The 62,205-nt window shown below is 39.4% G+C and overlaps 1 protein-coding gene, 4 long non-coding RNA genes and 1 pseudogene across 6 annotated transcripts; 2 read left to right on the plus strand and 4 right to left on the minus strand.

The window, feature by feature from the left end:
* Positions 1-18,816: 18,816 nt before the first annotated feature.
* Positions 18,817-27,954, minus strand: LOC131241525 (uncharacterized). The gene is made up of 2 exons (XR_009169093.1): positions 27,571-27,954; positions 18,817-19,443 (listed from the first exon to the last, which is right to left on the minus strand). It is a non-coding gene; the product is annotated as an uncharacterized LOC131241525 (long non-coding RNA).
* A 5,508-nt stretch (positions 27,955-33,462) lies between these two features.
* On the plus strand, positions 33,463-33,608 carry LOC131241913 (small nucleolar RNA U3; annotated as a pseudogene).
* Positions 33,609-38,729: 5,121 nt separating this feature from the next.
* Positions 38,730-41,658, minus strand: LOC131239832 (uncharacterized). 2 transcript variants are annotated; one of them, XR_009168422.1, is made up of 6 exons: positions 41,092-41,658; positions 40,354-40,810; positions 39,987-40,060; positions 39,396-39,910; positions 38,975-39,044; positions 38,730-38,886 (listed from the first exon to the last, which is right to left on the minus strand). It is a non-coding gene; the product is annotated as an uncharacterized LOC131239832 (long non-coding RNA). The 2 variants fall into 2 exon arrangements; XR_009168423.1 differs by lacking the exons at positions 38,975-39,044; positions 39,396-39,910 and having other exon boundaries at positions 41,092-41,651.
* A 3,023-nt stretch (positions 41,659-44,681) lies between these two features.
* LOC131238864 (disease resistance protein At4g27190-like) lies at positions 44,682-51,242 on the plus strand. Its single transcript, XM_058236456.1, has 2 exons — positions 44,682-45,830; positions 51,177-51,242. Exons 1-2 carry the CDS (start codon positions 44,682-44,684, stop codon positions 51,240-51,242), a joined length of 1,215 nt encoding a protein of 404 aa, XP_058092439.1.
* Positions 51,243-52,240: 998 nt separating this feature from the next.
* LOC131241526 (uncharacterized) lies at positions 52,241-53,834 on the minus strand. Its single transcript, XR_009169094.1, has 2 exons — positions 53,587-53,834; positions 52,241-52,494 (listed from the first exon to the last, which is right to left on the minus strand). It is a non-coding gene; the product is annotated as an uncharacterized LOC131241526 (long non-coding RNA).
* A 2,446-nt stretch (positions 53,835-56,280) lies between these two features.
* On the minus strand, positions 56,281-57,912 carry LOC131241527 (uncharacterized). Its single transcript, XR_009169095.1, has 3 exons — positions 57,096-57,912; positions 56,812-56,877; positions 56,281-56,727 (listed from the first exon to the last, which is right to left on the minus strand). It is a non-coding gene; the product is annotated as an uncharacterized LOC131241527 (long non-coding RNA).
* Between the last annotated feature and the right edge of the window lie 4,293 nt (positions 57,913-62,205).

Raw genomic sequence — 62,205 nt, forward strand, 5'->3', positions numbered from 1 at the left:
TCACATTCATACAATTAGATGACTACGTATACTACATGTACTCCACCATTGCCTATGATTAGGTGGCTATACATACATTAAATACCTACGTGATCAATGGGCCAAACAGGTAATATCACACCCTCACACCACTAGAGTTTATATATTTGTTATAATTAAACATGTTTTTAAGAGTTTAAACACAAGTATCATGATCTTATTACTTGGGGCCGCACTCTAACCAAAGTGCCAAGTGATCAAGGGATGTCCACAATCAGCCCATTTAAAGGATTAATCATCATTACTTCAAAAATTACAATACCAGTTCATCATACATTCCACACATGGAAATTACAAACTCTTATCGAAAAGGCCCAATGGTTAGCCCGAACAAGGCTATCACTGATGGGTCCACATGGCGTTCACTCAAAATGGGCCTTAACATTCTTAGGCTCACATATCAATGGAATTCATAATGGGTCCTATGCAGTAGAGTCCATAGGGATTTCCCATGAGGTTGAGTTGTGTGTGACCCACCTACGACTTAGGTCTGCTTTGATTATTTTAGTCCAAGTCCTAAAATGATATGAGGAAGTGGATGGTCTGCATGGATTAAATAGATACACCATGGTGGCCTTAAGTTGAATTCAATAGTTAAGTACTTATCCTCACAGCCTTGTATTGTATGGTCCAATTCAGGTTGGATTGACTGTTCTGTGGGATAATGGCTTAAAGGAAACCCGGTATATGGGTCGATATCTAATACATCGTCAGGATGGCTCATAATGAATTTTCAATGATGAGAGTTTAATTTGCATTATTTCAGAACGTACGACTATCTAATCATTGGATGGGCCTAAGTCTTGGTAACATATCGTCAAAAAAGTTGATAAAATAGATAAACGATGAGGATCTTAAATATAAATCATGTCATAACCATGGTGGATTAAGTGGCATAACACCTACATCAAAGTGGGTCATACCACACACAAGTTGAGAGGGTTACCCTCCCTTAAATATTCATAATTATTTGTTGGGCCCACAGAGGTGTGGTTCATAAATCCAGCCCATCCATTATGTGTGTCCCACTTGGTTGAGGGGTCAGACCAAGTTTCAAATACATCCAAATTTCAGGTGGACCTAACAGGTGATTTACATACTCGAGCTTCGAGTTGTACAGACAGTTAAGGAGATCAAGGTTACATGGGTGCAAAGAGATGTATTTATTGCATATACACAATTCACCTATTTTTATTTATTATTATTATTATTATTTTTTTGAGATCATTTTATAGCATCATCCAAAAATGAATCATATCCGAAGATTATCTGGACCTCACCATAAACAGTAGTGGAGGTAATGATTTCACCACTAAACAATTTACAGGGCCCACCATACCGTTTATTTTCCATCCAATCTGTTCATAAGGTCACAAAGACCTGAATTAAGGGGAAAAACAAATTTCATACGGCTCCAAAATTTCTAACCCAAAAGGGTTCCAATGGTTTATGTTCAATCCCCGCCACTTTTGTAGTGTGGCCCACTTGATAGTTAAATCTATCTCTTTTTTTTTTCTTTTTTTTTTTTCCAGCCTTAAGACAAACTTGCCAAATGGATGGACGGTTTGGATATAACACATACCTCGGGATCAGATTGATCCAAATCTTTTTTTGTAATTATTATTTATTATTAATATTTATTTTTATGGTGTGGGCCGCCTGAGTTCTGTGTACGGCTGAAATTTGGGGGTGACCCATTTTTAAATGGGACCCATCAAATGCACAGTGCTGATGTTCGACATACATCAAGGTGGGGCCTGTGGTGAGGCCCACATCCTTCCAACGTCAGACGCTGGCAGCAACAGCGGCCGGGTTGTTGTTTTTTTTTTTTTTTTTTTTTTTTTTAAATTTTCATATATGGGGCCCACAAAAGGATGATCCAGTCCATCTATTGTGTGTGTCCCACTTGATGGAGGGGACGGTCCAAGTTTCAGATGCATCCAAATTTCAGATGGGGCCCAGCAAGTGCTTTTATATGTTTTAGCCATGTCTGCACATTATTTTAGATGGTGTGGGCCACCTAGGTTCTTTGTACGGTTAATTTTTGGCGTGACCCATTTTTAAGAGGGGACCCATCAAATGCACGGTACTGATGTTCAATATACATCAAGGTAGGGCCTGTGGTGGGGCCCATTTTCTTCCAGCGTAATAGAGACGTTGCAGCAGCAGCGTCAGAGTGTTTTTTTGTTTTTTTTTTTTGGTTTGTTTGTTTTTTTTTTGTTTCTCATATATGGGGCCCACAACAGGACGATCCAGTCCATATGTTGTGTGTGTCCCACGTGGTGGAGCGTTCAATCCAAGTTTCAGATGCATCCAAATTTCAGGTGGGGCCCAGCAAGTGCTTTTATATGCTTTAGCCATGTCTACACATTAGTTTAGATGGTGTGGGCCACCTAAGATTTGGATTGTCTTCATTTTTCAGCTCCATGGCTAAAATGAGCTGAGAAATTAAATGGACAACGTGGATTAAATACATACATCACGTGTGGGGCCCGTTGGGGACCCACAACCCCTGCCCCTTTAAATCAAATGGCTGGAAGTGTCTCTCTCTTCTTCTTTTTTTATACGTGTAAGTGTGTGTGAGTTTGGCCAGCCCAATGGGCCAATGGATGGGTGATTTGGATGCCATACAAACATTTTGGTGGGGCCCACTATCAATGGGTCCCACATGAACTCTATAATAAATTAATTTTATATATTTTCTCCTATGCATCCCCACCATTAATAGCATCATCATCATTATTGTAATTATCTTCACCATCAATCATACTATCTTCATCATCCACACCATTAATCACATCATCATTAACATCATCTCTACCATACATAAATACAACAAAATAAAATAAGAATGAGTAGGGTGGGTGTACTCACCTTGATGAATTAGATGGATGGTTGAGATGAAATTAATGGTTGAGATGGATGGAAGGGATGTGATTGATAGCCCACCAAGATCAATCCTCTCTCTCTCTCTCTCTCTCTCTCTCTCTAATTGTAGAAAAATGGTGAAAGGCTAAGGGGTGGAGGTGTATTTATAGAGAAATGGATAAACTTTTGGTTAAGTTAGGCTAATGTGATTAATATTAGCTTAGGCTATAATTTTGATAATTAACTCATGATTTGTAATTAATGGTGGATTAAAGAAGCATGGGATGGCATGGTTTGATGATTTCATACATGAGGTGTGGCATGGAGAGATGTTGACTTTGGGGAGCACATGAGAGATGGGAGGTATGGGTATGTGACATCACACACATGGGTAGAGATTCTCTCACCCATGTGTGGCATGTACATGTGTGCTTGACATGTGTTGTGCACATGTGTGGAATGAAATACATGGTGCCATGCGCACATGATACACTTATTATTCTTCACGGCGTATCTCACTAACGAAGTATCATACCGACGCACGGGTGGTACCTCCACGATCGCGGCGATGGGGCGGTCGATATGTGATAGGTTTCAAGGTCTTGGGTTCTGGTCAGTTGGGTGTGTATTATGAACGGTCAATCTATGTCTAGCTAAGGACATCAATCATCATGCACATATGCATGAAAAATAGTACCGAATGGACCAGGTGTTACACCTATAACCTAACCTAAACCTAAACATATAACCATAACCTAAACCTAAACCTATAACCTTAACCTTAACATATAACTTTAACCAAAACCAATAACCTAAACCTATTCTCAAATCCCGAACCCGATTTCCTAAACCTAAACCTTAACCTATTCTTAATTCGCTAAACCTATAGCTAACTTAAACCGAAACCTAAACCTATACCTTAACCTAAACCTATAACCTATAACCTAAACATAAACCTAAAACCTAAATGTATTCTCAAATCCCTAAACCTAAACCTACACCTAATCCTAATCTCAACTCCCTAACCTAAACCTAAACCTAAACTTGAAAACCCAAACCTAAACCTGATCCTGAACCCGAACCCGATTTCCTAAACCTAAACCTCAACCTATTCTCAATTCCCTAAACCTTAATCTATAACCTAACCTAAACCTAAATTTATAACCTAAACCCAAACCTATAACCTAAGTGTATTCTCAAATCCTTAAACCTAAACCTACACCTAATCCTAATCTCAACTCCTTAACCTAAACCTAACCTGATCTCAAACCCGATCCCGATTTCCTAAACCTAAACATTAACCTATTCTCAATTCCCTAAACCTATATCTTATAACCTAAACCTAAACCTAAACCATAACATAAACCTAAACCTAAACCTATAACCTATAACCTTAACCTAAACCTAAACTTAAACCTGTAACCTATAACCTAAACCTAAACCTAAAACCTAAATGTATTCTCAAATCCCTAAACCTAAACCTACACCTAATCCTAATCTCAACTCCTTAACCTAAACCTAAACCTAAACTAGAAAACCCAAACCTAAACCCGATCCTGAACCTGAACCCGATTTCCTAAACCTAAACCTTAACCTATTCTCAATTCCCTAAACCTATAGCTTATAACCTAAACCGAAACCTAAACCTATACCTAAACCTAAACCTATAACCTATAACCTAAACATAAACCTAAAACCTAAATGTATTCTCAAATCCCAAAACCTAAACCTACACCTAATCCTAATCTTAACTCCTTAACCTAAACCTAAACCTAAACTTGATAACCCAAACCTAAACCTGATCCTGAACCCGAACCCGATTTCCTAAACCTAAACCTTAACCTATTCTCAATTCCCTAAACCTTAACCTATAACCTAACCTAAATCTAAATCTATAACCTAAACCTAAACCTAACACTTAAGTGTATTCTCAAACCCTTAAACCTACACCTAATCCAAATCTCAACTCCTTAACCTAAACTTAAACCTAAATTTGAAAACCCAAACCTAAACTCGATCCCGAACCCGAACCCGATTTCCTAAACCTAAACATTAACCTATTCTCAATTCCCTAAACCTATAGCTTATAACCTAAACCGAAACCTAAACCTATACCTAAACCTAAACCTATAACCTATAACCTAAACATAAACCTAAAACCTAAATGTATTCTCAAATCCCAAAACCTAAACCTACACCTAATCCTAATCTTAACTCCTTAACCTAAACCTAAACCTAAACTTGATAACCCAAACCTAAACCTGATCCTGAACCCGAACCCGATTTCCTAAACCTAAACCTTAACCTATTCTCAATTCCCTAAACCTTAACCTATAACCTAACCTAAATCTAAATCTATAACCTAAACCTAAACCTAACACTTAAGTGTATTCTCAAACCCTTAAACCTACACCTAATCCAAATCTCAACTCCTTAACCTAAACTTAAACCTAAATTTGAAAACCCAAACCTAAACTCGATCCCGAACCCGAACCCGATTTCCTAAACCTAAACATTAACCTATTCTCAATTCCCTAAACCTATATCTTATAACCTAAACCTAAACCTAAACATATAACCTATAACCTTGACCTAAACCTAAACCTAAACCTAAACCTGTAACTTATAACCTAAACCTAAACCTAAAACCTAAATGTATTCTCAAATCCCTAAACCTAAACCTACACCTAATCCTAATCTAAACTCCCTAACCTAAACCAAAACCTAAATCTGATCCCGAACCCGAACCCGATTTCCTAAACCTAAACCTTAACTTGTTCTCAATTCCCTAAACCTAAATCTTATAACCTAAACGTAAACCTAAACCTATACCTAAACCTATACCTAAACCTAAGCCTATAACCTGTAACCTAAATATAAACCTAAAACCTAAATGTATTCTCAAATCCCTAAGCCTAAACCTACACCTAATCCTAATCTCAACTCCCTAACCTAAACCTAAACCTAAACTTGATAACCCAAACCTAAACCCAATCCTGAACCCAAACCCGATTTCCTCAACCTAAACCTTAACCTATTCTCAATTTCCTAAACCTTAACCTATAACCTAACCTAAACCTAAATCTATAACTTAAACCTAAACCTAAAACCTAAGGGTATTCTCAAATCCTTAAACCTAAACCTACACCTAATCCTAATCTCAACTCCCTAACCTAAACTTAAACCTAAATTTGAAAGCCCAAACCTAAACCCAATCCCGAACCCGAACCCGATTTCCTAAACCTAAACCTAAACCTTAACCTATTCCCAATTCCCTAAACCTATAGCTTATAACCTAAACCTAAACCTTAACCTAAACCTAAACCTAAACCTAAACCTGTAACCTAAACCTAAAACCTAAATGTATTCTCAAATCCCTAAACCTAAACCTACACCTAATCCTAATCTCAACTCCCTAACCTAAACCTAAACCCGATCCCGAACCCGAACCCGATTTCCTAAACATAAACCTTAACCTATTCTCAATTCCCTAAACCTATTGCTTATAACCTAAACCGAAACCTAAACCTATACCTTAACCTAAACCTAAACCTAAACCTATAACATATAACTTAAACATAAACCTAAAACTTAAATGTATTCTCAAATCCCTAAACCTAAACCTGCACATAATCCTAATCTCAACTCCATAACCTAAACCTAAACCTAAACTTGAAAACCCAAACCTAAACCCGATCCCGAACCCGAACCCGATTTCTTAAACCTAAACCTAAATGTATTCTCAAATCCCTAAACCTAAACCAACATGTAATCCTAATCTCAACTCCCTAACCTAAACCTAAACTTAAACTTGAAAACCCAAACCAAAACCCGACCCAACCCCGATTTCCTAATCCTAAACCTTAACCTATTCTCAATTCCCTAAACCTATAGCTTATAACCTAAACCTAAACCTAAACCTATAACCTATAACCTTAACCTAAACCTAAACCTAAACATGTAACCTATAACCTAAACTTAAACCTAAAACCTAAATGTATTCTCAAATCCCTAAACCTAAACCTACACCTAATCCTAATCTTAACTCCCTAACCTAAACCTAAACTTGAAAACCCAAACCTAAACCCGATCTCGAACCCGAACCCGATTTCCTAAACCTAAACCTTAACCTATTCTCAATTCCCTAAACCTATAGCTTATAACCTATACCTATACCTAAACCTAAACCTATAACATATAACCTAAAAATAAACCTAAAACCTCATATATTCTCAAATTCCTAAACCCAAACCTACACCTAATCCTAATCTCAACTCCCTAACCTAAACCTAAACCTAAACTTGAAAATTCAAACCTAAACCCAATCCTGAACCCGAACCCGATTTCCTAAACCTAAACCTTAACCTATTCTCAATTCCCTAATCCTATAGCTTATAACCTAAACCTAAACCTAAACCTAAACTTAAACTTTAACCTAAACCAATAACTTATAACCTAAACCTAAACCTAAACCTAAAACCTAAATGTATTCTCAAATCCCTAAACCTAAACCTACACCTAATCCTAATCTCAACTCCTTAACCTAAACCTAAACCTAAACTTGAAAACCCAAACCTAAACCCGATCCCGAACCCGTACCTAATTTCCTAAATCTAAACATTAACATATTCTCAATTCCCTAAACCTATAGCTTATGACCTAAACTTAAACCTAAACCTAAACCTATAACCAATAACATAAACCTAAACCTAAAACCTAAATGTATTCTCAAATCCATAAACCTAAACCTACACCTAAACCTAATCTCAACTCCCTAACCTAAACCTAAACCTAAACTTGAAAACCCAAACCTAAACCCGATCCTGAACCCAAACCCGATTTCCTAAACCTAAACCTTAACTATAACCTAACCTAAACCTAAACCTATAACCTAACCTAAACCTAAACCTATAACCTAAACATAAGCCTAAAACCTAAACCTAAACCTAAAATCGAAATGTATTCTCAAATCCCTAAACCTAAACCTACACCTAATCCTAATCTCAACTCCTTAACCTAAACCTAAACCTAAACTTGAAAACCCAAACCTAAACCCGATCCCGAACCCGAACCCGATTTCCTAAACCTAAACCTTAACCTATAACCTAACATAAACCTAAACCTATTACCTGCACTTATAACCTAAACCTATAAACTAAACATAAGCCTAAAACCAAAACCTAAACCTAAAATCGAAATATATTCTCAAATCCTTGAACCTAAACATACACCTAATCCTAATCTCAACTCCCTAACCTAAACCTAAACCTGATCCCGAACTCAGACCCGATTTCCTAAACCTAAACCTTAACGTTAACCTATTCTCAATTCCCTAAAGCTATAACCTATATACTATAACCTATAACTAAAACCTAAACCTTAACTTAAACCTATAACCTAAGCCTAAACCTAAACCAAAACCTATAACCTAAACCTTAACCTGTAACCTATAACCTAGAACCTAAAACCTAATCCTAAACCTAAACCTAAACCTAAAACCTAAACCTAAACGTATTTTAATGATCAGTTTTATTTTTAAAAAGTGCTCACTTTTTTGGAAGAAGTTTATGCAATTCTTCATGATTCTGAATTATAATATTTTGTTGATTTAATATTTTTTTTTCAGGTGAAAGACGCAAAAAGAAAATTGTTGTTGATTTTTTTTCTTTTTTTATTTATGATGTTAAACTTATATGTATTTATGTGTGGATGAATGTAATGTGGATAAGACTGCTTGTGTTTGGATGGATGTAGTTTATGTTTGGATGAATATAGTTTATGTTGGATTTACGTAGTCTAGGTTGTTTAGATGGATGTGAATGTGAATATGATGAAATATATTATATAACAGGTGTATATCAGGAAGAATACGATGAAATATATATTGTAACAAGTGTATATTGACCCTCTTATAAAGGACGGTCCATGATAGTCCTTTTTAAGGACGGTCCATGACCGTCCTTTTAAAGGACGGTCAATGGCCATCCTTTGAAGGCCCATAAGAGACGGTCCATGGCAGTTCTTTTTAAGGATGGTCCATGATCGTCCTTTTAAAGGACGGTCTATGGCCGTCCTTTGAAGGCTTATCAGAGACGGTCTACGACAGGCTTTTTTAAGGACGGTCGCTGGCCGTCCTTTTAAAGGACGGTCGATGGCCGTCCTTTAAAGGCTTATATGAGACGGTCCGAGACCGTCCTTTTTAAGGACTGTTCACGACCGTCCTTTTTTAGGACGATCCATGGTCGTCTTTTTTTTGTCAATAAAAATGACGGTTTTCGACCATCCTTTAAGTAATACGACAAGTTAGAATTTGACGGCCCTTGCGACGGTCCATGACCGTCCTTTTTTGTCATTTGAGACGGTTTTAGACCGTCTTTTTTTCACTGTTTTGGCATAGTGTGTGGACCCCACAGAGCCCCAGGAACAGAAATATCTCTTATGTCCGAGGTCACAATCATCCCTACTGTTAAAGGGTTTCTGGATTATTTAAGGATGGGCCTCACCGGCCCTGACCATTGGGCCCACTCTGATGTATGTCACAGTCATCCCTACCGTTAAAGGGTTTTCGGATTACATACGGATGGGCCTCACTGGCCCTGACCGTTGGGCCCAGCCTGATGTTGTATTGCATATCCATGTTGTCTATCCATTTTGCCAATTCCTTTCAAGGCAAAAATACCAGGTTGACCATACCATAGTTAACAGTGCTTATTGAACTCCTCCATTAAAAACCTCCTAGGGCATAGGGCATACTGTAATGTCCACAATGTTTATTTTCCATCCAACTGTTGATAAGGACACACAAACTTGGATGAAGAGAAAATCAAATATCAGCTTCATCCAAAATATTTGTAGCCCACAAGATTTTTTAATGGCCCACATTCAATCACCATTGTTTCCTACCCTGTGGTCCGCCTGAGACTTGGAATTGCCTCATTTTTAGGCTCATGCCCTAAAATGATCTCCAAAAATGGATGGATGGCGTGGATAAAACACATACATCATGGTGAGCCCACATATCACCTACCATTAACCACATCCCTATGCAACCTGCCTTCGGAACAAAAAAACTTTAGATATATTCTTTTCTCTTTTTAAGATTTTCTCCATAATTATACCTCATTAATGATAATTACATCTCACTTAAAGTGGACTTCCTCCTGCAGGACTCGGTGGGGCCATATTGACATATGAGTTTTTCATCCACGCCGTCCATCAATTTTGCCAGATCATTTTAGATACAGGCCAAAAAGAGAGTCAGTTAAAAGGCTCAAGTGGACGATACATTTGGGATTAAACATCTACTACTGAAAACTTTTAGGGGTCATAAAAGTTTTAGATCAAGCTGAAATGTGTTTTTTTTCCTTCATCTAGGAATATGTGACCTTACGAGTAGGGTGAATGGAAAATAAACAGCACGGAGGCCCCTTGGAAGGTTTCAAGAGTAGGTGTCATTATCACCATTGCTTCCTGTGGTGTGGTCCACTTAAGCCTTGGATCTACCTCATTTTGGAGCTCATGCCTAAAATGACCTGTAAAAATGGATGGACAGTGTGGATGAAACCCATATATCATGGCGGGCTCCACAGCCCCTGCCAGGACGGATTATCATGTAGGCGTGGTGGGACGCAATCCCCTTTCCATGTAACTATGTTTTTAATTTTCTTGTGCGAGTCTAATTAGTGGGCATTTTTGTTATTTTAAGAAAGATTACAATGGAAGTCAAGAAAAACTAACAAAAGCTACCTCTCTGGCAATAACTTGATTAATGAGGTATCTTAATGAAAACTGAATTTTAAAAGGCAACAGAATGTAAATATTGTATTAACAAAGTACTACTTTGTAAAAATCCTAAATAATACATTTTGTACCTTACTTGTAGTAGAAATATGATTGTTCACGTTTTGCCACTCCACGGTTATAAAATGCACAGAACAACCTTCGTATATCCTAGTTACATTCACTTCTCAATCTGTAGAGAGAGAGAGAGAGAGAGAGAGAGAGAGATTGCAAGATGGAGGTACGCTGAGCCTGTTCCTCTCTTCTTTTGTGTGATCATTTTATTTGAGTCTAAAGTCTAATTGGTTGCGTTACAGTCCACCTAGTGTACAACTTCTGACTTTTCAATCGTTCCATATCAACTCATCGACTGAACCATGGTATGGCCCACATAGTGAGTAAATAAGGCTAATTTCCTCATGGTGCGTCGACCTTTGTCCGTTGGGTGGACCTTACCTTGTGATGCAACCGGTTGGACTTGGACATCATTTTATTTAATTTCACTCTTTCTAACTAATTTAAGCATTTTCTCCGCGTTGGACATAAAACCGAGTCAAGCATTTTGATGATATTACTTTCTAACTTCATTACCGCAACATCATCAAAATCTGGTGCTTGCAACACGCCATTACGGAATGCAAAGGACACCAGATTCTTTGGATGTGAAACTGAATAATACTGTGAAAGCGAATGCTATTTGCAGCTGGACATCCCGCACCTGCCAAGGATGCTCCACACATGCCGACTTGCACCACTAAGTGAACTCATTGGGTGGATCTCACATGTTGAATGAATATGGATTGGTGGTTGTCCTTATCCTAGCCTTATTCACTTGTATCAGCGACCAATCACCAGATGGATGTATTGGATTTTTGGGATGTGGTTGCAAATAGCAATTCATTCCATGAATGTTTTTTTTTCCCTCCTGATGGAATTTCATTTTGGGTCGTCATCGTAGTTAGCAAAACTCTGTTTTAAACTGTCATGCACCAAACCCGGAAATCGGATTCACAGGAATCCTGATTGTCAAATCCAGTGCCGACAGCCTCCGTAGTACCCCATTCCCGGCTCTTAGCGTCCAGACGCCAGATTCCGATCCTGGAATCCTACAAGGAGGATTTTTATTTATTTTATTTTTTTTAAACGAACATTTAACTCGTAATAAGCATAACCACAAGATTACCCAATTCACAAAGGCAACATCATCATCACATATCCACAAATATAATCATTGAGTGCAGTGCTAAAAGGAAATACATAAATCAAAAATCAATCTCCAGAAGATCACTGCACGCTCCAAGCTCAACATTGCTGCAACCTAATATCACCTGCACGCATCTATCGTGCATAAGCTTATAGAAAGCTTAGAGGGTGGTGTAAGTGTGTGCACAAGGTAAGGGCCAAGTATGCAATACAATGCCATAAATCATACAATGGAATAAATGGAAATACTGACAAGATACAATATCAGAGTAAGCAGAATTATACCAGTAAGTCCGTAAGTTACATAATATTAGAGTAAGTGGAATACAGATCAGCTATACAAAGGAGGAGTCAAAGAGAGCCAAAAATCATATACTGAGGGCACAATGCAATATTTAAATCCTGCTAAGTCCGTCTAGGCCATATAAGTGCAGAAACATAGTAACCTAAAATGCTAGGTACTGTGGCTGCAATGTAATATGCAGTGCGAATGAAATGACCATGCTGGAGTGTGAAGTCGGGTTGATAGTACGTAGTATTGCAGACTACGGGGTCCACCACAAGGGACTTCTATCCAAACCAGTCCCATACCTAAATTTGGATAGTCAGACTCAAGTAGTAAACTCCTGATCTCAGGTTAGTCGTGCGCCCAACCGAAATCCTGGTTATGCGAAGGTACACGTAACAAATAGTTACGCACCACCAACCCGAGTGAATAATGAATGAATGAATATGCAATTCCTGCTCAATAAGTCCACATATCAGTACGGTTTCTCTGTGGAAAATCACCGGGGTCTATTACATTCTAAACCAGATTGCCGCCCCATCGCGCACAACAAGGTGAGTGGAAGAAACCTCACTATCCGCCTGCCAATATCGGGCCCAGCTCGTCGATAGCGAATCCATTCCTCGAGCTGGTCAGACTCAGCCTAACATTGCCCCCTCCTCTCGGGCAGGTAAGGCCGTACCCCCTTCCAACCGACTACGACACAGTGGGAGACGCAGCCTACGGTATACGGCCCTCATGCGCTCATGCATCCACTCGGTTTAGACATTGGAGCAACCTCTGGAACCAAGAGGGTTTAGGGACTTTCACCCAGGGATATCTATAGCACCCCATGTAGAACAGATTTTCGGTGTCCCATCTGGCCATCAACAAAATACCTGTGGAGGCTATGGCCCTGATGTCGCTAGGGCGTACGGTGGTCATGCCACACAAATGCGAGATGCATGAGTCACACAGTCCAATCATGCATCAATCCTGCACATGTCGTGCTCTCATGTGGGGCAACTCCGCCTATCAGGAAGCCCCATGAACAACCTACCCTATAGCATATGCAATGGTCAATCACATCTCATAACAAACATGCAGATGATGCGTATGGGCATGTATCATGATGCTTTGCTGTCATATACTCATAATCGGTATCAAGAACCGGCATCGACAATCGATCTCGATAATGTGGACATTTAACCAGCATTACCCTCAAGGAATGACCCACATAAAGCCTAATATATAGTAAACTCATGGCCTCACACAAGGACTTAATATATAACACCATGGGCCTTATTCAAGGGCCACATATACACAACAGGTGGGCCTTACTCATGGGCTTCAAATACATGAAATGTGAGCCCTACACATAGGTCATGAATACATCAAATGCGTCATACATCATGGGCCTAATACATATCACAATGGTCTTGCCCATAGGCCACGAATACACCACAATGGACCTTGCGCATGGGCCATGAATACATCACAGTAGGCCTCGACTACGGTTCGCATATACATCATATAGGTCTCGACAATCGGAATTGACACTCGGAATCGGCCTCAACAATCGGAGTCGGCCTATATAATCGACCTTGACAATCGAAATCGGCTTCAATACTCGGCCTCGACAATCGGGATCGATCAATAATCAGCCTCGATAAATCAGTCACGATAATCAGCCTCGATCGCTAATCAGAATCGGTAAATCGGTCATGACAATCGGATCGATTGATAATTAGAATCGGCAAATCGGTCACGACAATCGGGATCGATCGATAATAAAAATCGGCAAATCGGTCACAACAATCGGATCGATCAATAATCAGAATCGGCAAATCGGTCACGATAATCGGATCGATCGATAATCAGAATCAGCAAATCGGTCACGACAATCAGATCGATCGATAATCAAAATCGGTAAATCGATCATGATAATCAGCCTCGATCGCTAATCAAAATCGACAAATCGGTCACGACAATCGGGATCGATCGATAATCAGAGTCGGCAAATTAGTCACGACAATCGGATCGATCGATAATCAGAATCGGTCATGACAATCGGATCGATCGATAATTAGAATCGGTAAATCGGTCATGACAATCAGATCGATCGATAATCAAAATCAGTAAATCAGTCACGATAATCAGCCTCGATCGCTAATCAAAATCGCAAATCGGTCACGACAATCGAGATCGATCGATAATCAGAGTCGGCAAATCGGTCACGACAATCGGATCGATCGATAATCAGAATCGGCAAATCGGTCACGACAATCGGATCGATCGATAATCAGAATCGGCAAATCGGTCACGACAATCGGATCGATCGATAATCAAAATCGGTAAATCGGTCACGATAATCAGCCTCGATCGCTGATCAAAATCGGCAAATCGATCATGACAATCGGGATCGATCGATAATCAGAGTCGGCAAATCAGTCACGACAATCGGATCGATCGATAATCAGAATCGGCAAATCGGTCATAACAATTGAATCGATCGATAATCAAAATTGGTAAATCGGTCACGATAATCAGCCTCGATCACTAATCAAAATCGACAAATTGGTCACGACAATCGGGATCGATCGATAATTAGAGTCAGCAAATCAGTCACGACAATCAGATCAATCGATAATCAGAATCGGCAAATCGGTCACGACAATCGGATTGATCGATAATCAGAATCGGTAAATCGGTCACGATAATCAGCCTCGATCGCTAATCAAAATCGGCAAATCGGTCACGATAATTGGGATCGATCGATAATCAGAGTCGGCAAATCAGTCACGACAATCGGATCGATCGATAATCAGAATCACAAATCGGTCACGACAATCGAATCGATTGATAATTAGAATTGGTAAATCGGTCACGACAATCGGATCGATCGATAATCAAAATCGGTAAATCGGTCACGATAATCAGCCTCGATCGCTAATTAAAATCGGTAAATCGATCATGACAATCGAGATCGATCGATAATCAGAATCGGCAAATTGGTCATGAGAATTAGATCGATCGATAATTAGGGTCGGCAAATTGGTCACGTCAAACAGAATCGGCAATCGGCCACGACAATCGGGATCGATCGAAATTCAGAATCGGTAAATCTGCCACGTCAATCGGAATCGGTAATCGGCCACGACAATCAGGGTCGATCGATAATTAGAGTCGGCAAATCGGTCATGTCAAACAGAATCGGTAATCGGCCACGACAATCGGGATCGATCGAAATTCAGAATCGGTAAATCGGCCACGTCAATCGGAATCGACAATCGTCCACGACAATCAGGGTCGATCGATAATTTGAATCGGCAAATCGGTCACGAGAATCGGATCGATCGATAATTAGAGTCGGCAAATCGGTCACGTCAATCGAATCGATCGATAATCGGAATTGGCAAATCGGTCGCGTCAATCAGAATCGGCAAATCAGTAAGAATGGTCTTAACAAGGCCTAAGAAAAGGTCACAATGAGGACATCTAACCATCATTGCCCATCAATGTGGACATCTAACCAACATTGCTCTCAATGAGTGGCCCACATAAGGGATTCATACACAACCTAACGGCCACACATACATCACATCGGGCCTCGCCCATGGGCCTCAAATACATCATAATGGGCCACAACCGATGGGCCTAATACACGTCATAATGGGTCGCACAATAAGGGCCTAATACACATCATAATGGGCCTCGTGAACATTAAGTCGGGCCTCATCATATGGGCCTCATATACGCCATGTGGGCCGCATCAATGGGCCACACTAATGGGCCTCATACACATCAAGTGAGCTGCATTTATAGGCCGCACTAATATATCAAGGTGGCCTCAGGGATGGGCCACAAATATATGAAGGTGGGCCATAAAACATCATATTGGGCCTTGACAAGGCCACATATACATAACAGGTGGGCCCTGCTCATGGGCCCTTAAATACACTACATGGGCCATATAAGCATCAAGTGGACCGCATTACATGAGCCTCATATACCACACGTCGGGCCTCATGGACGGGCTACAAATTCATCGAGGTGGGCCTCATGGATGGGCCATAAATACATCAAGGCGGGCCTCATGGACAGCCACAAATATATCAAGGTGGGCCTCATCATATGAGCCGCACCAAGAATCATTTTAATAGTTATAGGTGTAACATTTGTATCACTGCACACATGGCCCACGTATGATGATTAGCACTGTCCAAACATTGTCCAGGTAAATCAGTACTGTCCAAACATTGTCTAAGTAAATCAACGCCATCCAAACATTGTCTATGTAAATCAGTGCCGCCCAAACATTGTCCAGCACCGTCCAACATATTCTGGACGGTGTGGATGAAATAAATACATCATGGGGTCCCATGCTGGTGAGACAGATGGACGGCTAAGAGAAGTGCATGCGTCATGGTGGACCCTCACAAATATTGACAGTCTGGATTTAAAAAAAAAATACCACATGATGGCCCGCAATACTTGCTGACGTGAATACAGGTAGGACTCACTGAACTCGCAGACGTCCTAATAGATGGACCGTCTGATAAAACCCATAGAGCTCCACCGTCCAGCAATCGACGGTGAGAATATAGAATGTATACATCAAGGTGGTCCCATCCCACACGTGCAGTATGTGTGGGTGGGCCCCACACGAGCTACCATTTGGATGGGCGGGGGTATGTGCAGAGCACATACATAGCAGTGTGTCCATCAGCACCGTCCATGGACGGACGATGTGAGTATGGAAAACATACATGAAGGTGAGTCCCACATGGGGCCCACACGTACAGCCATGAAGCTATATATGTCACATTACATTATTGTAATATAATTTTATATTATAATATATACATAACATATATATAAAATAATATTTATTAATTTTGAAATAGGTCCAGCGTCCAGGGTCTGGACGCTGGACGGTGTGTATAAAACATATACTTATGTGGGTCCACCGATCTGGACGGTGTACCCAGCAGGTGGGTGTCCACCGTCCAGACTACGGACGGTAAGGATACAACATATTCATCATGGGTGGGTCCACGTGGTGGCCCACCAAAGCTTTGGATCAACTTGATATTTGTATTTTCCCTCATCTAGGCCTGTCCAAATGGACGGGCAGCAATGGTGGGTCCCACAATCGGACGGTGTGGATCAAACTCAACATGGTGGGCCACACACACCTCATCAACATCATCACCATACAAAGAGGAAAAGAGAGAGGGAGAGAGAGAGGAAAACAGATGGTGGAGATGGGAGGGACCCCGCCACTATGGGCCCCTCTTTGATACAAGGCATACATCGAGATGAGTCCCACCACATGTGGGCCCTCAAATGATCAAATCCACACAACAAAACAAAGAAAAACACCTACCGTTTGCAAATCTTCTAGCCTCTTTGGTCTCCCCGAGCTCCAAGGGATGCGATTCAACGGTCGAGATTATCTTTAGAGGGTGAGGATGAGAGGTAAGAAGGTGGGCCACACAAGCATTTCCATGGAAGTCATGGACGTTGGGTGTTCTCATGGTGCTTGGGAGAAAAATGAGAGAGAGATGAGAGAGAGAAAGAGGTTGTAAGAGAGAGAGGGATGGGTGAGTGATGGGTGTACTTGAAAAGGGATGGGTGGAGAGAGGGAGAGTTGACTTTGGGTTGCTTTTTGGGTAATGTGACAAGTACTTGATTGATTTGACATATTGTTGAGATTCTCTCGATATTGCAACGCGCGGTGTTTTCCTCGAACTGAACGTGGGCCCATATCTCCTTGCCTGGGTATCGCCTCGGCGCGCGAGATGTAGCATCGGAACCGCGGCGACGGCGCAGTCGCACGGGTACAAGTCTCAGGTCAAGCCGACTCTAAATAACGGGACATGACTCAGGGTTGCGCGTAAACCTCGATAACAGAATGTGGATCGCCGAAATTCGACCGGAGGACCGTGGAAGCCTACAGAACGGTACGGGTTAGGATACGGGCCTTACATAAACTCTCCAACATAAACTAGTAGAGTTTATCAACGTTTATATCTCTTTATTTTGAAAGAGAGCTTCGCTATACCCACGTGCTTGTGCAATAAAGCCCACGTATGCACTACACATGCACCAGCATGGCATGATAGGTCTCAGGCCAAAGTCCACAAAACAAGTCAACGTCACTGAAAAACTTTGTTGAAGGTTTCTAACTCATTCCCCAGTTTCCAATATTGTGGCCCACATGCAGACTGGACCAGATTTTATTTTTGGGAAAACATGTAGAAGGTAGGACCATCTTTATGGATGGAGTAGAACTCTCACATATGTGCTAAGCTGGCACATGCGTGGCATGTACCCGAGCTTTATTGCAAAGGCATGTGTACCCAGCTAAGTTCTTCCAAAGATGGGAAAAAAAATCTGGACAAACTGCATTAAACATTTGTTTCTTCAAAAATAAAATAAAATAAAATAAAATAAATAAATTTAAAGATAATTTAACAAATAGAGATTATGGTCCACCTGTTCATACAATTGAGCAAAAAGTGAAGAATTTTATTAGTAGTGGGCACACACACACACAAACATATAACCCTTTTGTTTACTCCACTTTTTTAGTCTAAACCTATCAAACTTGAACTTTTACCTAATTCAGATCTTGTGTTGTATACCATGTTGCTAACTATGGATATTTTTCAGAACAAAAAAATAATAATAAATAAATAAATAAATAATTGTTACTAACATATCCGATGTATAGTTCAGACCTTACCTTCAAAATCCTGAAAACGGTTTAGAATTTACCCACAAAAAGCAACCTTAGACAATATTACCCTTGTAGTTAGTTTTGGTAGTAGGAACTACAGGGTATAGAAGGGATTTTTTCCCAAAAGAAATGCATTTTATAACTTAACAACTCATCATCTCGTACTTTTTAACCTTCAAAAAAAAAAAAAATCTCGTTTTCAAAAGCTTGACGAGTATCTCTTTCCTCAATAGGACTCTCCTTGCCCATCTCTCTTCCTTCTTCACTTCATGTATGTCACACATGCCATGCACATAATCTCAAGTTATTATGCATGTATATTGACGCCCTATCCAAGAATCAAGTTGATCCACTAGACCAGTGGGCCAAAGTATGCAAAACAAATCTACAGTGCTGAAAATCTTTGTTGAAATTTTCTAACCCATTCCCCTATTTACAATGTTGTGGCCCACATGGAGACTAGACCAGATCTTCTTTTTGGGAAAACATATTGAAGGTAGGACCAACCTAATGGATAGATTAGATATCGCACATATGTGCCAACCTGTGTAACGTCTCGAAAAAATCTGTACAAAGACCCGAGTACCACCTTAGGCAGAAATCGCCCAGGACCAAAACCTTTAGAAATTAGGTTAATGTTAGCAAGTGCTAAACTAGAGTGCTTATGAAATTAGCACTAATCACTTTAAATATGATCTACAAGACTTAAACCGTGCAGTATCATTGATGATACATTACCCTGAAATCTAAAATCCATCCTTAAACCCGGTTGCTCTCGGGAGCACACCGAAACTCCGTATCGGACCTGGACCGCAAGTCAAAAGTCCGATGACCCCAAAACTATACAATTATGATAGCATTACTGGACTTCACAACCCTTTCGAAAATCAAGTCTTAATTGTGTCTAGAAATGCACAACTTGAGCTTGTAGCAAAGTGTGTGAGAAATGTGAATGTCTTTAGAAATGAAATCCAAATTTAAGTAATCTGAGTCATGTCGCTTGCGGGCCAAATATAAGGATTCAGACCATCAGAATTCGATACAAATATACCCTTAGATCAGGAGAAATGTCCCCTACATGTCGATCTACTTGTGGCCCTGATCGAGTGACCGTGACCGTTGAACTGAAACTGGTCCGCCACGGCTGATCTATAAACCCGATCGGAATGAAAACTCAGCCTAACCTAGATCCATGGTCAGAGAGCTTAAGTCCGACCGCATGTGAAAAAGGGGCCACCAGAAGTGCTCCGTTGGGATGAAACAAACGCCCTTTGAATATAACCTAAGTATACCTTGGCCCTGGGGCCATTTCCATCAATCCTGGGTCTATATAAGGACCTTAAACCCTCTCTCTCTCACCTCATATGAATTTGAGAAACCTTAGGGGAGAGAGGAGAGAAAAGAGAAGGGAAAAGAGAGAAAGTGAGAGTGAGAGTTGAAGATTCTTCCTGGGATTCGATCCCGCTATTTCACGCACTCAACCACCATTCCTGTATCGTTATACAGGCGATTCCGATTCCGTTCTTAGGTAAGAAAACCTAACCCTAATCTATTTTAGGGTTTCAGATAGTGTAAGTTATGAAATAGCTAACCTAATTTATGCTATAGGTTGCCAATACGCCATTGACAAAGACTGAGTGTCTAAAACGAATCTGTTACGCGTTTACCGACGTAAGGTGCGGACTATAAACGTATAGGTTATGGTTTTCAAGACTTTTAATGTTGGTTAATGGTTTATTACTGATGTGGGTACTATTTCACATGTCAAATGCGATGTTTGTCTCGTGTTTCAGATATATATGAAATATATTGAGTTTAGTGTATTCCATGTATTGGTAAAAATGATCGTATATGTATGGAATTTGAAATTGTGTTTGCCATAATTAATTTCTGTATATATATGCAAGTTGTATGTGTAACAACTCCTTGATGAAAGGATTTGTCTAAATACATGTTATCCCAACATACGTCGCGTATGTTATAATGTGTAGCCTAGGTACTTGTGAAAATGTCTGAATGAGTGGAGGATTTGCATTTGTGCTCGCCATAACAAATTATTGTGGGTATATGATTATTGTGTAGGTGGCAACCCCTTGGTGAAAGGTTTTGCCCTAATACACATTATAATCAACATACGTTGTGTATGTTAAAAAGGTGTAGTTTAAGTGTTCGTGAAAATGTCTGAATGAGCAAGTACTTGGCATCAGGTACTTTATATGAGTGTTGAGATAAGATTCTTAACTACCTTGACTATGTGTATGATTTTCTTCATGCAACTTATATTATATTATCTGTTTTACTTATGAAATGCGCATGTGTGAATTCCTGTGTATGTTGTACTTCATAACACGCTCAAATGGTTGTAGGATTGGAATTATATGTTTATTACTGCTTTGACTATTTCATACGAATACTTGTTGGAATTAGATAAGTTTGGGACTGCGATATAGTCCAGGCAATCGGGAACAGGCCCTGATTTGGTGGCTGAGGTTGTTTTCGCCCCACAGGACGTGTTCGATGAGTCCGAGTCGTACTTTGGTTGCCGACAGTGGTTAGGCCACACGGAGTGCTTACGCACTTCATGTTGATCAACTCAATGTGCGCTCATAATAGTCGAGCTCGTCAAGTAACCCGATTGACCTGATGTATGTTCACCATGTGTGGACGCTACTGCTTGAATCTAAAGTACCAAACTCACCAGTGAAAACCCCTTTAACCTTGGTACCTCGATCCGCTAAGACTCATGAGCCGGGCATGGTAGTATGGGACACCGTGGTCGAGCTGTCAGCCTACGCTAGGGTGACGAGCCTCCCCATAGTGTCCAGTGAGCAACACAGCCTCATGAGCCGAATACGGTGGTATGAGACACCGTATTCGAGCTGTCGGCCTACATTGATAAGGTGACGAGCCCTTTGTAGTGACCTCAAGCGTACGCTAAGACTACGTAAAGGCGACGAGCCCTTACGTTGCAGCAAGAGTATAAACCAGGCCTACACTGATAAAGTGATGAGCCCTTTGCAGCGACCTAGAACCGCAACATCATATGAGAATTGCTAGGACTGACGATCCTAAAATGGATCATTGTTTGGGAATTGATATAAGGGAGGTACCTTAGTGTGAGACCCGACCCGAGTTTGCATGTGTGCATGTGTGTGTGTGAGTATGCATTCCGTCCATCTTGATCCTGCGGTCCTACCGGTCGAATCCTGGCTACCCGTGACCCTTAGATAGTGTTTGCGGTCATCCATGAGCCCAGTCATAAAGACCCGACTCGGATCGAGTTGAGACCTATACCATTGTGACCGCATCGTCGTTGCGATTCCAACGACGCGTCTTGTGCATTCATCCGACTTATAGATCAAAAGTTGTGAGCATTTCATCATGTGGCCCACTTTTTGTACAAAAGCATATGGACCACTCTCAGGCACAAGTTCCCATGCACACCACCCACACACATTACAATTCCCATGGAATAAACACTACCCATCCTAAACACTACCCACACCTAACCTACCCTAGCAAGCATTGTTTGTATCACCATAGGTCATGATTTCTTTCTCTAACCAAGGAGGGAGAGTAATGATGACTCCCCTACAACCTTCCCTTCCTCTCTCTCCTCCTTCATTCTCTCATTTTCCTCTTCCATTGAAGAATTTCCAGCCCTCCCTATCCCAATTTCCAGCAACTTCCCCTTCCTTTCTTCCTCCATCTAGCCACCACAAATTTATCTTGACCATTGAACCTTTAAGCTTGGAGCTTGGAGTACCTAGTGTTGGTGGTAGCTTGAAGATTTAAGGTGGGTGATTATAATTGTTGATCTTATTTTCTACCCTTTGATCTTTTTTTTCTTTCTAGATGGATCATATGGGACCCACCAATCCATGGTGGGGATCCCATTTGATCCCATGGATGTGGCCCTTTGGCCCATCCTACATGCATGTCATGATCCATGATGGGGCCATTCTCCATGGACCCCATCATGATGTATTTTATAATCCATTCCATCTTAAGGTCATTTAGACCCTAAGGATCATGTTGGGATGGCATCCCAACCATCCATAACAATTATATATCATGCATGTAGTGATTTTATGTTGCATGTAAAATCAATGTAGTTGTATGGGTATGATTCACTCTTGGGAGGGCCCACTAGTGGCGGAGCCCTACCCCCATGGCCGGATTACTCTCTTTCCTTCTTTTCTTTCTCTGATGTATGGATGATAGTGTGTGTGTGGCCCATTTATAGTGGGCCTTGGATGTCCCAAAATAAATAAAAATAAAAATCCAGCAAGGTGGGATGCTCTTATCACCTAACTCCATGATCATCGGACACCTTAATCAAATGCATGCAAGTGTCCTAGTTCTAGTATGTGATCTGGACTTATGTGGGGCCCACTGAGGAAGGCCACACACCCTTTTTATGGCTGGGATTATTGAGATATAGGCTGATGTGTCCAGCCATGTATTGCTGTCCAAAAACTTGGACTGTTGCATGGATTGTCATGTTCAATCTTTGGCATGGATTTTTGGATCATGATTGTCATTATTTTCTTTATAAGTATAGAGTGTAATGAGAAGGTGTGGACCCCACCATGAGGTGAGATGGGTCATACCTCAGATGGTCCATGATATGGTACCCAAAAAGGAGGCCCATAGGGGTGGGCGGTCCACCTTGTTAGGCTGTCCAACCCACATGTATGGAGGGAAAACATACATTTCAGCTTGGTTTCTCTGAAGGATGGGCCACTTTCATGGACCCCACCTTACTTTATTTTATGAAGAAAATACTAAACCTCCATTTTTCCCCTCTTGGATGAAGGTTGGGCCCACCTTATTGGGTAAACAATGCATGGACAGCAACATCCCTTCCTGAACAGATTGAAATTCCTAATTTAATTAAAATATTTATGAGTATCCAAAAATCATAAAATTTTACAGAGAGGTGGTTCACTTATGGTAGGACCCACATACAAAATTTTGGGGCCAATGGACACCTGTACACACCATGGTGGTGGCTGGACTGGCCCATTACAATACGGTGTCCAGATCAGTCCGATTTTTAGGACAGATTGATTTCTTTAAATAAATTAAAATATTTATATATGTCTAAAAATTCTGAAATTTTGTGGAGATATGTTCCACCTATTCTAGGACCCACTTACCAAATTTAAGAGCCAATGGACCTCTATGTACACCGTGGCAAGGGCCGGACTGGCCCACCACGTTGGGACGTCCAGGTTAGTCCGATTTTCTGGACAGTCTATTTTATTTAAATAAATTAAAATATTTATAAGTGTCCAAAAATCTTGAAATTTTGTGAGGGTGTAGGTCACCTATGGAAGTATCACTCTGTAAAATTTTAGATCCAAAATACATTTGAGTTGCCCGTGGTATGGCTGGAAGTGGTCTGCTAGGCAAGGACGCCCAGGCTGGGGCATCTAGCCTGCTTCGTGGGCCCACCTCGATGTGTTGAATGTCCCACCACCCATCCATGTAGGGTCCTTAGGGGATTGATCATACTTGCCCCCTTTTTATTCAATTAGAACACATTAGGTGGATTTTTGGGCCATATACCCCAGGCCCATAGGACTGCCTACACATGGGACATCCCTGCCTTAGGCTACTGCTGGGCTTGCATTCTAACAAATGGCCCATTTCATATATGTATTGTATATCCTCTCTCATCTGGTGGGGCCCACAGTGATGTGTGTGAGCCATCCAGAATTAATTATACTAAGAAATACTTCTAATGCTGAACTCCAACCAACCCAGAAATTTGGGTGGGCTGGAATTTGGCATTGAGCCCAATAACTGTTGCTTATAGATGTTCTTTGGGGCAATATGGCCCACTAGATTTGAGGAGGATTTATCTCAGTATCTTATCATCTTAATTTTTATTTTTTGGGCTTAATTAGTGTATGATTAAAGGCCCATCCCAAATAGGATTCTTCTTGGGCTAGTCTCTTAGTTAAGTAAGGGCTTTATAGCCTTGGTTGGGCTGGAACTTTTGATAGGCCCATTGAACCCTTGGGTCCTATATTTACCATGTCATTGTGATGGGCCTTATGGGCCAAATACTCAAGTAGTTGGGCCCTTGTTTGCCTACTATAATAAATCCATACTTGGGCCGAGATGTGAGGCCCAACTTACATGTGTTAAAAATTTAAGAATTTCCCATATGTTGGGATAATGGGCTGCTCATTAGGCCTACCACAATGAATGAACCTATGACCCTTAAGGTTGGGCCCTAACCTTGCTTAAGGGCCCACCAGGTTGCCTTTGTTTTTGGGCTTAGTGTATGGCCCACTAGGCCATGGGTTGATTGTGCCTTGGACCTTTCTTTGCTTATATAGTAGGCTACCTTTTGGGACCCAGTTGAGGTTGGATGTCCTCCTTGGTGGCCCTAAGGTAGGCCCATAGAGGCCCTTATAGGTGGTTAAAGGACCACCTTGGGCCTGGCTAGGACTGTTCCTCCTTAGGATTTTGACTCTCTTAGTTTGTGGGTCATCCCAAAGTACTGGGCTCCCACTAGAGGACTTCTCTTCTTCTTAGAATACCTGTCGATGTGCCTAGATCTTGACCCTCCTTGGGACAGACGATTTCATATTCCTCAGGTAGCACACTTACATCGTTGCAACCCATATGCATCATCTGTATGAATTGATTGCATTGTATAGTGGTCATTCAGGGATGGAGTTTCTTCCCTTTTGCACATTGAGTGCCTGAAACTTGTGCATGATTTGTGTGTGCGACTCATGCATTGGCATCGCATTTCATGAGGATACCGCCATTGCTTCATCAGGGCCTTGCCTCCACAGGGACATTTGTGGATGGCCGCATGTGTGGACACCGGAAATATTACTTGAGCATACTGGGTGCGTAGGATGCCCATGGGTGAGATTCCCAAAACTTCCATGGTACCAAGGATCTGCTCCAACGCCGTGATCGGGTGAAATACATGAGCGCACGAGGGCCTTATACCGTTAGGCCGCGACTCCCACTGACGTGTAGTCGGTTGGATAGGGGTGTGGCTTTACCTGCCTGGTGTAAGGAGGCATTGCTAGGCTGAGTCTGACCAGCTCGTAAATGGGTCCGCTACCTTCAGGCCTTGTTGGTGATTGGTTGTCCACAGGCTGGTAGTGAGGTCTCTTACGCTCGTTTGACTGTGCGGGGTCTGCAGAGCGGCAGTCATTCAGCAGTGTAATGGACCCCGGTGATTTCCTTATGATTGAAAATGTACTTGACTTATGGTTTGGATATGAGCACTGACATTACTTACATCGCATTAGCATTGGTTGTACAAGCCCCCCCCCCCCCCTTTCATACATTGCCTTGGTATGGCACTCATTACTTATTGCATCGCATTCATGGTAAGCCTTGGTAAGACTAGTGATATGTTCATTGATTATGCTTCTCTCCTTATACCTCCTACTATTCTTCTGTGCACCATGGTCCCACACTTATACCACCCTCTAAGCTTCTATAAGCTTATGCACGATTGATACGTGCAGGAGACTCTAGGTAGGCGCCGTAGCAGCAGAGCATGGAGTAGAGTTGAGCAGTGAGGACTCCAGTGTTGCTGATTTCTCTCTCTTTTCCTTTCTATTCTCATGTATGTCCTTTTGGACCTTTTGGATGATTGTAAAAGTTCAAATTTTTAGTGGATTTTGTGATGTGTGCCTTTGTTATTCTCAGATATACTTGTTGTGATCTTGGGTATGCTCGCATTGGAAGTGATTATATTGTTATGAAAATCCTCCTCGTAGGATCCCAGGATCGGAACCTACCTCAGGAGCCGAGAATGGGGTACTACGGAGGCTGTTGCGGCCAGAACCGGCCATCGGGTTCCTTGTGAGTCCGGTTACCGAGTCTGGGGCGTGACACTTAGCTTCCCAATCCTTCTGTGTGAAAAGGACTAATAAGAACTTGGTAATCATACTCATGCACTGCATTGCATGTGCCGTTTGGCGATGTGTAGAGAGCACGAGGAAGTGACTGACATGCGCGACCGTTAGATGAAGATTACTCAGGGAGTGCAGGCGAGGGCATCCATCATTTATTCATACCATTCCTGCATTAATCAGAGTACTTAGGGATGTTCGATTGTATTGTCTTATCATTACTGCTTGACTGAATTGATAACATGTTAACCTTTGCTTTATTGTTTCACTGAGTTGATCACTCACTCCCACGTTACGGGACGGTGTTTTAAACACCAACCAGACTCTGTCCTAGTTGCAGATGGAGACCCAACTGATGAGGCAGAGGCGGACTTCGCAGACGATGAGGATGCTTTCTCATATATGCAGTATTCAAGCGGGTTCTTGTAGACCGTTCTGAATCGACGGGGCTTCAGGGTTATACTTGTAGTGGACTATTATATTTTGACATTTTGTAATTTGAAACAATACATGTAATTATTGACCTAGCAATGCATACATACTTTGGGGACTTATACTGATTTATAGAGTTATACATATTCGTTTCAGTCTTCTGCTTGCGTATTACAACTGTCCCTCGATTATGTTTAGCTGATTTGGCTTAATCTTATTCATGTTTTATGCACTAATACAGACAACATTTAATCATCATTAAATATGTTGCATAAGTGATGCGTTGGGACTCAGGAGTTGGACTTCTACTCGAACCCCGATTTTCAGGGCGTTACAACCTGGGACACTTGTATATGAGCTTTATTGCACACACATTGGCACCTAGCAAAGATCTTAGAAAGATGGGAAAAGCTCATTTTTTTCTAGAGAAAATTGAGTTAAACACTTTTTTTTTTTCAATACAACACATTTTATTGAAAACAAACTCGTGGAGACATTAAAAAATAGAGTGTGGTCACCACCCATTGATACAATTGAGTAGGAAATGAATTTTTACATAGAGACAAATTGATTTATATGATAATTATTTGGAAAGGATAGATTTAGTAAGCCAAGGAACATCGTTCGACTCATACTGTATAGAAATTCTAACTTTTATATGAAATTTTATATTTTAACCTTATTTATATATAATATATAGATGTGTATAGGTACACTTAGAGCCCTTCGGTTCACTCTGTTTTTTTTTTTTTTTTCCTTTTAAGTCCAAAACCCATCACACCTAAACTTTTACAGCATTCAGATCCAGTGCTGTTTTTTTTTTTTTCTTTTTAAGTCCAAAACCCATCACACCTGAACTTTTACAGCATTCAAATCTAGTGCAGTATACTGTTTTGCTAACCATTGTCATGATTCAACAAGAGGCCATGCTAAGGAATGGAACATGTCAAAGATCCAGACGGACTGCTCCATGATAGGGATCTAGGTCATTCATCAGTTAGGGTACATGCCATGGACAAAAAATAATGTTGGTCTGCTAATCAAGTGATCATTTTTGTTCAAGAAAAATTGACAGTTATAAAAAATTGTACTTTTGTGGAGCCAGTAATGCATTTTTACATGAATAATGCATTACAGTATAATGTATTATTTCAAAAGCTCATGTTTGGATGGTTCATGGTCTATATTCTATATAACCCACGTAGTGTTTGACTAATTTTACCCTCGCAATTAGTTTTCTCCAAATAGATAACTTTGAATATTAAAAGGACGTGTGAAGACATTGTAAATGAAGTTAGGGGTATTTTTTGAAAAAAAAAAGTGATTGATATTCGATGTACAATTCAGATTTTAGCTTTAAAATCCTAGAAACGACTTAGATTTTATTCGGAAAAAGCAAGTAGCCATCGACAAATTTTACTCACATAATTAATTCCAATGGTGAGAATTGCATGACATGAAAAGTATTTTTTACCGAAGGAAGTGACAATTTTGTACTTAACAAACTCATCATCTCCTACTTTTTAACCTTTCTAAAAGTTCAATAACTTTCTCTTTCCTCAATTGGACTCTCTTTCCCCCCTTTCTTCCTTCCTCTCTCTAACTATGCAGCACATGTCATGCACCCTATTACTATAATCTCAAGTTATTATGCAAGTATAATTAATTAAATTCTTAATTTCTAACAACCTAATTAGAATTATAATCTTAATTCATTCATAGGTAATTCCATGAGCCTCTCTCTCTCTCTCTCTCTCTCTCTCTCTCTCTCTCTCCCAGCCATCTCTCACACTCTCCCCTCATCTCTTCCAGCCCTTCATCTCAAAAGTAGCAACCAAAGGTAGACCACATATCATTTGTTGTTCATCTTCATGCCCATGATAGAATGGTTATGGTAATCATTTTTATTGACATTTAAAAGGGATTGGCAAATAAAGGTGGGAACAAATCGAAATGATATTGAATATCAATGGTTTGATTGGGCTAAAATTAGAAATGGATTGTTTGATTGGGGCATGTTTGAAGATCACAGTTCGATTAGATCGATATTTAAGTTGAATGATTTAATTTGAATGACACTAAAGATCAATGTTGTCAAATCGCATATGTAATTGCACATTATATATTTAATTACTTACTATATTATGTTTACATAAATTTTAACAAAATAATCAACAAGCTACATTAAGAGAGAATTAATTATTAAAAAATTCATAGAAAATTTATTGATAAGTAGATAAACAACTTAAAAGTTACAACTTACAACTTAATGTACAAATACAATTTACAAAAAACAAGCACAACTTATAAAATATAAATAAATAAACATGCTAACATAGGACACTAATATAATAATACTATATACATTGATTGTTGCCATTGTGGCATCTGATTACCATTATCATCATTATCAAAGTCATCTCCTTCTTGGATGTATACTTCATCTTCTTTTGTTTCTTCATTATTGGTTCCCACTAGTACTCCATTTACATCTAATGGTTGATCTTGATCATCTTCTCTCTTCTATCTCCTCAATCGCATCTACCACCTGCCTTTGACTGCTACTGCTCCCCCTCAACAAAATTATGGATCACTTCTGCCTTTGTCCGATCGACAAAATTGAAGAATATGGTCAGATTAAAGGTACAGGCAACTGACTAAAAATGGAGATGACATTTGGTTGTCTCATCTCTTATTTATAATATCTAAAATGAGCCTATAATCATTCTTTATAGTTGAAGTGATCCATAATTTTGTTTTTAGCTCTCTCCATTGCATAATAAATGTAACCCATTCATGGCTTCTCATCTCCGGCTATCAATCATAAAACGGTCACTATGGGTTCTGATTATTTTAGTCAATTTAGCACTTGTGTCCAAAAATATTATGAAAGGATGGTTTGTTGAATTAACTTCGCTTAATTTATCCATGTACTCTATGATTTTCTTCTGAATTCTGGGGTAATGTTGGACAAACTCTTGCATTTGATCCTGGCGTATGTGTAAGGTTTTTGCTTGTGTAGTGCAATGTCACCGGCACTTATAAACCCACATACCACACACAATACAATAGTGCATGTACTTCTAACCTAGGTCATTCGATTTGGGTTTCAAAGAAGAAGATTGGAAGAAGAATGCATGATCTTGTACACTTGTAAAGGCTAGAGAGTTATAACTGTAGAGACTAGAGAGACTTGAACACTTACATTTGTAGATACTAGAGAGAGTTACACACTTAACACTTGTAGAGGTTAGAGAGTTACACACTTACACTTATAGAGACTAGAGAGAGAGAGAGAGAGAGAGAGAGAGAGAGAGAAGACTTAAGTTCTAATCTTCTTGAATCTTGAATCTTAAACTTGTGTTGTTCTTGTATAGTTATACTTTTGCGGTTGTACATTCTAAGTTGTAACTTGTAGTTGTAGGCTTGCTTGTACACTTGTAGCTTGTTCTTATAAGTTAATTTACAAGTTGTAAGTTCACTTGACTCCTCTCTTGAGTCTTGAAAAAAAAAAGGTTGAAAGAGAGAGTAAGTAAAAAAGAATGAATGGAGCATGAAACTATGAGAGAAAAATAAATAAGAATGAATGATGAATCTAGGTCTAAGAATGAGAATATGAGATTATATGAGAATAAGTGAGTGAGATATTATGATTTATGAGAGAATGTGAGATATTACAAAAAATAATCTAAGTCTTAGAATGAGCAAGAAAAAGGGAGAATGAATGAAAGAATGTAAGAGAGAGAGAGAGAGAGAGAGAGAGAGAGAGATGAGGATGAATCAATGAATGAATGACAAATAAAATGAAAAGAATAAGAATAAATGAATATTACTAAATGAATGAATGAGAACTAAAACTATAAAAGAAATAGGAGGAACCGAAAAAGAAATAAAATGATCTCGAATGATGGTATTCTTAAATCTTGATCTTTGAATACTTCAACCTTAAACTTCAAATTCGAAGTTCGAACTTTGATGATATTCTTAAATCTTGATCTTGGATAGGAAATGAAAAGTAAATGTAATAGAGAAACTTGAAGTCTTGGAACTCAAAAGAGTTGTAGTCTTGTAGAGAGATTAGATTAAGAGAGAGAGTAAAAGAGACAAAAGTGAGAGATTGTAAGCTTTAGAGAAGAGAATAGTGAAAATGGAGGATTTTGAGTGCCTGTTTATAAAAAAGTGACCAAAATTTTTATTTTTTATTTTAAAAAAAAAAAGGAAAAAGAAGAAGTCCCAATGGTCATATTTTTGACCGTTGGGCACTATGCAATCGCATGCTCGCATATACAATCACATAGTACTCGTATTTAAGAATATGCAATAGGATACATACTATGTGATCGCATTTGACAACGTTGTCAAAGATGAACGGTCTTATTTTTCAAAATTGAAGATGAATGGTCCAATTGAGGCAACATTAAAGTTCAATAATCCGATTGGGGCACTATCAAAGATGAACAGTTCGGTTGGGCCATCAGAAATAAGTTGGGGCGCAATCCTTAAGGGCCTGTTTGGATTCGCGGTTAGGCGTGTATTACATTGTATTAACGGGTCTGATGTGACATTAGCAATGTTTGGTTAAGAGTAGCCAACCATGGTATACAAAGCGCGCCAATACATGGCGGAGCCAGAATTTCTGACTGGCGGTATTGTACTGTCAGTGCTGTTCACTGCCACTTGTACAACGTCTTCTTGCACTGCAACAAAACCTACTGTATTTGTAAATCGTACTATCCTACGTAGCCGTCCCCATCCAAACCTACATGCAGGCATCAGCATGAAATAGAGGATATGTGCGAGACTTCCCAGCCATCCATCGAGAGGGCTCACCAAAGATACAATTCATGATCTGAACCATCTAGTCCATAAAACAGGTTTCTCTTACAACCCAAACTACTATATTTGAACAAAAGAAATGAAAGGTTAAAAATAAACTAGTGAACCACGCTCAATGGTCAAATCGAGCGGTAAGGATGGTACGACATTCTTGATCTCCACAGAAGTTCACATCCACCATCACGTGTGACGATGTGTGGCTTGGATCTCACACACATGTGGCCTAGGTATACATGAGACATCATGCAGCGGTGCAAGGGTAGGATCAGCTGACAAAGAATCCCAAGGGACGCGAGAATTAGTTTCTCCGATCTAGAATCATACACGCTGCACGTGTGCAATGTCTGACTCATTGTCCAATATGCCCCGGGCCCACCATGTGATCACCAACTGATTGAACAATTTCAACCATCATATTAGTGCAATGGACTACATTCAACTGATCAAACTTTGGCGGTATATATGAACAATCCGTACAAAGCTGCTATTTTATGTTGAACGTTTGTACAATACACGAGCCTAATACTTCGTATCCAAACATTGATCTGTACAAGATATTGTATACTTGCCCACACAATACCTCCTATCCAAACATTGAATAATGGCATGGTGATAAGGATGTATTCTGACAACTGTCCAATGTCTACATGAACAGTACCCAAATACAATGCAATATAATACAATACACGAATCCAAACAGGCCCTAAGCAACTAGCTCCGAGAGGACTGGAATTATAGATGAATGGTCTAGTCAGGTTGATATTGGAGATCAACTGTTCAATTAGACGGATCTTGAAGATCAACCACAAGATTAAATCCAATTACAATGATATCAAAGATGAACAGTTGGTTTGCAAATATTGAAAATAAAAAAAGAGGGTCTTGTTACATTGAAATCTAGATCAACAACCTGATTGAGCCAAAGTTAGAGATGAATGGTCTGATTTGGCCTATATTGAAGATAAAGTGCCCAACTAGACCATGGTTGAATATGAATGGTCTAATTAAGTAATGTTAAAAACAAACACTCTAACTCTACAAGTATCAATGATTAACTGTCAGATTTAGCTAAAATTGGAGATGAATTGTATAATTGGTTGAACAAAAATGAACGGTCGGACTGGACTGATTTTAAAGGTCAACATTATCATTTGAACTGATATCAAAGATAAGCTATCTGACTGGGCCAAAATTGGAGAGGAAGAGTTCTATCAAGATGAGATCATTGACCAATGGTCTGATTGAGCTGATATTGAAGATAATAGTATGATTGGTCAATTATAAAAGATGAGCTATCAAATTTGACCAAAATTAAAGATGATTGGTATTGAAGATCAATGGTACGATCGGTGAATATCAACATATGATTTGACTAATATCAGAGATGAGTGGGCACAACCTTACTTGAACAGGATCTGTTCTATAGGCTCGTACTTCTGTATCCTTAAGTGCTAAGGAGGCAGGCAACCAAGTCAAGTGGATGAGATAGGACCGTTAGCTAAAAAAAAAAGAAAAGAAAGATGAGTGGGCTAATTTGGCTAGAATTCGGAGATGAAAGGTGTGACTAATATTGAAGGCCAATGGTTCCATAGGGCGGATATTGAGGTTCAATGGTATGATGGGACAAATATCAAAGATGAATGGTCAGCTTGAGCCAAAATTGGAGATGAACGGTCCGATTGGGTCGATATTGATGATCAACGATCCAGTTGGGTGGATATTAAAGATCAACGGTATGATTGGAATGCTAACAATTTGGACATCTAAATTGACCAAAATTGAAAGTAATGGTACGATTGGTTCGATATTGAAGATCAACTGTCTAATTGGTTGTAGATTAAAGGTCAATGGTATGATTTCACTGATATCAAAGATGAATAGTTTGATTTGACTGATATTAAAGATGAATGGTATGATTAGACTATATTTGGAGTTGAACGGTTTGATTGGGGATGTTATGATCAACAATTTGCTTGGGTTAATACCAAAGATGAATGGTCTGATTGGAGTGATACTGAAGCCTATAGCTCTTATGTGAATGATATTAAAGATCAATTGCCTCACTAAACCAAAATTAAACATCAACTAACTAATATCGTCCAGTTTGTTTGGTCCCAATTAGGATACAAATGGTCTAACCGAGTTGTATTCATATCGATAGTATGATTGAGCAAATGTTAAAGATATTCATTTCGATAGTATCATTGAGCAAATATTAAAGATCGACGGTTAGATTGTAATGATATTAAAGTACAATTGTTTGATTGGGACAAAATTGGAGATAAATGGTTCAATTGGGCCAAGATAGAATATTAATAACTAGGTTAAATTAGATTGAATATTAATAGATTGGTGAATCAAGCAATTTATCTACAATTCCATCCTAATTGGACCATTAATCTTCAATATTGGTACAATTGGACCGTTTAACTCCAATTTTGACCTAACTTGACTATTGATCTTAAATCTCGTTAGAATAAGAACAATCAACTGATCCAATCAGACCGCCCATCTTCATTATCGGCCTAATTAGGTTGTTGATCATTAACAATGACTCAATTGGACCATTCATCTTCTATTTCAGCCAAAGATAACTATTCAACTTTAATATTGGTCCATTTTAACCATGGGTAATCAAGATTAACCCAATCAAACTACTCATCACCTACTTCACCTAGTTAGACTGTTAATCTTCAAATTGGTCCAAGCAAACCATTGATGCTCTATAGCATTCATATCGGACCATTTGATTTTGACATCAATCTAATCAACCCATTCATCTTCATTATTAGCACAATCCAACTGTTCATCTTCAATATTGGCCTGATCACTTTGTTGATTATTAATATCAACCTAAATGGGCCATTTATCTTCAATTTTGACCCAATCAGATTAGCCATCTTTGATATCAGACCATTTTAACCATTTATCTTCAACATCAACCAAGTTGGACCGTTGATCTTAAATATCAACCCAACCATACCATTCATCTCTAATATCAACAAATCGACAAATTGTTCCATCCACCAGGACCCACCTTTTATTGTTGATCCCTAAAAAACCATTTTTAATCTCATACTATTTAACCATCCAATAAATGGAGGGGTACGCATCAACAATAGCCCCATGGAGGATCCTAGCAATATATAGGTATGATTTTACTACAATGGATCGTGGTTAGTAATCTAACAGAATGGGTGTGTAAATAAAAGAGGAGATCATCGTCTTCTTCCCTGCAATAGCCCTTGAATCCACAAGGAGAGAAAATCTAGAGAGAGAGAAATAAAATTAATATTATTAATGAAAAGTGTTTCTTACCATGTATCTAATGGGCTTATATAAGCAAAGACGGCTTAGTATTCATAGAGAAGTAGCCCTCAATTTGCAGTTACGTTTCTTCCAAATTCAACTTGAAGGTAAAGTAATCAGACTTTTGGAGCCAAGAACCTTGCTATGAATGATAAGGAAAGAAATTGCAATTTGATTTTCCCTTTGTCAAACTAATAATTGAAACTCACATTGATAGTGCATACAAACTCACCATTAGGAATGCTTAGACTACAATCCTTGGCACAAACAAAGCCTAGAGGGCCAGTCTATCTGTCACGTTGCATTATATATTGAAAAAACCTAATGCGTTTGTCATCTTTTTCCCTAAGTTTTCAGACCACTATCTTTGACACGTAACACACATGTAAGAGGCCCAATCTGATTCCAGATGACCTTGGATGGGCCTTAGGCTAAAATCACACTAATCAGAAAACCTCAAACGTCGGCATCATTTTTTTTAAATTTTATTTTGAGAAAAAATGCACCAATTTAATTTTGGTTTTACTTGTTTTTAACTATTCATTTCCTTTCCTCAACAGTCCTCCATTCAAGGTTTGCTTAGTGATTAGTTTGGTTATTGTATGTGTGGGACACATGTACAAACAAGGTTCTGATAACTTGAGGGAAAAGAAAGAAAGAAATAGCATAGCTTTTACATATTTATATTTCAACATAAAAAGGAAAGCAGCTTAAAGTCAATGATTTTATTTTAATGACTCTGTCACAAGCTTTTCAAAGTGTGATTCGAATTTGTGGGCTGTTTAAGGCCAACCCAGGCAAGTCAACTCAGCCTGTTTTTTTCTTAAACTCTGATTCAATGTTGTTGGTGTTTGTTTGGTATTCCTCCTACATTGCTTACAGAATCTCTTTGTCAAAATAGGTGGCCGTGGATGTAATGAAAGACTTGGCAGTTTCAGCATGCATGGGAATCACGAATTGCTTGCGGGTTCCACTTCAACATCACATGGGCTATCTTATAGATTTCAAGAGCAATATTGCGAGTTTGAGGAGCCATGCAAATGAGCTAGCGATGAGGAGAACAGACATTGAAAAATGAGTGGTCGTAGGTAAAGCAAATGGTGAAGCGACCACTGAAGAAGTTCGAGGGTGGCTAGCAAGAGCAGATAGCATGGAAGAAGATGCAAAGATGGTAGAGGAGGAGGCAGGAGTAAACAAGAGATGGCTGAAGGGGTGGTGTCCAAATTGGATCTGGCGTTATGAGTTAAGCAAGAAAGAAAAATTGAAGTTATATGCTATTGTTAGTCACTATGGTAAAGGGGGTGTTTGAAAACACTACAACAGCTAAGCGCCGCTAAAAGACCCAAAAAGCGCCGGTAATTATAATAGTGGCGCTAGCCAAGCGCCGCTAAATGGATATGTCGGGAAAAGTATTGGCGGCGCTAGACGAGTTTTAGTGGCGCTTTACTGAGCGCCAATAATTGTAGTTTTTCCCGACGCTAATAAGCGCCGCTAAAAATCAATCCGAGCGCTGGTATAAGTGGTTTCTGAACACTTTTTCCCATGAAAAAGCGCCGTCAAAATTACACGAGCGCCGCTAAAAGCTTTTCTATAGATTTCACATGCCCTAGCATGCTAGTAATTTTTTTTATTATATATAATTCAATCGAAACCTGTATTTTTAAAATATTGGAAACATAAAAAATGATGCCATATAAATAAAATTGAATATTAAACAAATTTTATATTACTAGAAAATAAAAAAAATATATAGTATTTATTACAATACACATCTCCAATTTGATGAGTTGGCTAAGAAAATGATTAAAATTAATGATGTTTTTCTATCATTTAACAATGAGGAAGTAGCACTTAAATTGCAGTTAGTTTCTTTCAACTCCAACTTCAAAGAAACGTAATTGCATGTTGAAACCCAAACTCCTGATGTGAATGCTAAGGAAATTGCAATTTGGTCACTATATTGGAGTAAACACAGAAATTCTACTCGATGGAACATCCAAAAGTACCCTGATTGAATATCATCATCAACATCATCATCATCTAAACCTTGTCCTAACTAATTGGGGTCAGCTACAAGAATCCTATTCTGCCATTCCACTGTATCAGGGGCCATAGTATTGTCCTGATTGCAGATAAAGATGAAATATTACAAGTAGCAGTAAATAACACCAGAAAAAACATCAACTGGGAAATATTACCTTATATACGTACGTTTCCAAAGCCTCCTCCTCCCAATTTATTTTCTTGGCTGAAATTTTTGGTTACAATTTTCAAATCTTTGTAATGAAAATTTACTGGGCCACGTAACTCGGTTGCCCCATAATATGTCTCCTGTTAAACAAGCATTGATTGGGCTGCATATGGATGTTGAATGGGGAGCATAAATCCTTTTTTAATTTTTATTTTTTAGTTGTCCATTTCTTCTTTCATATGTAAAATGGTCCACCTGATGGCTGGATTAGCCCATGGTATATAATGTTGGGGTGCAGTAGACGAATGACCGGATATCACATCCATATGTCACATTGGACAGAGGATATTTCCTGATCGAGCCAATGAAGACATACATACACTTGTCAAATTTACCAATATAGTATCTAATGGCATGCATCCTGCAAAAGATTGATATACAACTTAGCTAAAACATTCAAAATAACTGAAAGGGTCTTGGTTGAAGCATTTCTTCAAATGGTTAACATGCATATTTCAAACCAGATAAGAGACTTGAAAAACACAAAAAATTCAGCAAAACTAAAAAGAACAATTCAAACCTCCAATTGGGAATTAGAAGCCCCAAATTTCGTAACCAAATAAGATTTTTTTTTTTTAAAAAAAAAAAAAAAAAAAAAACAGAGAGAACAAAAGAAAACAAAAACTAAAAATTCAAAGAAAAAGAGAATAAATGGTTATTTTAAAAAAACCCAACTATATTACCCAAAATCGTTGCAAAATTCAGAGAATAGATCTGCACACATTCAAATCAGTCCTTGCATTTGGGTTTTAGGAATCCCATCCACAGATCGAGGCTTCATCAAAACATAGTGAATGTAGTTGGTGTGTGATGGATGCAAGCTATTGAAGGTCAAACATAGAAATGAAATTCATGAGGACTATGAGCAGATACGAGTTTCATTACCAATCAAATCATGTCCATGCAGTTCTATTATCACATAGATGTTTATTCAGTTCTAGTGCCAAACAAATAGTGTTCATTCAGTTCTATTACGAAACAAATAGTGCTCATTCCTAAGAAAATGGACTTTTTTTTGGGTGAAGTTTTATATATATATATATATATATATATATATATATATATATATCAGTCAGATTTGAACTACAAACATCACCTGCCATTCCAATCTGGTTGGATGATAAAGTAAAAAAAAGAAAAAGAAAAGGTCGAGGGAAGGTGGTCTAACCAGCACGTAAGTTCCAGCAAAGAGAATGCCAGCTGCACCAACGGTAACACGTGTAACTAAAAGTGTAGAAGACCTTGTTCACATGCATTCCTATATCAAGGAAAAAACAAGCTTACCATCAACTTGTGTTAAACAATCAACTGAAAGAACCAAAACAATAGAAGATGTCTTATCTTACTGCAAAAATTCAAGGAAAAGCCAAGGACAACAAGACAAAATGAAGGGATCATCCAGTGTGAAATCCTGTCCTTGTGACAAAGGAAGCAAAGGGTTTACATCTAAGAAACAACAATCTTTAAAAAATAATAAATAAATAAATAAATTTAAAAAAAAAAGTGTTGAAGGGTTGAGAATGAAATTTCAACAAAAAGTGTCCATGAATCAGGGATCAAGGTTGTTCGACCACTCTGATTTTGGGGCTGTGACTTAAAAATAATGGGTTCCACAATCTATTCATTACATTTGAGTCAGTGCACTCCACATGTATAATTTCTAAATGAACAGAAACATGCCTTTCAAGAAAAAAGTTACAGAAATTGCATTCCAATTAAGTGATGTAATCTCACTGTTGCAGAAAAACCAATTAGGCAACCAAATACCTGAATCTAATTCGTTTGAAGATCTTTGTCCCATTGTGAAGGTGGACAAAAGTTACATATATACCATATTCGAATTGCTTAGTCTCCTCTTCTTCATTACTATACCTTAATGTTGAAAATCTAACAGATCTTGAGCCACCTTACTATTGAAGAAAAGGATAAAAGTTTCATTTGATATATATTTTTGTTTTCATTTTTTTTTCCAGGTCTATCCTTTGTCTATTTCTTTTGTCAGCAAATGAACTGCTACCTATAATTGATAAACTTCGCCCATCAGATAGAGGGAACTTAGATGGAATTTCTAGCATCCCACAAGTTTTAAGTATATTGTGCCATGGATTGCAGGTTTCCCCTTTCCAAAATGATTGGTATGCTTGATGATTTTATTGACCTGAGAGGCTTAGACTGATTTTAATATTTAATTTTCTAAATATTTAGTGGTGTCTTTCCCTGGTTGAGGCCTCTGATGCTCTCTTAGAACCACCGCTTGTTGGAGACACAAAACCTAAACCCACCTACAAAAGCAGCCCATTTTTTTCACAGCTTTTAAAAGAACCCAGAGAGAGAGAGAGACTTCTTTGAATATTATACCTTGGCAGGTGGCTCTACATGCATGGGCTCAGATGGGAAGATATTCAAAGTAGGAGGCCTGATTCCTGAGTTCTCTGCATACATGAAAATATTGATCAGAAGAAAACGATGAAGAAAAACAGATCGAAAAAAAAAGCATCTACTTTTTTCCAAACACAATCATCACACAAGTACCTAAGACTGGAAGAGAGTGAAAAGGAAGATATACATTCTAAGTATCTTATGCATTTGCAGCTCTTGCCATCGAAAACTGAAAAAAATGAAGAGAGAGAGAGAGCTCTTGCCATCGAAAACAGAAAAAATGAAAAGAGAGAGAGAGGGGTAAAGCAAAGAAACAGAAAATCTTCCCTGTACTCTTTTTCAGTACATGGATTTGCAGGAATTTCACGAGTAGTTTGTCACAAGTAACGATCCACAAAAACATGTGAATGCAGAAAATCTTGCTTTATCAATAAAAGCTTGAGGCTGAAATTCCTCTCATTGCCCTTGTGTAGAAAATGCATCTCCATCTTTCTTGCTAATGAGTCACCTGTGGGAAAAGCATGCAAGTGGTAGGCCCCATCATGAAAGTCACCTGAAGCAAAAATCAGTTGATCCACTCATGAAGTAGGTCACGCCATCAAAACAGATGGATAAGCAATGTTCTGACTCAACATACAGATGTGATCTTTATGGTGGGATCAATTGCCTATATAACTTCATAACTGTAGATAACTAGATTTGGATATTGCTCACTTGAAATCCACATGGCATGCTGAGGTGGAGTCTGGGTAGAAGTCTAGCAGATGAATCCCATCATCAGAGGTAGATCCAACTGCATATATCTGCACAAGAAGACATAAGACATTACAAGATATTTTGCTATAACTGAATCGCATGGTTAATTATTGTTATAGTTCTAAGAAAACCACACAAACACATAAGGTCATTGCTTGCTAAGTGTAGCTCTAATCACAGCATTCATATACATGCAGAGGTGGCTAACATTGATCATTCATCATTTGCTAAATTAGGATTGTCCGAGAAATGTGTGTGTGCGTGTTTGTCTATATATATATAATAATAAGAAAGACTCAATAAATGCTAACCCAGCTGCATCACCCACATTGGAAGCAAAAAAAAAAAAAACTGCATCATCCTCAAACAGCCACAACACCTGCAGCTTGACAAAGGGAAGACTCAGTAGCCAACGTAGAGATTCACCATAGCAGCCAGATCTTGAAACAGAGCCAGCTACTGATCGACCGCAACTGGAATTTGAATCCCATTAATCAGGCTAGAGACAGTCACATCTACCAACCTACTATGGCTAATGCAATCACTGCACTTGCAGCATGACAGGCATATGGATGTATCAAAACAAACCCTTGGCCACCAAACAGATAACCATTTCTAGGATTCTGAAGAAAAAAAAAACTTGAATTTACTTCAATTGATCCCAGATGTGCAACAAACAACCACTAGTCTACTCACCTGCTAGATGCATAGAAGACCTGTACACCACGCTAAAAGTTCAATTCTATTCTGATATTTTAACCACGATGCTACAAAGAGATCTCTGGCATAAACATGAGCCAACCTTAGATTAATATGTATACAAATAGAGAGAAAAGTAGAGAAACATGGGTCAACAAGCGAAGAACTGAACACAATTGATGGTTCTTTTAAGCACTTTATACATAAAAACTTCAGAGAGTGATTTCCCCAACTCGTCACTAAAGAATGAGAAAAAAAAAAGGTTTTCCACTGCAATTTTGATTGCATCCAAGTAACTCTACATAAGATAGCTAACTCTACCAAGCGGAAAAAATATAAAATAACTGATTTAAACTGCATCCCCAAATTAGGCCAAAGGAGGACCAAATTAATGGAATGACACTCAATTCAAATTCAACAAAAGTCTGATTTCTAGGATCCGAAAACTCAGAAAACTGCCTGATTACTACTTGTCCTTGCATTGCATTATTATTCTATATGTTTTTAGCAATAACAATTCAAAATAAGAAAGATGACATAAAATCGAAATGTGACAAAATGATGGGAGGAGATCAAAAGCATGTGGTTAGTGTCTTGGCCACATGACACTATGGTAAGATGATGTCGATGTTTGGTCAAGAGAGTGTTGGCATCTTTCAGAGGGTCCGATTGCTCCAAAAGATAAGTCATTTTGCTTCTACTTTCCTAAGGCTCTTAATGAAAAGTGACTAGATTCATTTAATTCATCTACTCTCCCAAGTCCAAGGGAAGATAGGGACTTCATGGTTGGCTGATCCTCTGGTGATGTGGTTATGATAATGCTGGTTGTTGCTCTAAGTTGTGTTGTCACCTTTCAGTGGGTTCATTTGCGTAAGAAGAGTGGAGTAAACAGTGGCTATAGAGCCCTCTCTTTCCACTATTGTAAGTTTTTAATGTTGTGATCTACCACACTTTCTACTCTTCCGAGTCCCTTAATGAGCTGAAGTCCATCAAGGGAAGATGGGGATATCCTCAATAGGATTTTTGAGGGCCCATTGAAACACTTCAGCATTGGTGAGAAACATCCTGTGGTTTCGAAAGCTTGGAAACCTTGCGCAACTTTGCCCCCATTTTTCTTTCCTTCTTTGTTTTATATTTTTTGAATGGTGACTAAATTTTTGTTAAAAAGAGGCAAAAAAGGATTAAAAAAAAGTATAATGAGAAATCATCCTATTAGTACAGAGCAAAAGAGATCCCTAACTACCCCAAAAGAGAACCACTAAGCTGCTTTTAAATGCATCTGTAGATCTAATCCACACCACAACTAGCCACTTAGACTTGTAAACACTTGATCCAGCAAAATAGACATTGTTAAAAGTACCATTATTGTGTTTCAGCCATATCATCAAAACTGCTTTTAACTATAAAAGTGAGGTGTCATATTGTCCATTGCTACCTATCCAAGCGAAATGCCACACATGAGGAATCTGTTACTAGTAAAAGTAGGCCTATTCAGAATTACAATATGACACGCACACTGGCGGGGCATGTGCATTGTTGCATAGCTGGTCCCTATCCAAGCAAAATGCCACATATAAGGAATCCGTAACTGGTAAAAGTAGGCCTATTCAGAATTACAATATGGCATGCACACTGGCAGGACATGTGCATTGTTGCATAGCTGGTCCCTATCCAAGTGAAATGCCACACATAAGGAATCCGTAATTGGTAAAAGTAGGCCTGTTCAGAATTACAATATGACACGCATGCTGGCAGGACATGTGCATTGTTGAATAGCTGGTCCTTTATGTGGACAACTGGATGGTGTGGCTATATACAATTATATTTGTAGAATTTATCTGCTTTACAAGAAATGCATTCCCAATAAAAACTAATTGCAGATAACATAAAGTTCACACATTAATTCTGTGTTTTTCGACCTCTGTCCAGTCCCAGGTTCACACATTAACATTCATTCTCATTTGAAGAAGAGATGCACACAAGTTGAAGAAATATGCATGAGTTCAAATATGTATCTGACCTCTAAAACCTACACCATATTCATCTGCTCAGCTACATCCACACAAAACATTCTTTGTTGGACCATTTCATCAAACAGTTAGCATGCATGAAATACAGGAGGTATACACAAGGGGCTTTTTGGTTTTTATGAATGGGGCTATTGTAGCGACCTAAAATGATGATATTATGGTCCATGCACCAAAAATCTGAAAGGGGGCTAAAAAATCCCTCTGCTTAGTTACATCCACACAAAACATTGCTTGTTGAGCCATTTCATCAAACAATTAGCATGCATGAAATACAAGAGGTATTACACAAGGGGCTTTTTAGTTTTCACAAGCGTGGCCATTTTTAAGTGACCTAAAATGATGATATTATGGTCCACGCACCAAAAATCTAAATGGCAAAACAAAATCTAAGAGAGGGAGAGAGAGGGAAACAGAGAGAGAGAGAGAGAGAGAGAGAGAGAGAGAGAGAGAGAGAGAGAACCCTAATGTAAGAAGCAAAGAACAGAGAAAGAGCAACATAAAGAGGAAGAGATCGAACCTGCAGATAGGAGCCTCCGATTCCTTCGATTTCAAAAGATCAAACCTCTGCGAATGACAGATCTTTGTTGATTCAAATTCGAAAATTGTCAAAAATTACAAAAGAAATTTGGAAAAGGAAATCATATCGTCAAGCTCGTTCTCTGATTTTTGGAGGAAGGAAGGCTCTTCGACTCCTCGATCGCTCTTGCTCCTGTTAAAAGGCTCGAGTTTTGGAATGTAGGTGTTGCTTCTCTGAGCATTGCAGATCATAGAAGCAACTCTCGATCGAGAGATTTCAGATATCTAGAAGAAATGATGATAAAGATGAAGGAAAAGGAAGAGATGTTATCATCTTTGGAGAGAGAGCTGCAAGTAGAAGGAGAGATAGAGAGAGAAATTTTAGGGTCTTCTCTTTTCTTTTTTTTTTGGAGATGAGGAAAATGAGAGAAAAGCTAACGAATTTGTGTTTTCCTTGGACTTTAACCCGCGGTCATTTCCCACATTAGGGCCGACCTTACGAAGTCATCGGTGATTCATATCTAATGGGGCAGTTTTATGTCAGCCGTAAGTAGAAAAGCGCCGCTAACTCTCACTTATCTTGTAGTGAAAGGTGACCATAGCCCCACCCTGTTCACTTGTAGAGATTTACCATGCCCCGCCAATCGAGGGTCTAGAATCAGCCAAATTATCTATGAAGAGAATTCTCGATGCTCTAAATGATGAAAAAATCAAGATTATTGGCGTATATGGCATGGGGGGAGTAGGAAAATCTACCCACGTGAGAAATGTGAACAACCATCTAAAAGGGGCACTAAATTTCAGTAGAGTCATAATGGTGGCAGTGTCTAAGGAAGTGGACCTGAAAAGGGTCCAGAATGACATTGCAAAGCGATTGGGCCTAGATCTCAAGGATGAAAGCATATCTCATAGAGCGACTCAACTCATGAAGAGACTGATGGAAGAGGAGAAGTTCCTCTTCATCTTGGACGATCTATGGGCTAGAATCGAACTGGCCAATGAGGGTATTCCTTCTAGTGAACGCCACAAAGCTTTTAAGATCATATTCACTTCACGGAGTGAAGATGTTTGCAAAGAAATGGAGGTCGAATTCAAGATCAGGGTGGAACTGCTCTCCAAAGACGAGTCGTGGAAATTGTTCAAAGCGAAAGCAGGCGAGGTTGTTGATTATCCTACATTGCACACTGTGGCAGAGAAGGTTGTTAATGAATGTCGTGGTCTGCCATTGGCAATTGTGACAGCTGGAAGGGCGTTGAATGATGAGAAGAGCTTCAAAGTGTGGAATCATGCATTGTCGGAATTGAAGAAGTCCGCCCCTAAGAACATCAGAGGCATGGAGCAAGAGGTGTATCGATCCCTAAAATTAAGCTACGATTATTTGCAAACTGAGGAGTTAAAGTTGTGCTTCTTGTTTTGTAGTCTATTTCCAGAAGACTACGAAATTGATGTGGATCAAATGATTAGATGTTGGATGGGTGAAGGGTTTTTAGAGGATGTTGAAACATTGGAGGAAGTTCTGAACAAGGGACACACATTGGTTGGAAAACTCAAGGCTGCATGCTTGTTACTAGATTGTGACAAAGAAGGGTATGTAATGATGCACAACATAGTTCGAGACGTGGCTATTTCAATTGTGTCTAATGATGATTCCTACAAATTCTTTGTCAAAGCAGGATTGGCATTGAAAGAATGGCCAAAAGTGGACCGGTGGGAAGAATACAAGAGGATTTTGGTGATGCAAAATGAGATCGAAATGCTACCTGAGAGGTTGGAATGTCCTGAACTGTTTGTTGGAAACAGAGATTTCTACAAATCCAAAACCGTGTGCATATCTTATGTGCAAGCTGTTAGATTAGATTTTTTTTTTCTTCTAAGATCAGATTGCTACCTATGTAGATTTCTTTCTAGATTTCTCTGGATTATTTTTTCTTTATTTAGCTACCCCTAGGATGAATCTAGACAGGGATAGTTTAGTAATTTCACACAATAAGAAAGCCTATAAATAGGCAGCAGTGTAATACGATTTTCAATTCATTCCAATACAGCTGTTGTTCTCTCTTCTTCTTCTTCCAAAAGTTTCTGATTTTTGTTTCATGGTGGCTGCAGCCACACGTAAGCAGGAAGCTGGGTTTTAGACCCAACAAAGTGGTATCAGAGCCCTTGATCCTTGGGCCTCATCAGCCGTGAGAAGGAGGTCTCGCACTCCCTGTTTTCCCTCTGCCAGGTTTGTTTGATACGTCAGTTGTGGTGGGCCCATGACCCACAGGTCCAGTTTTTTTTTTATTAGAAACAGTTTCCAGCAAAAAATCTGCTTTGAAAAAAAATCCGATTGAAAAAATCTGTTTTCAAAAATCAGATTGCAGCAACAATCTGTTATCAAAAAATCAGATTGCAAAAAAATCCGATTGAAAAAATCTGTTTTCAAAAATCAGATTGCAGCAACAATCTGTTATCAAAAAATCAGATTGCAAAAAAAATCCGATTGAAAAAATCTGTTTTCAAAAATCAGATTGCAGCAATAATCTATTATTCAGATTGTAAAAAAAAAAAAAATCTGTTTGCAAAAAAAAAAAAGACATGCAGCAAAAAAAAAAAAAAAAAAAAAAAAAAAAAAAAAAAATGTTTTAAAAAATCAAATTTTAGCCCCCCAAAAAAAAAAAAATCTGTTTAAAAAATATTCATATTTTTCTTTCATCTATATTTTTTTAAAAAAAAAATCAGCTGTTTAAAAAAAATATATAGAAAAGATGGCTAGCACAATCCAGCCGCAGGTTCCTAAGTTGTCAAAGGACAACTATGAAAAATGGTGCATTCAAATGAAGGCATTGTTCGGGTCGCAAGAACTATGGGAGATCGTCACCGATGGGTATGAAGAACCCACTATGGAAGAAGAAACCACCTTCACCAATGAAGAAAAGATCACTCTAAAAAAATCAAAGGAAGAGAGACAATAAGGCTTTGTTTCTCCTCTATCAAGGGTTGGATGAATCCACCTTCGAAAAGATTGCCGAAGCAATATCAAGCAAGCAAGCATGGGATACCCTTGGCACCATCTTCAAGGGTATAGATCGAGTGAAGCGGGTTCACCTTCAAACATTAAGAGCCGAGTTTGAAGCGACTCACATGAAGGAAGGTGAGAATATTACTGATTATTTTTCACGTTTGCTTGTAATTGTCAATAATTTGAAAAGAAATGGTGAAAAGATTGAAGATGTCCGAGTTATTGAAAAGATACTTCGATCCCTCACAACCAAGTTTGAGCATGTGGTTGTGGCGATTGAAGAATCAAAAGATATTGAGAAACTTTCCATTGAGGAGTTGATGGGATCGTTGCAAGTTCATGAGCAACGAATGCAGAAGAATGACAGTTTCATGCCGATGGAACAAGCTTTAGAGTCAAGATTGACTCTGAATAATAACAATGGTGGACGTGGAATTCACAACGTGGTAGACGTTTTGCTAACAATCGCGCAAGAGGCAGAGGGCACGGATACCAACAAAGCCATGGCCAAAACCAGCAGAAAAATACCAATTTCCGTGGAAGAGGAAATGGTAGAGGTAGATCTATGCATGGACGAGGAAGTACAAAGAACATCCAATACTACAATTGCAACAAGCTTGGCCACTATGCATCTGATTGCTGGAGCAAGCCGGTGACTCAAGAAGAGCTATCCAACTATGCCGAAGCATCAAGCCATGAACAAGAAAGCTCCACACTTCTCCTTGCACAAGAGAAAGGTAGTGATCAGCATGATGTATGGCATCTCGACACGGGTGCAAGTAATCACATGTGCGGCGACAAGAAACTCTTTGTGGAACTCACAGAAGGAGTTCATGGCGATGTAACGTTTGGAGACTCATCAAAAACACCTGTGAAAGGTAAAGGTAAAATCCAAATCTTTCAGAAGAATGGTGTTCCAAACTATATCTCCAATGTGTACTATGTGCCTAACATGAAAAGTAACATACTGAGTCTCAGACAACTCCTCGAAAAAAGGTATGTCATACACATGGAGAACTCTTCTCTTTCCATTAGAGATATGCATGGACGTTTGATTGTAAAAGTCCAGATGGCGAAGAACCGTATGTTTCCTCTCCATATAAACACAATGCTTGAGAAGTGTTTTTATGGAAAAGCAAAGAATGATTCCTGGATGTGGCATCTTCGCTTTGGCCATCTAAATTTCAGTGGCCTGAAACTTCTGTCCTCATCAAGCATGGTGCATGGTTTGCCTACTATTAAAGCTCCAGAACATGTGTGTGAGGCGTGTACACTTGGAAAACAACAAAGGAACTCCTTTCCGAGTGGAGTATCCCAAAGAGCAAGAGAACCGTTGCAGTTGGTTCACACTGACATCTGTGGACCATTAGATCCAATCTCTCTTGGAGGTAATAAATACTTTATTACCTTCATTGATGATTTCAGTAGAAAATTATGGGTGTATGTAATTAAAGAGAAGTCTGCTGCTTTTACTGTTTTTAAAAATTTTAAGGCCCTTGTTGAAAAAGAAAGTGGTCTTAAAATCAAAACTCTTCGATCTGACAGAGGTGGGGAGTATACCTCAAATGTTTTTCGAGAATATTGCAGGGAATATGGCATTAAGCAACAACACACTATAGCGTACACGCCACAACAAAATGGAATTGCGGAACGAAAAAACCGCACCATCCTCGATATGACGAGGACCATGCTGAAGGAGAAAAGTCTGCCAAAGAATTTCAGGGCAGAGGCAGTTGCATGTACTGCCTATCTGCTCAATAGGTGTCCAACCAAGAGCGTCAGATTCTAGACACCACAAGAAGCATGGAGTGGATACAAGCCGAGCATGGCGCACCTTAAGATCTTTGGGTGTGTCGCCTACCCTCAAGTTCCAGAAGCGAGAAGGAAAAAGCTTGATGATCGTGGCGAGAAGTGCATCTTTATCAGCTACAGCGAAGAGTCAAAGGCATACAAGCTCTACAACCCACTAACCAATAAGCTGGTGGTAAGTAGAGATGTAGTATTCTGCGAGGAAGAATCTTGGAAGTGGAACCAGGAAGATTCGGCCAAAGAAAGTCAGGTTGAGGCCGAAGTATATGAAGAAGAGAGGCATATGAATCAGGAGCAGACACCCACATCACCCCCTTCGGATCTCAGAAGTCCAGGAGTACGCTCCATATCTCTTGGAAGTATTTCATCAAATCAGAATTCATCCAGCACATCTTCATCCGATTCTCCTTCATCCTTGGCTCTTATTAAAATGAGAAGCCTCAACGACATCTATGCAGAAACTGAGGAAGTGAATTTACTCTGCCTGTATGCGGACCACGAGCCTCTCACATTCGAGGAGGCTGTGAATGAAGAATGTTGGATAAAGGCTATGGAAGAAGAGATTCATGCCATCGAGAAAAATCGAACATGGGAGTTGACCTTACTCCCTAAAAGTCAGAAGACCATTGGTCTCAAATGGGTGTACAAAATCAAGCGGAATGTCGATGGTAAGATCGAACGATATAAAGCAAGGCTCGTAGCAAAAGGTTACAAACAGAAATATGGGGTAGACTATGAAGAAGTTTTCGCCCCAGTTGCTCACCTTGACACTGTAAGAATGATTATCTCCCTTGCAGCTCATCACAGTTGGATGATCTACCAACTGGATGTGAAATCTGCATTCTTAAATGGGGTACTCGAAGAAGAAGTATACGTTGACCAGCCTGAAGGCTTTGTTATGCAAGGGGAGGAACACAAAGTGTATCGGCTGAAGAAAGCCCTGTATGGGTTGAAGCAAGCTCCTCGTGCTTGGAATGCACGGATCGACGGTTATCTTCAAGAGAATGGTTTCGTCAAATGTCCATATGAGCATGCCATCTACACAAAGAAGAATGCCCATGGTGATATGCTTATCGCTTGTTTATATGTTGATGATCTGTTGTTCACTGGGAACAGCCAGGAAATGTTTGAAGAATTCAAGCAGGCTATGTTCAAAGAGTTTGAGATGACTGATGGTGGATTGATGTCTTTCTTCTTGGGCATTGAAGTGAAGCAACAAGTCGGTGGCATTTACATATCCCAGAAGAAGTACACAAAGGAACTTCTTGAGAAGTTTCAGATGGTCGACTGTAAAGCTGTAAATACACCTGTAACAACAGGCCTGAAGCTCGCAAGAGATGGAGAAGGAAGAAACGTCGACTCAACCCTATTTAAGAGCCTAATCAGAAGCTTAAGGTATCTCACAATCACTAGGCCAGATATAGTCTACAGTGTTGGGCTTCTAAGCCGGTATATGGAAGCCCCAAAAGAGTCATACTGGCTAGCTGCAAAACGAGTACTGAGGTATATCAAAGGGACTATTGAATTCGGTCTCTTTTATTCATACGATGATGAAGCGATGTTGTATGGATACTCTGATAGTGATTGGGGTGGTGACCAAGATGAAAGAAAAAGTACCACAGGCTATGCTTTCTATCTTGGGTCGATAGTATTTACATGGAATTCAAAGAAGCAGAGTGTGGTCGCCCTGTCCACATGTGAAGCTGAGTACGTAGCAGCTTCATCCACTGTATGTGAGGCGATCTGGCTAAGGAATCTGTTAAAGGAGCTGAAGCATCTACAGGAAGAATCCACTGTTATATATGTGGACAACAAGTCGGCAATCAAACTTACCAAAAATCCAGTTCAGCATGGAAGGAGCAAGCACATCCACACAAGATATCACTTTCTTAGAGATCAAGTAAAGTAGAAATTGGTAAAGCTGGAATACTGTCACACCACTGAGCAAGTGGTAGATATCTTCACCAAAGCATTGCCAACTGACACATTCAGGAGACTTAGATCAATGCTTGGAATGAAGCCGGTTTTGGTTTGAAGGGGAGTGTTGGAAACGGAGATTTCTACAAATCCAAAACCGTGTGCATATCTTATGTGCAAGCTGTTAGATTAGATTTTTTTTCTTCTAAGATCAGATTGCTACCTATGTAGATTTCTTTCTAGATTTCTCTGGATTATTTTTTCTTTATTTAGCTACCCCTAGGATGAATCTAGACAGGGATAGTTTAGTAATTTCACACAATAAGAAAGCCTATAAATAGGCAGCAGTGTATTACGATTTTCAATTCATTCCAATACAGCTGCTGTTCTCTCTTCTTCTTCTTCCAAAAGTTTCTGATTTTTGTTTCATGGTGGTTGCAGCCACACGTAAGCAGGAAGCTGGGTTTTAGACCCAACACTGTTAACATTGATGATGCAAGAAAATGACAATTTGAGCAAAATACCAGATCAGTTCTTTGAAGGTGCAAAATCACTCCGTGTTTTGGACCTTGGTAGAACTTCTATCACGCGACTGCCATCATCAATGTCATATTTGTTGAATCTACGGGAACTTTGCCTACAAGCATGCTTGCATTTGGAAATAAAAAGTTTGTCACCACTCAAGTCACTGAAGGGACTTAAATCTCTTGATCTTTCACGAATCACGATCAGTGAATTGCCAACTAGAATAGGTGAATTGGCCAATTTAAGGCGTTTGGACCTATCCTTCAATCCGAGCCTTAAAAATCTGCCAGCAAATGTAATAACGAAGTTGACTTGTCTGGAAGAACTAAAGATGGTCTTAAGCTTTACAGGGTGGGAAGTTGCAGGGACAAGAAGGTGGGGCAAAAGCAACGCTTCTTTAGCCGAAGTCGCATCTTTGAGACAGCTGAGTTGTTTGTGCCTTGACATAGTAGAAGCAGGCAGTTTTCTGCAAGATACCATATCGAAATCTTGGGAAAAATTGGAGAGGTTATGCTTCCGAATAGATCGGTTAGAGTATGATTCTAATGTCTTTGATGACATGAGAAGTTACCGTAGAATGATGATCATTGATGGTCATAAGTGCGTACCTCAATGGGCTAACACTACAAGAAAACTGGTCTTTAGCGGCGGTCAAAACCGCCGGCAAATTCTTTGCCCGCAGTCAGCTAACAGCCGCTAAATCGCTACTTTTTGCTACACTACCAGAAAATTGGTAAAAAGCTACGGATAAAATCCGTAGCTAAAGATGATTAGCCCACAGTGCAACCATAGCCATTGCTACTGTGGCTCTTGAAAAGTTTGCTACGAATGAAATCCGTAGCTATAGGAATCTTGGCCACTGACAATCAGTGGCAATAGAGAAAATCTTTCTCATCAAAAAATACAAAAAATAAAAAATAAAAAGAAAACGAAAAGGTGACCCACATGCATCCTAGTTCTTTTTTTTTTTTTTTTTGGACACCAGTCTAAGCAGCTAACATACCTTGGTTAATGTCAATGATCTCCTTGTTGCCCATGATTGCCATTGTTTCCAAGGGACTCGTTTCTTCTGTCGATCTTTGGTGAGCTATCTAGCAGTAAAAGGCATCAGCACCAGTATTTCGGAGTCCTTCAGCAGGTTCAAGCCCTCAATGATATTGAGGTTCACCACCTGTGAGCGGCGGTTCTCTGTTTTGTCTACCAGAAGCTCAATCTTCTCACCACGGTCCAGAACCTGCACAAAGGGAGATTACAATGGGTTTATGTTGTTCTGCACATCACAAGATTTAAATAATTTGGGGGCTTCAAAAGACAGGCTGCATGGAGGACACTAATCTTGGCATTTGGGTGGCCCAAGGAAAAAGATTTTCCTAATTGCACAAAAAATAAATCCAATATATTCAAGTCAATGCCATCCATGCTTATATTCTTTGTCACAAACTCATTGAATTCTTGATTTTAGTATCAACATATTTAAATCATAATTTTAAAACTAAATGCCTGTCTTTATCTCTACATATAAGACTGTTGATTTAGAGAGACTAGGGGACCATTGAAACTCCATTAGTTTAAAAGTTTTTGTCTTCCCTATGTTGTTGAAGCTCTACTAGGTTCAACATATATTTCATAGGCCACAAAATGAAGATCACAAAATGACAGAGAGAGACAGTGGAAGAATTGTTATTCCTTTACAGTGCCCGCACATAGATTGGAATCCTTGGAACCAGCTGAATGTGAGCCGAGCTTCAAGTGGTTTAGGAATAGAATTTACAAGAACCATTCTGGACTTAGACGACTGCCTCCTATAAGGCTTAGATGATGATGATGATGAAGGTTAAAAGAAAAAAAAAAAAACAATAATAAAAGATGTCAGATATGCATGCTCATGCTGGACAAAAAAAAAAAAAACACAACAGCATAAGAACTGCACAACCTCGGCTGCAAAATTTTCTACCCAGGTGCCACTGTCACTTTGAATTGTGTTTTTGATTTGTGCTCCTGCTCCTGCCTCCTAGCTGTTCATACTTGCTAACATTTTGAAGCTGAAGCTTCTCAATTCCCATGCTCAAATCAGTTCCTGCTTACCTTCACACTTTGTGATTACTTGCACACCAACAAAGAGACCATTACCGTGGGCCTTACCTGTGGAAGTATGGAGCTTCCAATAGAGAAAAGAATGGTTACCATTCAATTCTAACCTACAAAACAAATCTTAGCCATTAGCCACTGTTCCAGGTTATTCCATTAGCATCTTACAAATTGAATATGATAACGGATCCTTAATGTATAAAATCAAGCAAGAGACACCTTAATAACAATGGCTTACTAGCTGATGTCGAAGCACTTGGTCATTTCCATAGCAGGCAAAGTGGCATTCCCCCTAGCCATGGAGAAGTAGACATCAAACCCAGTCTTCTTGGATGAACCCAAATGGTTTTCTTTTCATGAGAGGCAAGTCGTAACATTGTTGCACCATCCTCCTCCCTAAGAGAGAAAAAGGAACATGATTTTAATCATGCAACATCTGCACCTACTCTATAAGTGAATTAAATACCTCCACAGATGAAATACACGAGAAATTCAAACCAATTTTAATCATGCATCACCTTTGTAACTTTGCAAGTCCGATTTACATTGATTAGTTTCATATCAAAACCCTGTCATTATTCCAGAAAAAAAAAAAATAGAAGTTCTCAAGAAGAATGAAGTACACAAAAGGTTGGTGCAACAAATGAATGACTTGCAGCTTAGATAAAAGGTTTCACAAAGAATTATAGAGAAAAATGGATTCGCTTTTTCCTCCAGTTAGATGGCCTGCGTAAAGAGAATGGAAGTATTAGAAGTCACTAATCCATTGAGTGGACAAACATATAGTTTTATGGCTCAGATTTCAATTTCCTTGCAACTTACCCATAACAAACAACCCATTTGGGATATTAAATCAAGATCTAAAACTACCATGAAATATTCATTGAGGAGAATTAAGCCTCTTGTCTACTCTACAAATCAGAATAGGAATAAACTTTCTCACTGATGTTGACATTCTTCAAGTTCATGCCGGTAAAATCATCAACATATATGTAGGAACTAGAACCTTATGACCAAAGGTCCTCTTCAAGATCCTAGGGGAAGCCTTACAACTGGTTCACTCCATACATCACCATTTCAAATTTAGAAATGCAAGTAAAACATACAAATGGAAGCACGGCCAGGTAAAGTATAATCGATCCATTTCACATGAACTGGTACTGATTTTCCCGGAATCATGATACCCAGATACTTTGAGAAAGATCAATCACCCATGCATATTAACAGACAAAGCTGTACTTGTTGAGGGATGATTTGTAATGGCATTCCTGTAATTCTTTTGTGATGGCAAACTTGCAACTATTTTGCTTTCTGGATCTCTCCAATCCTCCTAGCTATTCTAGATTCTTCCTGCATTTGGTACTAGAGGTTTATATCATATTTTGCATTCTATCACTTAAAATTGTCTGCAGTCAACATGGTATCTGAGCAAGTTCTCTGATCCTGTAGAAAATTTTTAGGCTTCACATCTCTGTGGACATAACTAATATAAGACACAGAAGCATGGTGTTGGAAATAGAAACAGAAAAACTATATTGTGATTAAATGCAATTTAAGGAAGTGTATTGTTTTTCATATTGTGATTAAACGCAATTTGATGGGCCATAGATGTAGGCAGAGCATTAACCTTCCCACTACGAACAGAGGAGGGCAACAGTGATTAGATCTTCTTAAGCAAAATACAAGTTTCATTCCTCAATGGGGCACAATAGGGTAATACAAATTTCTAGATATACATTTGTTTTGAAACAGGTCCACTTGAGGTGTGAAACAACTTCACTCTTATGCCAGAAGTTTTAGGCAACGTAGGTTACTTTATGGAAAGCTTTGTTCTTGCACCTTACGCTATATTGGCACATGTGGCTGCATGTTGTTGTGCACTCATGTGTGGGCGTAACAAATCTCACCCAGAACTTGTGCTTAGGTCTAAGAAGCAGGTTGGTTGTAAATGCAGATTTGAAATATTTGGGTTTAAAGAAGCTGTGTTTTCTTGACTCGACTCCTTTTGAAGCAAGTGAATGACCAAAGCGGAATTCTAATATTTGGGTCGATGCAAGTTCCATGAAGCTCCTTAGTCCTTCCTCAAGGTGCATGTGGCAAACATCTCTGATGCAACTTCCATGAAGCTCCTACATCAAAGTACATGTGGCAAACATCTCTGATGCAAGTTCTATGAAGCTCCTACATCAAAGTACATGTGGCAACATCTCTAATGCTCAGGAGTATTGATCTGATGGGTCACATGTGGATAGACTATCGGCCGAAAATCATAGTGAGAAAACTGCTTACACTAAAAGTTACTTTTCAATAAAAGATCAATTAATGTTTTCAATGATTTCAATTAGGGAATCGACACTACAAATCCCTAATTAGGGATTCGAAACTCAAAAATTCCCTGGTAGGTGCTAAGATGAGGACAATAGGACCTTTAGCTTGTTCTGGTCCATAATCAGCAAAAAGAAAAAAAACAAATAAATGAAATGTAGACAGTTGGATAACTACAACTGTCAATGGGCAAGGCTTGGGCTTAGCAAAATTGAAATTTTGAATAGGGCCAGCCAAATAGGCACATCCAATCAGTTCAAAATCCACACCAAAGGCAACCCAGGCCCAACTCATTAACAACCATATGGATAACAATATTGAAATGAAAATTTATATCAAATACAAGCAACTTCAATCTCCCTATAAATAGTAACAAGTGGGTGTGGCTTTGCATTTATATGAACCAATCTGAGAACTCCAGTGTGAGATCCAGACCATTCATCCAGTGGGCTCAATGGTGAATATTCCCAAGCTCAGTCCAGTCCACTCACTTGGTGGCCCAAACTTGTATGAAACAATAGATGGTTAGAAAATCAAATGTTCCTCATTCAAGATACATGCGCAGCCACCCTGTGGATGAACTGGCCTGATTTTTGGAATAGGGGCATTCACCTTGGGGCCTACCTTATGAAGGGCCCGAATCTCACATGCGTTTGACTACTTGTCTTGCATTTGCAGATGGATGTTTGCAAGCAGCATGTCTTAAAAATTAGGATTCTTTATGTGTGTGGAGTAGGCATACAGTTAATGCTATCATACCAGCCACTGCACCAATTCTGAAACCCTTCGTAGCAAATTCACCACTGAAATGAATTTGGTCCAAGGATGACAGATTTATACCCCTTTGTATGTCTTTCACCTTTCAGACATTTGCGGCACTATTAGTTGACTAATATTAGATAAAATAGAGATGTTAACTCTACAAAGTTCAGAAACTTCCAATTTTAACACCATGCTTTTCTGCAGGTGTAATATACACGAAAAAGGTCAAGAGAATAACAGAGATCAAAGGGGCGATCGCGGGCACCTAGAAAAGGCTCTTCTTCTTCTTCCCCTGTAACAATTTTGAGTCATGTAAGAAGGAAACCTTCCACAAGCATGGAGTCCAAGGAATATGAAGCAAAGAGAAAAAACTTACAATGTATTTGGTAACTAGAAGGAAAACCAAGAAGACTGATCCTATGAGGATTTTCTACCAATTCCACTGCGAATGTAGTAGAAGAAAACAGTCAGTGAGGAAAAATGACAGCAATCTGTACTTCTAAACTCATTAGCTTAGGGAAATTTAGTTTTGGCTTGACTGAGTCATTGGACAACCTAATTGACTTATCATGGTTGCTAGTTTTGAGTTGGTTGGTTTCCATCTCAAATCCAAGCTTTTAAACACTATCAATAACAGTCGTTTTCAGTAGATTTTCATACCCTGTGATGTACAAAACTCCATACCAAATGCAAAACCGGAATTATATCCGTCTTCTTAGTAAAATTCTTTATGCCAAGGAAACCTTTGAGCTGTTACAGAGCAATTGTGATGGCTGCCCCACCCATGAACCCAACAATGGCCGCATGAGATAGGAAGTCGATCAAGAATCCTAATATGTAAACATTACCAGAATCGTCAATGTTATAACAAAGAATACCGACCTTTTAAGTTAACAAGGGTATGGAAAACTTGTAAAACAGATCGTTCAATTACCTAAAAAATCCAAGTGTGTGACTTGAGTGATCCCAGCAAAGAATATTGCAGTGAATACAAGCCGGAGATACTCATCTGGATTTTTAACAGAATCAACCTCATTTTGTAGCAAAGTCCCCAGAAGGAGAGACACAACTGCTACTGGTCCCGATGGCAATGTCGCGTGAACTCCCCATGCATGTGTAAATCAGCGGCGGAATGAAACTAGAGTCTATAACGTTTGATTGGAGAAAGATTCATCAATCAATGCATGCTGTCATTAGGAAAAATAAAATAAAAATAGAACATAAAGTCAATTGCAGCTTCCTTTCCAACATGAGGACATGAGAAGAACATCCATGTGCTTTTGACGTCTTCTCTTCCAACGGGAAAGAGGGCTACTCTGAAATGACAAAATTGGCCCTTTGTATTTTTCAATGACAAGAAAGAGGGCCCAATTTTCCCTTTAATGCTTGTAGCACTTCAACTGCTGTGGCCTTTATTTGCATGAATACAAGGGAAATGAAAAAGAAAAAGAAAATGCATTAAAAAGAATTTCCAATGCAACGTTTATGGGCATTCAATTAAGAAAAGAATCATATTCCAAAAAAAAAAACAGAGAAGTTAAATAGCTGATTTTATTCCAAAAGATCCTGACAAAAAACTCATTTAAAATATAAAAAAGGAACAGATTTTATTCCAACAGATCCTAAAAAGAAAAAAACAAAGTATAAAAAGGAATAGATTTTATTCCAATAGATCCTAAAAAGAAAAAAACAAAGTATAAAAAGGAACTGATTTTATTCCAACACATCCTAACATCTCGACATCCTAATTCCTGAAACAATCAGCAATCTTTCAACCAATCTCAAGAGTTTGTACATGGGAAGGAATCGCATCTATGGAAGCATACCTGCCGCAATCGGTTGACTTACCAACTTGGCTTTGTTGAATTTGAGCCATAAGTAGATCTCCGGAGAAATGCCACCTGAAATCGGTCAGCTCAAGGAACTACAAAGGTTGGATTTAGCTCAAAATTGGATCCAGGGCAGAATCCCAACTTCCCTTTGAAATCTAAACAAACTAAATGAACTCGTCTGTGTTGAGGCTTCGCCAGACTGATGTCCGCCTCCTCGACCCCTTGAACGATCCCGACACCATCAGCGGCGGCGCATCCGTATGGCCATTGCTCGGCGCTGCCGGGAAGAAGCCCTCGCCGCTGCCGCTGCGTCGCCGGGAAGATCGGCCATGACGGATCCTAACGATCTCACATCCAAAAACCCTAGTCTTCAGTAACCCTGATTTTGAAAGAATTAGGGTTGAGAGAGAGAGAGAGAGAGAGAGAGAGAGAGAGAGAGAGAGAGAGAGAGAGAGTGGGTGGAGAGAGATTTCTAGGGTTAGGATTACTGTTTTTGACTGTTGTTATTCCTCGATTCTGCAATCGAGAGAGAGAACGAGAGAGAGAGAGAGTCGATCGGGGAGCAAAATGAATTAGGGCGTCCCTTTTTCTTTTTATCGGCCCCTTTACCTGCGGCCGGTAAAACTGGCGGCCGGCAAAGGGTAACCCCAACTGTCGGCTCTGCATCTTTTTCTTGTAGTGTAAGATTTTGTTCCCAAGAACAACCTTCCTGCAGCTATATTATCGTAGGGGCCTAACAACAATCTCTGGACTAGATACAGATAAGACAGTGGTGGTCAGTTTTGAAAGTTTAGAATATCTTGAAATCTATAAATGCCTAGAGATAGAATATGTGCTAGATGGAGAGGGCACCATGGAGAATACGTTACAAAATTTGCAACATTTAGAGCTCCATTTTCTTCAAAAGCTAGAGCAAATTGTCTTCGATGAAGAATCTCTTCCAGAAAGAATGTTTCAAAATCTAAGGTACGTCAAAGTGGTGGAATGTGACAAGTTGAACAACGTATTCCCATCCATTTTATTGCAACGCTTGCAAAATATAACCAAACTCGAGGTGTATAACTGTGGAAAATTAGAGTATGTGCTTATGGGTGCAACAATAGGGTTGCGACAGGAAAATATGCTTCCAAAACTCGAAACTATGCATCTTGAGGGTCTACCGAAGCTGAGAAGTATCTGGATGGGATCAGTTGCACCGCTCCAAAATGTTCGATGGTTGAGCTTTGTTAAATGTAATGCATTGAAAGTGGCCCTCTCATCGACTCTAGCAAAGGGGCTACCTAATATGGTAGGGTTTCATGTACACAATTGTGATGGAGTTGAGGTGATAATTTCCCAAGCAGATGGGGTGGTCGATAAGGGAATGCTGCCCCATTTAACATTCTTGGAGTTGCGTGGCCTGCCGAAACTGGGACGTATATGTGAAGGGGTGTTCGACTGGAAATCATTGGAAGAGATCGCAGTGAAAGAGTGTCTTAGTTTGAAGAAGCTCCCCCTGGATGCAGGAAGTGCGCCCTGCTTACGGTGGGTCAGAGGAGAAAAGAGGTGGTGGGATGGGCTGGAATGGGCCAAAGAGCATGCCAAGGCCCACTTTCAGCCAATGTTTAGAGACGTCGACATCCATCCTCGAGCATTTCACGGGCTTTGCTACTACTTCCTACCGGACGAAGTGAGTGGTATGGTACAAACCACAATGGTCCAGTTATAAAGAATATGGGCTTGATCACCCCACCTGGGATTATGTTCAAGCCCATCTACAAACGCTAAGTTGGCGCATGTTGTAAGCATCCAAGCTGTTCATTATGTGGACCCTGCTGTGTACATCCCATTGCTAAAAAATTGGCAACTTCACTCATCAGATCTGCTATAATACACAAAACAAATGAGATATGCTTCCATACACTATGGCATGCCTGATCAATGGTCCAACCTGATTTGTGGGCCAGGGAATCAACACGGTGGGGTCTGCTTGGGAATTTACAAATATGCCTAATTGGCATGTACATACAGTGTGGTTGGGTCGGGCTATACTCCTAGGCAGCATTAGAAAGCCTCTTTAGAACATATAATAATGACTGTTATTTTTTAGACAGAATATGTATGGAAAGATTCCAATGTAACATATCCCTTAGACTTATAAATGTAATTTCTGTCATGATTTGTTCTTCTTGTTATTTATTATACTTGTAATTCTCCAGTAGTTGTAGCTCAGCTTGCCTTTAGATGATCTAGTCTTAGCTTGTCCAACAAAAGAGAGTACCATTTAGGAATAAGAGGTGGGTTCCTCTACCATTGCTATTCATGAGAATTTTATGAAACTAGCTGCATGTGTGCCCACTGTAGTGTGTGTATGGCATCCAATCCATCCAATAGGGTTCCCCCACCTGAAAATGGAGCACACCAAAAAACAGGCCAATCCAATCATCAAGTAAGCCACACTATAAAAACAATGGACAACCACCAAAAACATATAAGTTTTATGGACATACGAATAAGTTGTATATGAATTTGTTTCAGATGTATAGGAATATGTTTTACATGTGTATGAAAAAGAGTTGTAGGTTAAGCTTAATCTACAACAATTGTAGATGACCCGGCCTCCTGGAATAAATGCTATAAACAAAAAAATAACTTTGGAAATTAACATGCCATGGAATATTATTTAGAAAATGGGACAAATATCCATGAGTGTCTGGATATACATCTGAGAACTCGAAAATGGATCGGCCAAGTGAACTCGACTCCACTAGATTTCCCTGCAGCTCAAGGAAAACTCATTTGCTATTGACTTAGTTAAAACTCTATTGACTAGGTTGACTTGACTCAACAAAACTCGATAAAACTCAAACTTCCCAAGACTCCAAAATATTTTTATGAATTTTAAATCATAAATATAACCAAATCAAGACTCAACATCATCAAATCCTTATCCAAACTAATTGGGGACGCCTGCATGAATCCTTTTGTGCAATTTCACTCTATCAATGGCCATAACTTCAATTAGACCATAAGTCATTAAGTCTTTTATTATTACTTACACCCACATACTTTTGGGCCTTCCCCTTGCCCTTTTAGAGCCTTCAACTCACATGAACTCAATCCTTCTAACTGGCATAGTTCTTGGTCTCCATTGCGCATGACCAAACCATTTGAGTCTACCATACCTCATCTTGTTCCCTAATGGTCTTACGCCTAAATTCCCCCAAATGCATTCATTTCTACTTCTATTCTTGTCTTGCCACGGATCCATCTCAACATCCTCATTTCAGCAACACTCATCCTATGGACATGTTGTCCCTTAACTGCCCAACATTCTTTCCCACAAAGCATGGCTGCTCTTATAGCCATCTTACAAAATTTCCCTTTTACTTTGAGTGGTATATGACTATCACATAAAACGCTAGAGGTGCATCTCCATTTCTTCCACCCAACTTGAATTTTGTGGGCAACATCCTTCTCAATCTCTTCACTCTCAAGAATTATCAACCCAATATATCGAAAGTGGTCATTTTGGGGAACTTCTTGGTCAACAATATTAAATAATTCCTCATTCCATGGGGGGCCACTAACGAAAGTGTTATGTATCGGAAAGCCACCCAAACATTTGTGGGACGAGTGATCAAGATGATTGAGAGGAAGTTAGCCTCCTGGAAGCATCACTACCTTTCCTTGGGGGGCTAACTAACTCTTATTAAGGTGGTTATGGCCAATATGCATGTGTATTTTATGTCTCTATTCAAATGTCGCAAGGTAGTGGTGAATAGGCATGAAAAACTGAGATGGGAGTTTCTCTAAAAGGGGGCTAGTGAAGGAAAGAAGTGACATCTTCTCATATGGGAAGAGGTCTTCAAACTGTTTAAGGAGGGGGGTGTTGGCATTAATCCTTTAGGAGACATGAACACTGGTTTTCTTGGAAATTGGATTTAGAGGCTTGGAGC

The sequence above is a fragment of the Magnolia sinica genome, chromosome 3 (assembly GCF_029962835.1).
Source record: "Magnolia sinica isolate HGM2019 chromosome 3, MsV1, whole genome shotgun sequence".
Lineage (NCBI taxonomy): Eukaryota > Viridiplantae > Streptophyta > Magnoliopsida > Magnoliales > Magnoliaceae > Magnolia > Magnolia sinica.

What these genes read in the sequence shown, in the direction of transcription:
- LOC131238864 (XM_058236456.1), top strand. Translation starts at nt 44,682, where the DNA reads ATGAAGAGAATTCTCGATGCTCTAAATGATGAAAAAATCAAGATTATT. An exon ending in ATTTCTACAAATCCAAAACC is followed by an intron (nt 45,831 to 51,176) that starts GTGTGCATATCT and finishes TGGTGGTTGCAG; the next exon opens with CCACACGTAAGCAGGAAGCT.